Source organism: Hirundo rustica, chromosome 16 (assembly GCF_015227805.2).
Source record: "Hirundo rustica isolate bHirRus1 chromosome 16, bHirRus1.pri.v3, whole genome shotgun sequence".
NCBI classification, from domain to species: Eukaryota; Metazoa; Chordata; class Aves; order Passeriformes; family Hirundinidae; genus Hirundo; species Hirundo rustica.
Window position 1 is genome coordinate 9,957,697 of NC_053465.1, and position 72,089 is coordinate 10,029,785.

Consider the following 72,089-nt stretch of genomic DNA (forward strand, 5'->3'; position numbering starts at 1 on the left):
CAAACAGCTCCAGGTGGCTTTGCACCATGGGGGAGATTTCTGGTCCTGAGGCAAGCACTACCACCCTTGATTGCAAGAGGTGCTAAGTAGTAATACAGTCCAGGAAAGGGCTCACACTGCTTCAGCTGTATAGACACTGCTCCAGCTGGATAGGAGCTACTACCTTCTGCTGTGAGCTGGCTCCCACCAGGCTGTGTTTCCTTTCACAGCATCAGAGTGCCTGCTGCTCTCCATTGCTACATCCCTGGTCTGGGTTTTGCCAGTACCTATGTGACACTGCCTCAGAATTCTCATGGGGATAAGGAGCTGAGGCCTCAGCTCTGAGGGACATCCTGTGCAAGCAGCAGGTGCCAAGAAAGAACCATGATTTTGAATGGTTTGGGATGTTTGTGTTACTTGCTTTGCATTGCCTCACTTGTGGGAAACCCTGTGATCAGTTTTCCTCCCGGGTTAATGCTTAGTGGGAAAATTCCTTTCCTGCTGAGCAGTCCCTCTGCCCTGCACACCCTCCACCACCATGGTGTGGGGGCAGGAGAGGAGGAGGGGTCTTTGTGAACTGTAGGCATTCAAAACCACAGCCCACAGAGTAACCTCCTCAGGTCAGAGCGGGTGGCCAGGTTTACACTGGGGCTTGTTTCCTCTTTTAGCTTTACTGGTTTCCTTCAGCAATCATTAGGGCTTAACTAAGCTTTTCTGGTTTCCCCTTGTGCTTCTAAAATTGTTTTGTTCCCAGGGGAAGTGGAGTAGTAAGGATCCCAAGATTTTCATTAAAATAATTTAATGTACCTGAAATTCTTGGTCTGGGCTTAAAGTTCAACTCAACACTGACCATTTACTCCATGCGGTGAGGGGGAAAGAACAGGGGAAGGCAAAGCTGGTATCTTCTGAAGATGAAATCTCTTCTTATTGGCTGATTCTTTTTCTTCAAGTCAAAATAGACTCTCAGCAGTATGGTGTCAGCACTCAACTTGTCACATGTCCCACCCCTTCCCAGAGGGAGAGAACAAGCAAGCACCTGTTATGAAAACACTGAGCAAAGGAGAAGCCCAAATACCCTTTAAGGGATTTAGTGTAAAAACTTTTAGATGGACTATCCTGCACCCAGAAATAAACAACTAAATAAATGAACCATTTCCCCACATGCACAGTCCTGACTCCAGAGGCACAGAGCAGGGGCTGAGCTGCTGCCAAGGGATCGGCACAGTGCTGCCATCACCCTCCCTTGGACGGCCCTCCAGGTACAACACTCTTCCTGCTAAACTCCTCAGTCACCACACATAGCCCCACACGGGATCTCCTCACCGCTGCCTGGGGTTCCACTTCACTGACTGCTGCAGAAAAATCACTCCTGCTGCAAATCCAACTCATTTTTCTTCTAAATTAGGCTGAACATTACTTACATTGCTCCCTGCAGTGAAGGAAGCACTGACAGTGACAGCCTCTGATGCTCTGCAATGTTCGAGGCTTCAGGAGTTGCTACCAAGCATCACTATCAGACACAAATAATCCTGCTCTAAGCCCTGTCATGACAGAACAAGCCTTTCCTGCGTGCGTGCAAGCAGCACAGATGTCTGGCATCAAAATCTGCTTCAGAGCATCCGCCGAATGCATTAAAAAGCAAATGAACTGAGTTCAGCTGGATCTCAGTTCATACTCCCAGACCAAGATTTTAAGGAAAGGCCTCCAGTGACTATGCAAGCCATAATAGAGGGGGATGAGAAAGTTGTTATCTGCCAGCAAATTGGCTGGATTTGGAGCATCCCTGATGCAAACAGAGTTGGGGCACTGATAGCAGTGTGCTCCGTATCTTCAGCCACTCTAAAAACATCAGCTTCTCCCAGCTCATTCATTTTGGCCTTTGTGTCAAACTAAGTGCAGGGACAGTCGTGGAGACAACAGCTTGCAGAAGGAAGGATTCCCTCTCCTCTGGTCCCACTTTTCTGGGACTGGAAAATGCTGGCTGTCTGCACCACAGGCTTCTGCAGTGACTGTGGTCAGGTGATAGGACCACCATGGCTTCACTCCTCCCACAAGAAAAGGATGAAGCAGATCTTCCTCTCTCCCACCCAGTCTGTGGGCTGGAGCTCAGAGGACCTTGCTCTTCCCAGTCCTGTAATGGAAAGGTGAGCAGGAAAATGCTGGAGAGATGTGTGCCCCACACATGCAGCCTAAGGCAGGGCACAGAGTGACTGTCCCTGCCTCTGTGTTGTCTCTTCTCTGCCACAGCCACCTCTGCCAAAGACTGGTAAGAAATGTCTGGGAGCTCTGGGATCAGTTTAGCAGAAACACAGATTAAAAAACCCCAACAAACTTTAGGAGTGCTGAACTCCAATTCTGAATTGCCTGGCACAGAGAAATTTGGGGCACAGGAATGCAAATGGCTTTTAGGGTCTGTTATCAGTAAAGATGAGCTCATTTCTAATCAGGAATAAGCAGAATCCCAGCTGGAAGCTTAAAAGCACTTTCAGCAGTCCTGCTTTGCTAAAAACAAATTCAAAAGCAGTTCCTCTGGCTGCACTGACACACAGTGACTTGCTAAGTCAGAGTAACTCAGTTTTAACTGTGTGCTCATATTTTGTGTCCAGCAACTCACACTTGAGCAGAGGATCCACGTTTCTTGTCTGTGTAGGGCTTTGGAATGACACACTGTCCCGAAATATTCCTCAGGGCCACCCTGAACAGGCATTGGCAGAGCACATGAAAAGTTCATTTTCACCTGCTTCACCTTAGCAGGCTGTACCTCTTGGTGGAAGGGACACAGAACGGGGATAAAGTCTTCAGCAAATCTGCCTAACCACATCTATAAAATGTAGATAGAGAAGTAGCTCTTATAGATAAGAGTGAATCCTTGGGAGGTTTTTCTTCAAGAAAAAAAAAGCTCATTTTTTTCTCCCACTATCAGAGTGTTCATATAAACGTATAACCAGTTCAGGCTGTTTCTCCCTCTGGGAGATTTCAAGTTATTTGATTCAAGCTTTCTAACATTGTTCAAGGTAGACTTCATCTCCCCTAGCACTCATCAAAGCTGCTAATAGGTACTTCAGAACTCATAAAGAGATGACCAAATCTTGGGCATTGGGGACTCTGGCTCATTTATCTTCCACAGGCAGAATCAGATCTGATTTTTTGCACTGCCTGCTCAGATGCTAATGCAGTGCACGGTCCCTGGCTCCTCGTGGAAGCTTCCCTCGCAGTAACAGTCTGCTGTGAAAACACGAGAAAGGCAACACAGACTTCACATGGCTTCTACATTTAACTACAGGCAGATGGAGAACTGAGGGGGGAAGAAAAGGAGAGTATTACTTAAAATTTGGTTACTAGGAGTGGAGAAGAGGAGATAAGCAAACCAAAACCAATACAAAAATTTCAAACACAAGCCTCCTAATTTTTGTCATTAAGAACAGAAGATTTCATGTACTCAATGAAGATCTTTTGAGGTCTCAGGATCTTAGTTAACACAGAGCAAGTGGATCCATGCTATTTTCAATAAAATTAGAGTTTTTTATTTAGATCCCACGAATTACAGTGAACTTTCCCTCATTTTACAATGAGAATCTAATTTTTATACTGTTACTGGTATAATTCAACAATTAGATTCAGGTCCATATACACAAGAGAAGTTGTGTTGGTGGAGTGACATTTATGTAGTACTTGAAATACCTGCTCATAATAAGGACAACTTCATGACTAACTAGCAAGAAGTGACATTAAAGAGTCTTTTTGTCAGAATTACTGTTTTGATATAAAATTTTTTCTCATTGAAGATAAAGACGTGCAAGGATTATCATTAGAACTCTCTTTTTTTTTTTTTTTTTTTTCATTTTTGGAGAGAGTTTAATTTCAGTTTCCCTTGACATGATTTTTCAGGCTGCAGTTATTGTTGCAGTACCATAACGTGGGTTTGACTGCAATTCTGAGAAATAATTATAGATAATAAGTACAAACCCCTCACCTTATAGACTGCAGTCTAAAAAATATAACCTCTACCTGGTGTCTATTTATATGGCAATTAGCCTCATCTCTTTTCAACACGACACTCCAAAGCATGTATTCAGTTACTACTGAAGGGATTGTCATTGTAGGAGTTCCAGGTTGATTTTCTTGCTTGCTGGATGCAGTGGCTGAGTGGGGATTCCCTGTTCCTCAAGGCCACGGCTTCAGTGCACTGTCTAGGATAGCATGGGAGAAAAAACACAAAGCTCAGTCTAGCACCTCCCTGATGCAATTATCATAATCCACAGGCAGCGCTGCTCTCTTCCTTGCCTGAGGAGCCTTGGGATCACATTTTGTCCTGCGTGGTGCTGTGGGGTGGGGAGGAGAAGGGATGCGTTAGCTACGCTGAAAATCTGAAAGGGCGTTTAACTACATCCAGCCACACAATTAGAAAAGCCTTCCTGCCTTCTCCTAGCATTAGAATGCCACCAAAAAATCAGCCACCACAGCTGCTTGGTCAGGGGAAGATGAAGACAGGCCCCTTTGGAGGACAGGTCACCCTAAGCTGGGTGCCTGTGACGGGTGGCGGGTCATCCTCTGGGGACACGTGTCTCCTTGCCCTGACGCCAGGAGCAGCCCAGCCTGTGGGCATGGGCACAGACTCACGGAGGTGGATCCCACCCTCCCTGTCAGGTCTTCCCTTCGTTGTTTCTGTTATGACTTGAATTGACATATTTCATTACATAGGATCAGGCTCTGCCCCACCGTGCATTCATCACGCGTGTCAGCTCCGCTTTTCCAATCTGCTGCTTGATCAGCCTTTGTTAACACGAGCACCCCAATGGCACACATGGAGCCGTGTACCTTTTGCTCGTGTGCTGGAGGACACCAGCGCCAAGAGGATCCCGGATAAAAATAGTCAGAGCCAGAGCCAGAGCCAGAGCCAGGCCCAAGGACATGAGAAAAGGCAGCTCTGTTCCCAGCTCTGCTCCTGGCCCATGGCAGGGACACGGCCCGGCATCTTCTCGCTCACTCTGGGGGCCTGCAAATTCTCTCCACTCTTGCTCTCTGCAAGTCCAGCAGCTCATCAGCTGCCACCTTCTGCTCTGTGCTTGTGCCTGTTACAGGGATACAGTCCTTTTGGGGAGAAATCACTCTCAAGCTCCTGTTGGTGACAAAAGTTATGGTACATGGGTGCAGTTGGCTGGAGGAATGACAAAATTAGGGAGTTATTACACCATAATCCCCAGTGCTGGGAAATATTATAGATGCCACACGGGCTCTTGCAATGGGAAGCTAAGCAAGGGCAGCCAGCAGAATCCATTTATGAAGAGTAGGTCATCCTCAGCAAATATGATTAACTCCTTGGAGTGGAGGTGACGATGAGAGCTGACAGGGCTGAAGCAGCAGACATAATTGACTTGGACTTCCACAAGGCTTTTTTTTTTTTTCTTTTTTTTTTTTCTCCATACAATACCGCATAAAAGACTTAGGGTTAATAAGTCTGGCATTGATAGTGAAATTCTCAATTGGCTACAAAAAAGAATGGCTCAGTAACCGAGGTTAGACAAGTTGGAAAGTGGTGATAAATGGATACAGATGGGGTAACGGTGAGAGGTGAGAAGTGGAGTGCCTCTGGGAGCAGAGGTGGGGGCTTGTTCATGCATCAGTGACCCACCCGAGAGGGGGATGGAAAGTGAAGTGTGCACGTCCTCAGGACACACAGAACTGTGAGGGAGGCAGAGGGAGAACACATGTGAGGAGACAGAGTTAAAGACAGGCAGGATAACAGCCATCCCTGCACAGTGCAAACTGGAGAAATTGCAAGAACAGCTCAGAGTGCAGAGAGCTGGGGAAAGGACACGTGGGATTGTTTTTCTGCAAAATGGTGATTAAGAATAGAGTGTGAGGAGAAAAATCCTCCACAGGTAAAGGAGATGCATCCTTCAGGGGCAGAATGAAGCTGTGACTGAGAGTGCTGGACAACAACACTGCAATCCTATAGTGCAAACCCAATTTCACTCCAAATTTTTCTCTTTTCTTCTATGAACAACTTATCCATTAACTGGTGTGTCCATTAACTGATCAGCATTTTAATCTGTCTACCTATTACACAGCCCTTGTTAGTTCAAAAGGTGAGAACCCCAAAGTTTTAAACTATTTCATTCTCATATGCAGCCCTTTAGCATTAGGGAAGTATTATCTCCATTTTGCAAAGATCAAAAAGCATAAAGATATTAAATTTAGTTACCAGCTGTCATAATTCTATCACAAATCCTCCAATACTTTGAGATTTTCTTTAGCATTTCTGATGGTCAAGGAATATTCATGATAATCAAATGTTTTTATACTGTTAGTTCATATATAATTTCATAGTTCAGGCCTTCGGAGGACCTCTCCAAACAGAAAAGTGAGCACAGTTAGAGTATGGTCTCTGCAATATTTTGTTTTACTGTGTAAACAAAAGGTTGCTTACATGAATGTTTGCAGAACGCAAGTGTCACTGAGGCAAACACGTGGCCGCTCCTAGATAAATGCTTTTTGCAATATTTGCCCAGCTGTAGTGATTTTTCAGCTTGTGGTTGGAAAAGTGACCTCTGATTTGACCTGAAGAGGCAGGTTCTCGAGCCACCCTCTGCAGCAAACTCTGCTTCTCAGCAGAGTAAGATGATCTGACACGTGCCAAAGTTACAGATTTTACAGTAAAGAGTCTCTGCCTGTGCACCGGGAAGAAGAGCTAAATCTGAGAGCTCTAAAAATGCAAACATCTAATCCTGGATTTAGCCAAAGCAAGACTTTCAGTAACTCAACATGGACAAAAAGCCTATAAAACATATTCGACCATTGCAAAATTGGCTTGCTGAGTTATTTGCAGGGGTGGAGGAGATTTCCTGGAACACCAAGATCCACCCTACTTGTCCCAACCACCCTACCAATGGGAAAACTCCATTGACTCCAGCACAGCAGAGCTGAACTCTTCTTAAATTCCACCTCAATAACTGTAAATGGAAAATAACTGCAGATAGGACCTACGCATTCCCTAAGCCAAGAGCTTGAATTCTAACAGAAGACAAAAGCAACAACTGAAATATTGTCCTTATTAAAAAAGAGAAGCAGAATAAGCTGAGAGTGATGGTGTTAAGGACCAGACTAGCATGCACACAGCTAAGACCATGTTTTACTGGTGCAAACCTCTTTCTATCTGCAAATAACTAGCAATGTTAAAAACATCCAGCTCTAAACAAGGGCTGCTTAAAATGCTCCAAATCCCCAAATTCAGCAAAGCCCTCGAAGCTCAGGTTGAACATCTAACACGACACACTAATGGCTTACAAACATTTACTCTGGCAATTTCCTCAGCTGGGGTCACAGTGCCAAACTGTGATGCCTCTGTGCCACTCCTTGCTTGGAGCTGGGATTAGATTGGGTGGATGAAAAAGAGAACCATACTGCTTTCCTTAATCTTGTTTTCCTTAAAAGCAGAAGCCACTTCACCTATGTCATGTCTACCTTGTAATTATCCTTTGTCTGTTTTGGAGCTGTGCATTTAAGTGCTTTTTTCTGCTCTTTTGTCACAACAATCTGCTTCTTGTGATCATTGTTATTTAAGGAGAAAAATTTAAGGAGAAAGGAAAAGGATTTTTTTTCTTTTTTTTGCTGTGCATTTGGAGATGGAAAACATTTATTTTTTTTTTTTTTTTTTTTTTTTTTTTTTTAATTTTTTTTTTTTAAACACTTCCCTAAAAAGCCTTCCTGAACTCTGATTTTATGGACACACAAAAAGCATAATTTTCTTTGTGTAACTTGACACATCCCAGCGGCAGCACAGCGCTTGATTATTTGATGAGACAGCGTTGTGGATCACACGCACAATGGCCCCCGAGAAAATTACACCCTCCCAGGCTTCAGTGAGAATCTCTTTGATGACAGAAGAGTTATTATTATGAGTATTATGCAGACAGGTCAAGCTCTTAATAATTTCAGGAGTTGTTCCTTTATCATTTCTTGACTGTTTGGGCAGTATAAATGCAAAGGTAACTTCCAGTCCATGGAACAGAGCCTGGATTTAGCAAATCATTAAAAGCATTTGCTTAACTCTAAACATAAGGAACAACAGTTGAATTAATGGAAGCACTCATGTACTGCACACTAAGGATATGCTTTTATAGTTTTATTAACACCACTTAATGAAGTTTAAAATATAGATAGAGAGATATATTCGTAAGTCTGCTGAAACAATGCTCTTTCTCTGCCCTGTCAGAGCAGTAGCCTTCATTAACTCAGCACTCTGCACTCTGGCTAACTAGGGCAGGACTTGCAGTAACTAGTATAGCAGGTTGAATTATTCATTATGAACTTTTTCTTATGGAGGAATGTATTCTCTTAGTTTTGTTACTCAAAGATTTTACATGAACATATCATGAGGTTTTTTTTGTTGTTGTTGTTTTATGATTTCTTCTTTCTAGAGGATTTCTTCAGCAAGGAAATGGTGCAAACAAATTATGCACAGTTGGTCGTGACAGGATCACAGCAGGACTCTGCTCAAGAGCTCTCCATTGAAACGTGTGACTGGTCACTAAAGTTATATGATTTCTCTATTTATTAGACTGACTGAACAAAACATGGAACAAAGGCAATTTTACTGCTAAGAATTCCTCTGATTTGTCCTTCAAAAGGAACTTTTTTCTTTTCAAGATTTCCCAACTTACTCAAAATGTTCTTGCTTATCCCCAGTATTTTGCCTGTTTCCACCTCTAATGGCACAGTATTCCTTTGGTCTTAACAGCCATTCCTAGCAAAAACTTTCTGAGACTCACTGCCAGGCTAATAAGGCTCCCAGTGGGAAGAAGTTGAGATCAACAAGCGATATCTCTGTGCTTATTATCATGTTGAATCTAAGTGGTGTCATTCCCCAGAATTCATTAGTTTAACAACATTCCCAAAATATACTTGGCAAGTTGTAAATCTATCCTTTCGATTAAATTACTTGAAAGTTATAGATTTTCTTTTCTTTGTGTATACTTTTACTGAAATCTCACTCGACTTACAGATTGCCATGAAAGTTTATTCTTTATTGGAATTAGCATGAGCAGCACTGGGAGTATTTTTAGCAATGTGCTTTTGATTAACAGATCATATTTTCAATGTTGTTAACGGGATTTTTAAGTGCAAGATTTCTTCTTGTAGAGGGTCTCACTCTGAAGCTGCTGCATCAGCAGTCCCTGCAGGAGAACTCAGCAGCAGAGCAGAGGGGGTGAGTGTCCATCATCAGATCCCAGAGCAGAGAGCTTCGGCAGAGGAAGCCCAGATGGGGAGAAAAGAAGCCCAGGAGCCAGCAGCCAGTTCAGCCACTTGTGAAATATGCGATCATAAAGACCCTCAGGTACAAATGCAGCAAGAGGTCCTGCTGAAAGTGGCTCTTTACCTGCAGAACACCAAATTCCCACACCCATCCTTCTCAATCTAACAGGGAGAGAACAAAAGCCTGATGATTGTGGCAGCCACATATTGCAGAAGTGAGGGCAGAGGTCTGACTGTGGTCCTTCCGAAACCAAGAACAAATCCCCTTCGGTGCCAGGGCACAGCCAACAGTCAAGCAGGGAGAAGGAGAAATTCTGCACTCCTGGTGAGGAGGGAAATTCTACATGGCCAGGTCTTGGAGAAGCTGAAAGGCCCCAGCACTGGATAGTGCTTTCTCCTGCCTTAAACAAGAAAAGAGTTATAAACACAGAGTCCTTCCACGAGCCTCCCTGCAAAGATGAGTTATGACAGAGGAGACACGGGACACATTTGTTTCCAGCTGTGTCCTGACTACAGATGTCTCTCAGGAGAGGTATTAGCCTGTCCAAGGAAATCTGTGGTGTCTGCTAAGCTCACGGCAGCTTGACACCTGCAAGGAACATCACAAAGAAGATAACGGTGAGCGTTTGGCAACTAAGGATTTGCTTGAGCCAGCATGTCTGCTATTTGTAATTCATAGGCTTGGCAGAATGATCTGGGATTTTTCAGTGGTTTTCTCTCAACCCACAAAATGGATCTCATTTTAAAACCAGGCATTTTTTTCTGATCTGTTTTTAGCTTTGATATTATGGTCAGAAAGGGAAATCCCCCAAAGATATATTGGTGGTTGAGGTACAACATCCTGAGTCTAAGAGCTATAGAAATATCTTGAATATTCTCCCCCATCATTCTGGGCGAGTGATTTCATTCTGGTTATCTGCACACTCCTGCAAAACAGCACAGATGTTTCATAAGAGTAACACTCAGTGAACTCGCACAATCTCTCTCCCAGTCACCTTTCTATTCAGAAACTGAGTATTTGTTTTCCTCTCCAGTGCTCTGCCTGGGCAGCAGATTAATCCTGGCCACACAAAATGGTGCTTGATAGAGCAATATAAAATAAACAATTTGCAACAGATCCTGAGCTGTGTTCTGTCAACCGCAGAAGCACGGGGGACGTGGGGACAGCTCAGGTGGAGAAGGGGCTCATTTGTCATTAAATCACTGGCTGGTAACCTGCTGGTACACCTGGACCAGAGAGATTGGAAGGTCATAAGAAATGGAGAGGCTAATGGGGACAGAAAGGCAGACATGCATGCTTATTTGCTGTCACAGTATGTGGACATGCACTAGGGAAAGGGATAATCCAACAAGTGGGGCCAGGAAGGTGAAAGACTGCACTTTTCTGTCACAGTTACTGTGTGAGTGTGAGCAATGTAAAGTGCTACTTGTTTTCTACCCCTTCCTAGTATAAAACCTGAGATTTTGCAAACCAAGGAGTTATGAGTTATTCAAGACGTGGAGCTGAATTAAAATATTCAGGAAAGACTAGGTGGAATCTCATGTGAGAATGGAACTAGCCCTCAGGACTTTAAAACTTTAGTTCACCATGACTGTCATTGCATGAAATTTAGTAGACAGCAAAGGACAAAGTGTTACAACAAAGTGGTATTTGCAAAGTGAACACATCCACTGCTAGGTGGGGAACTGGGTGAATGAACAAAGATGTCAGAGGATGTGTTTTCCTTGTCCTTTAGGAAGTTCTGTTGTTTAGCAGCTGTGCCAGTTTCCTTGGGCAGGTTAATGCCATTTCTTTTCCCTGAGAAAACACCTGGTATTTATAAGGGTAGAAATGTTATGCCATGAGGACACTAAAAGGAAAGGTATTCAGTGATCCCAGACATTCTGACTGAGGGACCAAGATGATCCCCACTTGTCTGACAGCCATTTGAAACCATCTGATTTTCCAGCTCCATGGTGAAAATTAAAGCTGCAGCAGGAGAAGCATGTCCAAACAAGGCCACAGTTAACTGGGCCAGGAATTATGGAAAGCTGTGGAAAATGAGCAAAAGGAATCAGACCTTCACTGCAGGACCTGTCATAAAGAAGGCAAAGTAGAACCAGACAGGAGAAAAACACATGCACAGAGAGTTAGACTGGAGCTGCCCCTGCTCCTGGGAGAACTGAGGGCAGTAACTCACCTCTCCAGGGCAAACACCCACTGTCCACATGCTCTGCATTTTTACAATTGTGACAGAAGAGATTTCTGTAAGGGCATTTTTGGCTTCAATATTCCTAAATGTTATTCTTCACTTTTGGTTTTTTCCCACCAAGATTGGAGAAATCTACCTGGGAAATTCTGAGTCAACACTAGGTGCAGTTAGTCTATCATTTATTGAATGATACAAAATGCCACTAAATAAAAAGACTGCTCCTTTTGCAGCTCCATTTCAAGTGTAGTACTTTTGCTACCTCACAAGCAAAGCTGACGAGGCCACCTTGCTTTCTTCAGACACAAAAGGACATTTTGAAGTAAACCCCACTAAAACAAACTTGGTCATATTTCATAAAATTTGGCAAGGGCAGCAATGTTCATGCTTTACTTGGTGCTCTTCAAAGAACTTGACAGAGCAACTTCTCCAGCACTTCCTCATCCGAGCAGTCCGGCTGGACTCTTGGAAGTCTCTGCCTCTCCTTTCATGAGCAAGGTTGGCTTCATCAAGAGCTAATGACCAAGCCCTGGGAGACGCTGAATACCTGCAGCCCAACATCTCTGAGAGATCTCATTATGCCTTTCAACAGCGCTGAGACAAAGGGAATGCCCCATTACACCGATGGATAAACTGAGTCACTGGGCTTTTAACACGACTTGCCCAAATAGCTGAAGCATTGGCTAAATCTCACGCACCTCATCCAGGCAATTAGTGTCCTCATGGCCAGCAGATCTGGGGGAATTAGGAAGAGAAAGATGTGGCACTGAATAAATGACTGTGTGCACACTGCATACCGTGACTGAACTGCAGATGAGATCGACTTAAACTAACTTTAAAATGAGCTAATACAGATATTAGCAACAGATTGGCAGGTTTAATCTGCTGGGCTGAGCCGCGGGGGCCGGCTGAAACGCCTGGATCTGCTGGTGGGAGCAGGGATGCCTCCCTCCCCTCTCTCCTCCAACCACCAAACACTCTGCTGCCCACTACAAATTAGTTTATAACTGAGGAAGAGTTCCCACATCAGATGCAGCCTGATAGCATAGGGTGGCTAGGAGCAGACGCAACCTGGAAGGACTTGTTCCCCAGTGGGGCAGGACTCCTCCCAAAACTCCACAGCCCTTTGCCAGCTGCCAGGAAGATGCAAGCCTGGCTTTGAAGCAGTGGACAAAGACATCTCCTCCATGCTGTGCTCACGATGGGGCATCTCCAGCCTCCCATCCACCTTCCTGCCTCTCCCAGCACGCAGCTCAGCCCCACATCTTGGCAGCCCTCTGGAAAACCCAAAGTGTGCGGTGAAAGCCTGCGTAAATCTGGTTAATTTAATTACTTCTGGGAGATGGATATCTCTGGCTGTGGAGCCACATTAGTAAGCCTGATGTCAGCCCCTCCTGCGGCACACGCAGGTTGGGGCAGGAGGAGGTGCAGGGGTGCAGCCAGCAGGGCTGGAGGCTGCAGGAGGGATGCATGACAATGTACAGCATCTGCCATCTGCCAGGGGGCAGGGACCAGCTTGGAAACTCAGATTTCAGGGCACAGACCTGGACTTCTCTGTCCCATGCAAAGCTTTGGGGTGGGGGCAGATTGGGCACGCAGCGTGGCTCTCCTTTAGCATGATTTGCAAAACGTTTCCATTGCCATGGCTCCAAAAGCTCCTGGCTGCTCCCAGCACAGCAGAGAGGCTCAAAGACACGATGCTTATTCAGGCCTCAGGAAACCTTGGGCATGAGTCCAGACCGAGTTGGGTCTTTGCTCACCTGCATGCATGCACTGCGCCCTCCTGAAAGCAGCTGTGCTTTCCCCACTTCTGGGTGCTGTGCCACCTCAGGAGCCAGGTTGGGCACCCTGCTCCCTCCCAGACCCTGGGCAGCATGGCCAGGGACACCTCTGCCACCTCTCCTGTCACAAACCTCTGCCATGCCTTCTAGGCAACTCCTCTCTTTCCTTCTGCTCCTATGCCACCACTTCACTCTAAAAACCGTCCTTTTTCTCCGTGCTGAGGAAATGAATTCCCGCTATTTTCAGCAGGAGTTGTGTACCAAGGGTATCTGCAGGTCTGAGAGTATGTCTGAGCTCCAGGGGATAGTGCATAAAGAACAAGAATTTCCTATAGAGTCTTAAACCCAAATCATATTTCATTCAAAGCAGCTAATTTGCTTCATATAATCCAAGTTCTGGGGCAGCCCTTATAGATGGAAGTGATACCCTCCTGATATTCTCAGCAGAAGCATTTTCTTCTTATTTCTTTCTACATGCAGAGATTTTCTGGCACCCATAGAAAGGTTAAATCTAGCCTGAAAGCATATGCCTTTCCTCCTTGAGTTTGATTAACTATGGCTGAAATGATACTGTGAACTGGAAGCTCTGATGACTGGAGTGGTATCAGACAGACAGACAAGCAGGGGGAGAAATGAGTCTTTTTAAGTTTTTTGAAGTAGTTCTGAATGAGGTCTAAATTGCACCAAATAATGTGCTTAAATAAACTGCTAGCAAAGGAAACAGCTGTCAGAATATTATACTTCTGTGGATTCAAGTATATACCCTACAGTTATGGAAGAGAAAATTGCCAAATGAAGATTTAAAGTGACAAGATCTGTGTGTGGCAGCAACAGCAGGTAAAACACAGGAGTCATTTAAGCGGCTTTAAATTTAACTGTGTACTGAGTATTGAAATTTTTTAGTAACTGCATTGTGGGTTTTCCTCTCCATGCTTTGTTAACATAGCAAGTTTCAGACCACATCTAATGGTTTAAAGCAACACTTTTAAATGGTATTTCTTGCTCTAATAAAGACTGTCTTGGTTTTACTAGCAGAAGAGGAACTGTTTAAAAAAACACCTGAAAGGAACAAGGAATGAAAACCAATGTATTTTTTTCTAAGCCCCTCTCCCTGTTCCTTCTCCACACGCAAGTTCAAGACTCAGATGTTTTACTGACCCTGGGTGTGTAGGAAAGCTGGACCCACAATGGGCGTGATTCCTTTGCAAATGTTCTTGTGCCAATGGCTTGATGTAACAGACTCTCGAATATTCAGGAACTTCAAGTGGGCAGCAATTTCCTCCAGACATTTCACATTAGGGCTGCTTTGTGTGTACAATTCACAGCTAAAAACCTCTCACACCTCTCTGGACAGACCGTGGGCAGGTGGGTCATTGCTTTTTCCTTTGCACATCACCTCTGCCTCTTTGAAATCACTTTGTGAGCAAGACTTGCACAAGCCCTTTGCAGGACAGATTTTCAGCCTCACTCCCTGCCTTGGGAAGCTTCCCAACACAGGCAGGGATAACGACTGAGGGTGCAAATCCTGGCATTTGCAGGTTACAACCATTTTGACCTTGGTAAAGGAGGCAAGAAAGATTTGACCCTCCGGATTTGAGACATACCAGTTGTGAAGATCTCACCAAAGAGCCTGTGCTTGCAGGACAGGGGTTGAGTCCCTGTGTGCTCTGCTGGGCTCACAGGGTACCTGGGTGAAGTGGTCCAAGCCAGCAAGCCCAGATCCAACTCTGACTCCCAGTTTAATCACAGCAGCCTCCCAGCGCTCCCTCCCCCTCTCACAGAGCTCAACACACACCATAATTCAAAGTGAGCTCACCAAAGAAGTGCGAATAGAGCAGTCTAAAACCTTCAGATGAGTTTAAATGTATTCTTAAATATTTGGCGAGTGAGGGCCGTGGCTCTTTGGCTACAGACATGCAAGTTGTGAGCATCGGCTCTGTTTTCACCGGGGTTGGCCTGAGAGGGTGAAAAAAAGGGTTCAGGTTTTTAATAAGCTAAGAACATGAGGCAGCCTGCCCAGTCAGGCTATGAGATGAAACATTCAATCTGATCCATCCCTACGGTATCGTGGAGGCTGTATTTTTGGAAACTTCACTTTTTCACATTTCTATTTTCTCATGGCTCTGCCTCTGGACCTCATTAATCTCTATAGTACTTCAAGTGAACAATTGCCCTAATTCCATCTGGCTGGAGTACAAAAAAAAAAAAAAAAACCAAAAAAACAAAAAAACCAAACCAAACCAAACCAAACCAAACCAAACCAAACCAAACCAAAAAGACATTTTTTAAAAAAAGAAGGAAAAGAAAGGTGTTTTTTTTTTTTTTTTTTTTTTTTTTTTACTTTTTTCTTCTCTTTCCCTCCTTATTCTGGAAATTCCTGATGATTCTGCTTAACAATGGAGATATGAAAAGCTTCCTTCTCAGGAGAAAAAAAATTAGGAATATAACAGATAGTGCCAGTGAATGCAAATTAGAAATGAAGACAGTGATGGAAAAAGCTCGTTTTTTTTGTGATAGACAGCCAGTCACTCATCCTTTATAGAAGCCAAACTGCTGGAAGGATACAGTGGCCTAAAACTGGATAAACTATGCAGTCAAAAGTTGAATGGGTTACTTTAAGAGGGTTCAGAAAATAATGGAGGAAGAAGGAAGTAGTTTTCTGATATAAACATTTTTTTTAAGTCACCAAAAGAGGGTCTTGACACTCAGCTCTTCTGAAATAAAATATGCCACCCTACCACTCTGAAAAACAAAGTAAAACAACACAAGATGGCCAAAGCACTCAGCCGAGTTTTCAGCTGGAATCAGCGCCTCTGACTTGTCTCATCTAAACCCCTTTTTCCAAGGACTGTTAGTGTCTAGAACTGACCTGTGTCAAGGGCCTTTTAAAACATTTGTTTATCAGGTGTGGGGCTTGTTTTTCTTCCATTCAGTAAAGCTCTCCTCATTTGTATTTCTCATATGCACAGACCACTACACTATTTCATTCCTGCTCATTTTGGTGCCTCAGCACTGGAGATTTCAGGGCAGCATTTGGCCCTGCAGTGCAGCTGGGAGCTGGTGTCTTTGCCCTGCTGCTGCAGCTGAAAACCTCTCATTTGTGGTACAAACATTACCTGAACTCAGCTTTATCTTTTAAGACTGTTTCAGTTCTGGATTGAGAAGCAAAAAGTAGGATTTTTGAGAAAGGATGTTCACAGTAGCAGCTGAACCTGCTCATACCCAGGGCGGAGAAATTCAGCTTGCAGGTACTGTAGCCTACACAGTGTCCAGCTCCACAGACTTATTAAATGAATCCTGATTTACAGGCAGGTAATTAAGAGCAGATCTGCTGAGCAAGAGAGCAGCATTTCTGCAGCTCCCCTTTGCCAGCTGGCTCACCGGTCGGAGCGCGGCGCTGGCACGGGGCTGAGCCAGCCCTGCCAGCTCCTCCGCTCCCACAGCTGCCCTTCTCCTCTCTTCTCTGCTTGGCTTCAGGGTCCTCCACCTCCTTTCAGCTGAACAACTCTTCTCCCACCAGCTCTGAGCTTGCAGGAGGTGTTTTTGGTTCCTTTTTTTTTTTTTTTTTTTTTTTTTTTTTTTTGTGAGAAATGTTTATAAATGTAATAAACCTTAAGACGTGGCTTTGCTGAAGGACTGACATACAGGATGCTTTCCTAATTCTCTCAAGCCTCCATTAATCTTGATTAATACCATTAGCATGGCTTATGAGCCGAGGAAAGAGCACGGAATGAATGCATTCTGGTTTGTGAAACAACGACCTGTTTCACATTCCTAGAAATCAAGCAGGAATGGACATCCAGAGCCAAAGTGTTTTAAAGTGGGCACCTTTGCCCTGTAGACTACAGGTTCCTAAGGCAGTTTTAAAAAAGCTGAGTCAGTGGCTGCTTTTCTGAAAGCTCCATTGGAGAAACTAACTAAACCCCTTCTTCCCATGGCACTAGTTCAGAGCAATTAAACTTGACCTCAAGTTCAGTAGCCGGTCTCAGCTTAGCTCCTTCTGCAATCCCTAAATGACCAGGAAGGTTCCATGTGCTGCTCCCTGCTCCCGTGCATTCTGTGAGAGCTGGCTGAGGTCTGATCCGCTTTCTGGGCAGACTCTGCTTGTCTGGGAGGCTTTGCAGCCTCTCTTCATGGAGGCTGAAAGTGGGGAAATGGTCTGGGAGGGAGGATGTTATAGTGGTTTCCACGTTCAGGTCCCAGTTTAGGTCTGTGCAGGCTGTAAGCTGTTGCAGCCTGCATTTCCCCGTCAGCAAAGCATTTCAGCACACGCACGGTTTTATTCATCTGATTGATACTGCTGACTGTGGGACTTACAAAGGTGTAGCTCCACAGTGGTGATACAGACAGGAGCTCTAGCAAAAAATCTGCTCCATATACGTGAGCTGAAAGGTGTGAGGGGCAGAAACCCTCTTGCTTTGGATGACAATGTACAACATCACAGGCTGCACTTAAAATTTCAGGAAAAAAGGAACAATCAGCTCTTGACAGTCTTTAAATCCTTTAGTGATTCTCAGCCTGGTCATGCACAGCCACATCAGACAGTCCTTGGGTCTGTATGTTCAGAGTTTTTAGTGATTTGGATTGTGCCATATCCAGGGAGCCAGGAAGCTGCATTGCCAAGCATACTGCATTTTCTGAGTATTTTGTACAGTTCATCTGCTCCTTTTACTTGCTGGAAACGGTAATCACCTTCTTGTAACCCACACACTCAAACTCACATCAATATGAATTTGGAAAATACTGTATTAAATGATTTATCCCATCTTTATCCATTTCCTAATAATGTAATGAATTATTGATGGGCACTAGGAAAAAGTAAAAGAAGTAGAATAGTATTTCAACAGAGGCAGTTATTCACAAAAATGAAGTGGAAGGAAAGCGTTTTCCATGCCATCAGATTTTGTACTTTGAAATATTTTCCTATCCAAAAGTAGGACGACAATATAAAAACAACTCTCTTCAAGTACTTTTACAAACAGAAGTCTGCTCTAATGCAGATTCTGGCCAATGAACTTGTAAAATCTTCTACTGAAAATGAAAAACAATTCTGAAAATGCAAATAATCACTTTGGAACTATATTCAGAGTATTTTCATTTAAAAATTCAGTCAGAATGGAGGCTTTGGCAATTGAAGCAAATCCTTGGGAAACACCTAAAATTAAAAAAAATCAAACTCAAATTTACCCTTTCACTCAGACAAAGTTTATTTTAATGAATCAGACTCTCCTGTGCCGAGTATGATGAGACTTCATTCCTGGCTCCACTTCCAAGGGCCACTGTGAAAAGATAAGAAGGGGGCCAAGAAGCCAAACTGCACCTCTTCTTGGGGAAGGAAACCAAGAAAAAAATGTTTAACAATTGTTACACCGATTGTTAAGGCTCTGCTGATACTAACACTCAGGTAAAGATGAGACCAGACCTTCCTTGTAGGAACTTGTTAAATCCCAAGAAAAGCAGCAAAGGCTGTGGTAGAATTGTGGTAACATTTGTGCCCATGGTGCTTCAGAAACAGAGCAGAGAAAAAAACACCTCCCTCCAAATAAAACACCTCCACAGAGGATGACTTAACAGAAAAAAAAAAAACAACCAAAACCTCCACAGAGGAGGACTCTAAAAATATTCTCAATTATCTGCAACACAATGATGGCAGTTGATTCAATTTGAGCATTATGGTTTTATTATTTCTCTCTCTGTCAGTGGGATGCGTACTGTGAACAACCATCTCCATGTTTTTTTGAGAAAGTAGGAAATTCACAATGGGAAAGAAGAAAGGTAAGGAAACCCTGAAGATGCCTTCTTCCCCCCTTTTAAAGGACTGGTAATGAGAAGGAAACTGGTTACAGTCAGAGCTGCCAGGCTATCAGATGGAATGAGATTTGAAGGGGAAAAAAATTAATGGCATGTTAAATATGTTGTTGAAATGCACTGGGAATAGCTTCACGTTAAGAGGAAAACAGCTTAAAATCATGTAAAACGGAGGTCAGGCGTGAGAAGGAATGTGTCTGAAGAGAATTGTGTGCATGCTAAAAGCTGCCCACATATTCTAAATCCACACATGGAGAAGTGCACAATAATCTCGAATGAGGTTTTCAGAGGGGCAATTATCTACATCCGCAGCTATTTTGGGGTACGCTGCATACTTTTTACTTATCACAATCTTGCATTCAGTGACATAAACAAATATGAGGATGTGGGTCACTACAATTTTTTGCGAAAAAGGAAGAATGTGATAAGAGTAGTCTTGAATTACTCTGTTAAAAACCTTGAATACTTTTATCAATTTCAATTATAGTGGAGAATTTCCTTTTATCTCTGCTCTCTGAGGGAATAAGATTTGCACAGTCATGCTCTGGGCATGTGCATAAGCACATCAAATTTTTGAAACAGTTAGCTAATTTTAACTGTATTTGACAGAGGAACAATTCCTAAAGTTATGAAGGTCCTAAAGGCTTTCAGAGGAAAGGGAAAAGTTGCAGTGTGCCCTGATACCTCAGTGCTCAATTTTTGTGGGACCTCAACGTGGAGGCATAAAATTAAATCAGTTTCCCAAAGTTCAGCTTTGGGAAATTACTTGTTTGAACACTACAGTAAATTCTAACAACAACAACAAAATCATATTTAAACCCCCACAGCTAGAAGCTTCTTTTTTTACCAAGTCACCATCAAAATTACAAAGACGGATTTATAGTAATTGATCTGTGGGATGTCAGCAGAGGCTACTTCAAGGATGGCATCACAACACAATCATCTTACATGGGAGACTTGGAAAATCAGCCTCTAAATAAATGTTCCTTGAAAGAACAAAGCTACAGATGCATCTCCAGCTGAAATCCCTTATAAGTTTCTGAGTGGTGCAGGCTCCCACTGCACAGTGAAGCAAACAATAAAGGACATTCAGGGGAAAGAGCAACTGAAGGGATGGTCCAGGGCAAAGGGAATCTCACTTGCACCATGAAGATGTGTTCAGGGATTGAGGCAAAGACCAAACAGTGGAGATAATTTGTAGGTGTAAATTTTAATTAGCTGGAGAAAGAGCCACAGGGGCGTTGCTCCAGGAGAAACTTCTGTCACCACAGAAACTGAGAACTAGTACTGGAACCCAGGAGTCACAGGAAAATGGCATTTTGAAATCAGCCTCTGAGAACTTGACTTCTAGGAACGGGGAGATAAAAAACAGCTGATGAAAGGACCGGGAATGGGATTTGATTTCTAAGCTACGGGAAAGAAATCTGATGCAAAAATTTGTTTTGTATGAATTTGATCCTAGATCAGAATCCAAAGTTGTAGGGCCACTAGATGTTTCTAGAAATATTCTGATGACCTCCCATCTGAGGGAATAAAATGAAAAATATTTAAGGCATTTCCACAAGAAGTTCCAGAGTGGCATTATGCAAAAAAAAAAAAAAAAAAAAAAAAAAAAAAAAAAAAAAAAAAAAAGACTTTACACATAAAAAAATAATTCCTCCATCTTTAGTATTTCTTATTTACTCAGCAGGTTAACAAAGTGGAGAGCTAAGAAATTTTTATTTAAGAAAAGAAGGTCCTGAAGTTTTCCCAAGTCAAAAATCTACTTCCCTTAATCTAAAGGGTTAATGTGTTGGTCTCTACACAGTGTTGTAAAATATCTTGGCCATCTGGAGCGCTTACTACATAGTCCATAGTCTCAGACAAGCCTGTTCTCTTTAAATTGTATTTACATGGATTTTCTTTCTGGTTTTCTATTTGTTACACTGTGTTAAATAAATCTGGCTTTATTCAAGATAATTTGGATTTATTGATTATTACTGGGGACAATTACTCTGAGTGATGTCCCAGGGGAAGAAAATGAACCTCTGGCGAGGGGCACGGTGGTTAAGGAACTGTCACACTCGGTTAAAGGCACAGGAGCTCTCTCGTAGAGAAATAAAAGGATGTTCTGGCAGTGCTCAGTGCAGACCTTCTAACTGGTGACTAAAATATACACCATGTACTCAGCAGCTCATAAGGGATTTTTCATTTCAATATCACTGCATTAGAGGCCATCTGGAGTCACCCCTGTGTTCAGCCTGCCCTGTGTTCAAATGCACCACTGAGGCCGGGGTGCTAAATGCCAAAAAATTGAACTAACTTTGGAAATTTTTGCATAATACACATCCAGGGGATGTCTTCGTGGCCTCTAGGTCTCTGATATGATGGAAAACCACCAGTTATTAAGCCCTTTTTTTCTTTATATGATGGACTGCCTCTTGTACTTTGTATAGAAAAGACAAAGAGGGTTAAAGAAAAGAACATCTTAATATTGTTTGAACTTAGACTTCTTTAAAAGGCAATGATAAAATTGCCTTTGACACAAAGACAGTAACCTTGTCACAAAAGCAAACAACAAAGCCACATAGTCTGAGTCCTCTGGAGTCTCTTGATTTAAAAAGTTCATTCAGTTGCTGTTTGTTTCTATTTACATTGAAATCCTTGTAGTTGCAGATGTGGTTTGCAGCAGATAGGTCACTGCTGCCCTGTGTTTGCCTCAGGTCTGTACAGCCAATGTCCCTGGGGCAGAGAGGAGCACAGGGATATCTCAGCCACATCCCTGGCTTTGATAAGTGCAACATCCCAGTGATGCTTCCCAGCTCCCTGTGAGTGTGCTGCGTTGTCACCCCCACAGGACTCCCAGGCACAAACGGGGTGGTGTTGCTATACACTTCCTAGGGATATCTTTCTTTCTGTTGTTGTTTTAATTACTGGAAGGAAAAAAAAAAAAAAAAAAAAGAGGAAGAGAAAGGATTCTGGGAGAAGCAGTGTCCCTTTTCTAGAGCCTGCTGGGTAGAAAGAGATGCTGCTGTTCAGGAAATTGAGATGGGAATAAGAAGAAGTTTCCATTCATCTTTGATCAGGCCATTATAAAATTCGGGCTTGCTTGAGTCCTGCAAGCAAATAGCAGAGATCTAAAATGGCATCAGGCAAACCCCTGCGTGTGCTGGCACATCTCGGCACTGGAGTGGCTGCTCAGAGAGGGGAGAGAGTAAATGGAGGGGCAGGAGCAGAGAGGGATTATTTTATCTTTCTCTCTCTCTAGGGTTGGATATTTGTGCCGGTCCCTGCTCATTTGCCTCTAGCAGAGTCAGTGGACAAGGAGAGAGATCATGAAGATTTACAGCTGTTTGAAGGGGAAAAAGAATCAGGGCAAAGGCAGAGGAGCCCTTGCTGTTCACACACTCCTGGGGACTATTTTTTTCTCTTTGTTTTGATTCTTTACTTAAGAGTTCATCAATGTTTAAATACACAGTGAGCCCTTTCTCATAGGACACCATCAGCCATGAAGAAAAAGATGAAAGAAGCACTTTTATTTCAGATGTTATCTGCAAGCCATGTACAAGATTTACACAGAGTCCCTGGCTGGATTGTTAAAAGTGCTTCATTTAGTCTGTGCTCAAAACCATGCAGGCTTCAGCACAGCTTTAGCACGTCCTTGTCTCCCAGGGCAAGGACACTCAGGAATGCAGACTTAAAAACACCAATAAAAATTAGGCAAAACCTTTGTGATTTGTTCACTTTCTAACGTGAATTTTGGTAGCCACTAAGATCATACTCATCCTTCTAATCTGAGGACATCAGGAAAGCTCATTGTTCTCTGAAGAAACATCAGAGTTTTATGAAGCACTTACTTATCTACTTTTATTTATTTTATTACTTATTCCCAACCACCCATTTACGTCCGTTAATTACATTAGATTCACCCTGGTAGCATCAAAATGCCTCATAGTCTTTCAAGTATTTATCCTGACTCTTCCTTATCCGTCATTGCTTTTCTCGTGCAAATAAAGTACTTTTCTGCCCTTGATAAGACAAGGGACTTGAGGCCATGATTTGAATATCCACTTGTAGGCGAGTGGCCCAGGTTCACCTACAATGATGTGAAAATATTGCTTCATTTCGTTTCCACCTTGCTGTAAATCTCCACTTGGCGAGGCAGACTGACACAGCAGGTGTGCTCCAGGACGTCAGTACCTCTAATTCCAGCTGGGAGCAACATTCCATGTAACCAAGCATTTTCATCTAACACGAATCTGAGGACTTTAGATACATGGTAAATAAATATCTCTGAATTTCTCCACTAAGTAAGCAAGTTAAGAAGCCTCTTACAAAGGGGAAAACAGAACAGACTCTAAACCTTGTCCTTCACTTTGCACCTGGTTCATTTTATTGTGTTTTCCTGCAGCAATATAAGCGAAGTAGACAGGTATATCTATTGATTTTAAGACAGATGCTTTCCTTGGTGTTTTTTTTTTTGTTGTTGTTGTTGTTGTTTTTGTTGTTGTTGTTTTTTCCTTCCTGGTTTTATCTTAGGAAAGAAACCCAAAACACATATTATCATTCTTTATTCAGCATTCAGGAGGAGGTATTTAACTTGCCTGGAAAAGGAGAAAATTTAGGATGAAAATGGGGGGAACATGAATCAAAAACACAGGGGAGTGGCTGTTTTTCTTGGAAAGTTTGTCATAGCTGTGCTGAGTTTCAAAAAGAAGCCCAGGAAATGGAGATCCTGCAGAGATTGCAAAAGATGTTGGAAGTGCTCTGACACGGCAAAACCCAGGACAAGGCAGACACACACTCATGGCACAGCAAAACCCCTTTTAAGCAATAAACCAGAACAGTAAATTTTCAGCATTTCTACTTCTTTCCCCAGGCAAGGGAAACAATATTCATTATACTGAAGAGTAAATAGAGGCAATCTCAAGGAGACCTTTTGCAGAAGCAGCAGCAAAATGTTGTGTAAAGCAGGGCTGGGATTCTGCACTTTTGGGACCATGGGGAAGGCTTGGTTCAGCAGGAGGAAAGGCAGCAATACCTTTATCTGAGCTCTCCTGTTTCTGGCCTGCAGGGGAGGTGTTATTTCTCCTTCACCACATGAGTCTGATGTCTCACGCAGGGCATCTTCAACTATGCCTCATCAGGGAGCAGGTAAAGTGCAAGACAGATATGGACCTGCTGGAGTGAATCCACAGGAGACCATGGAGATATTCTGAGGCCTGAAGACTCTCTTCTCTGAGGAAAACCTGAGGGAAATCTGAAATTTTTCCTCCTAGAACTGCATTCCCCACCTTCTCTTGACTATATCTGGAAATGTGGATCACTAACAGAGCACCACCTGTCAGAAGAGACCCAGCAGTCTCAGAATTCTAATAAGGGGCCTAGTGAAGAGCAAAGGGATGCTGCAAATGCAGAAATGCCATCCCTGGGTTATGAAGTCCCTGCAGTACAGCCTGCCTGGCTTTCAGCTCCTGATGTCCACCAGCAGTGACCCAGCCCAGGCACTCCAGCCCCTGACACACCAGTGTGGGATTTCCTTACCCCAGTATTTATTGCATGAGAACACAGGTACAAAGAGACATTCCCACCAAGGACCAGCCTTCCACAGTGTCTGCCTGTGCAGATCCAGGAATGATCTGAGCCTCATCCCTGGTATTTTATTTCAAGTGTCTTTTCTGTATCTCCTTCCTCTGTAGGTTAATGAAGACTTAAGCACTCCGTCTCAGCAGCACTGATGTAAAACGGCTGCTTATTGCCTGTTCCATCTCACTGACTTTTATTGTGATACTTAAACCAAAATGGTGAACTATTATACTTCATAGCCTGAAAATAAAAGCAGAATGTTAAAAAGCAGAGGCTATAACCTCTGATCCAGTCAAAATTGCTCTAAACCTCTAAGGCTCATAATCTTGAGACAACTCAGCTCCATGGGGACAGTGAAAGGCATGGATTATCATCCACAGCATAGGAGCGACTTTATTTGTAATGCTACAACTTTTATTCTTGCTGTTCAAGATAACAAGAGAAATCCTAAGACAGGGTGTGAAACAGCTCAGCTCCATCGACTCCAGTGGAGCTAATCCAGTTTACACCAGTGGGAATTTAGCCCATTTGCTAGAAGGCTTGAATAATCTGCAGCAAATTGGAGATAATGCTTCTCCTTTTCTTTGGGCCACATTAAGAAGCCACTGAGGTGATGGCAGCCAATTTTCCCTGTTTCCAAAGGCCCACCTCTTCTGCAAATCATTACAACTACAAACACTGCATTTCCAATTCTGCACTTTACAGGAGCCACTTGGGCAGTACAAAATCCATTTTTAGAGCCAGGAGGTCCTGGGGTCAGATCCACAGTGGCTTGGGCACAGCAATCAAATAGGAGAAGGGAGAGGGTTGGCTCACAGTCACATTTCCAGCTTCCTGATCTTGGGGAAAGCCAGAGGCCAGTTAAAACTGGCTCAGCTTTAGAGGAAGGAAGGGACTACTTTCTGCTGTAACATCACTCCTTAGATACACACAAGAATGTTCTGTTAATTTTGGAATAACATGCACCTAAGATTCATCCAAGTTAGCCAAGATGGATTTAAGTTCCATATTCCAACACACATCCCACCCAGGTAGTGGAAATGCACTGTTGAACTAAAACAGCCTGGGTGGACACCTTTAGTAACACAAATTTACTGAGTGGTTACACATCTCTTATGGAGAACTCCAGAGGGTAGAGGTGACACTACTGAGAATTTCTGGTATTACACAGAGTTTAAGTTGCAAAGATGCCATAGTTTGGGGGATCCCTGCTTTGGCCCAAGGCATGTAAAACTGGTGTACTCTGACAAAAGGAACCTATTTTTGTGGAACCTGAAGACGCTTCAGAGCTTGTCTTTCTGCTCTTTGTTTCCTCCCTGGTGAATCTGAGCAGGTTGCTGAAAGCCCATACCTTTGAGGGAACTAGAAAAGAGGAAAGGCTCAAAAAAACAATCTGCAAAATTAGATATGACAGCCATTCAGGAGGTCCCTGTCCCCCTAAAACAAGTCTACTGAAACAGGAGGTGTTTGGGATGGGAGCAAAGTCCCGAGGACCTCTCCTAGACCATGGCCAGGACCCTGGAGAAGCAACAGAGAAGACTGGCTCCCATAGAGAACACCTCTGCAAGCAGTCTTGGATTCATGGGACACTGGGAATTTATCCAACACTAAGTAAAATAATGGAGATAAGATTTTTTTAAGTGACTCACTTTTTGGAGAGTCTTTTGGGGTACACAAGTCAAGACACCTCAGTCTGTTAAGGAAAATAGGAGGGACACAATTTCCAAGAAGAAGCAGATTTAAGGATAACAGATTTACATATCGGGTTCTTCAAAAGTTGCCTCAAGGTAGGAAATAAAAATAAAATAATGCAAAATAGGTACTACCAAGGCAACCTACAGCCTATATCTGCTATTGAAAAATCTTTTTTAAGATCATCAGAATCCAAAGCAATTCACTCTTGCACACCAAAGGTCTGAGGAAGCTCTTGCTAGAGGAAACTGAAGGTGCAAAGGGCTTGAAAGTGTTCAAAGAGGTGTTGGAAAACCTCTTGGACAAAAATACCCCTTGAGGTTTCTTAGAAATACATGCTCAAAAATTAAAACAAAAAAAGAAAAAAAAAAGTAATAAAGAAATGAAACTCTTTACTGTGGATAAAGATAATTTTCATACCTAAAGAAACACCTGAGACATCAGATCTGGAGAGAGTTCTGTGGGGAAGTATTTCCATATGTCTGATCAGTTTTCCCAGCTCCCTTAAACTCCATCCACTTTAAAGGAGAGGGCAAGCCTTGGTCTTAATCAGTGCAGATGTTTTCCTATCCTAACGTTCATATATCTGAACACCTTTATGGAGGTAAGGATTTGCAGAGCTCCTGATAACTGTGAAGATGGCATTGGTCTGTAGCTGGTAATTTCTTTCTAGACTTTACAGGTTTTCTCTACTTTAAAAAGCAGCAAAATTTTAAGAGACTCAGTGCAACAACTTGGCCCCTCAAATGCAGGGAACAACAACAACAAAAAAGGCTTTGGAAATGCCTAAAAATAGATGCCATTAAGGAAATAAAGCAGTAGCAGCTTTACCTCTATGAAGCAGCAAAGCCAAGAGAGATCTAACTAATGCATCATAGCTCTGCAGCTCCCATTCCCAGGAACAGATCACCCCCAAATCTTCACAGCATCCCCAGGGGACAGTGGGGCACTGTTATGTCCTTTTTTAGAACCAGGGGAGCAGAGCACCAGTAGAATAAGCCCTTTACCCAAGGTCCCACAGGAAGCCTGCAGTGCACTGCAGGATTAAAACTGAGACTCCTTATTCCTGGGCAAACACTGGTGCCCCGAGGCCAGCCAGGCTGTCGGCAGCAGAGTCCAGCTCAGCCCTGGCTGAATTGCTTGGCTCCCCCCTCCTTGCAGGCATCCCCGGCTGCGCCGAGCGTACTGTGACCTGCTGCCTCTCCAGCCACGGCTCCAAGCCAAGGGAATTCAGTTCCCCTCTTGAAATCCACTCTCTCTCTCATGATAATGAGCACTTTAATCCATCAGGAAAATGTAGAGCTTCTTGGCGCCGCTTTTTATTCCTGATCTGTGTTTTCTCTCTCTCTCTTTTAGGTTAATTTATCTGATTACATGCAATGCACCGCGGCCGTGTTAAGGTACCAGTCGAGTTTCCACTTGGAGGCTTGGAGGAAAGATTACCATTAAAACGTGACTTCCATCCACTCAGCTGAAATTACTATTGATTGCCAAAGAAAAATATTTGTGCTGTGAAGCTGGGAGCTATGATGTTGAACCGTATTAACATAATGTTAGCATAGCTACGGGTGTTTAGTGGCACGCAATCAGATTTGAAATGAACGTTGATTATAGATTGAGATTAATGTTCCCATATTCATAGGAACACAATGAAAAGAGCAATTTCCTTTCTACTACAGATCAATGGTTTCCCCATTCAATTATACAGCTGTAATAATTGCATTATGCGGAAATATTTCTTAATGGCTTATTTCACTCTTTCTGTTTGCCTCTGTGTGTGTGTGTGTGTGTGTGTGTGTGTGAGAGAGACAGACAGAAAGCTCTTGTGGACTTGTATTCATGCATGCATGTGTGAAATCTTTTGTTGGTGGCACTTGCCAAAGCCTGCATCCAATGAAAAATACTTTAATTACTAGTGCAAATGCGTAATCTTTGGCTGAGCTGATAATCTCTTGGCATTTCCCCACTATTCTCTTTATTCCCCAACAGAGCCCTCAGATTCCTCTGCTTGTTTAAGGTTTTAACAGCTGGATCCCCCTGCACAGCAGAGGTGATCTGTGTGCGGCTCTGAATCCCCAGTGCTGCCCCAAATGACACCATCACAGCCAGGGACACCTTGCTGGGTTCATGCTGCTGTGTCCCATTTGTTTAGCACTAATTGAAGATGGAGTTTTGGGAGCATTGCAGACTGGGACAGCTGAAATTCCTTGTTTTCTTACTGCTGTCCATCCATTCATAGCAGAAGGAAAAGAGTAGTTAAGCAAAATAATTTCCTAGGAGCTTCCAATTTTGTTCTTTTCACTCAGGGGTTTGGATTCAAATTAAAAATGAGGCCTTTAATAGTGAAGGGACATCTGAAGAAACATGAAACAACTACCCAACATCCTATTTTATCTTACAATCATGGCAAGACAGGACACCTTCTAAAGGGAAATCTGGTAGTGAATGGAGACTAACCTCAAAAGCACCTAAGGGATGAGGGTAGAAGAACCTTCTCTTTTTATTTTAGTGTAATGCTGCTTGAGGGGGCTCTTTTCTCATTTTCATCAGAAATAAAAGTTCCCATTTATTCTCTCTTTTATATAAAGCATATTAGCTCAGGTGTACTCTGCTTCTAGGAAGGAACCACCTTTACTTTCCTAGTAGGGTGAGTCAGCAGCCTAGAGGAGAAGAACACATCTTAGCACAAGAACAGATGTACCTTCCTGGAAGGGTTCATATGGCGGTGTGAAAGAAGAAGTTTTGCACAGGAAAATGCCACATCCCTCAGAGAAAGTCAAGCTGTAAGAAAAGAATAATATCAGGAGCTGATGAAACAGCTTACAGTAAATTGCTTGGCTCAGCTTTAGGGGATGTCCTGTCGTTGAACCTTTTGGCTACAGATGACTTGGAAGTGTCTCTGCAGAGATGATTTGCTGGACAGCAGTACTGCCTGCAAGGCATGTGCAGAAGTACATTCTCCAAGCCACCTCTCAACAGAAGCCTGCAACATTTCCGAGCTCTGTATCAGACACATTGCCATATTGTTGGCAATGGTCAAAACCAACAGGACAATAAAAACACCCCCAAGGCACACTTGACCGGTGCATTTCAGAGGTTGTTCAACTTGGAGGCTGAGGGTGTTCTGGTTGTACACCATTTCTGCTGACTCTGCTCCTGGCATTACCAGGAGTTTTGAGAAGTTGTATCAGCTGTCATGTGAGAGCTGCACCATGTTTTCAAACTGTCTTGACTTCCCCGGGAGAGTTCATTCTTTTCTCTAAGGAAAAAAGTTTCCAACAGCACAGGATAAAGTTATTCCTCAGCATGGTATTGCTTATTACATTTGCCTTACATTGCAAAGTCATCAAGGTAAAAGGTTAATTTTTGCAGGGTTTTTTTTTCCTTTTTATTTTCCCCCCAGCGCACCTCAAAAAAGGGCATCCACATTTTGGTATATTCTGCATTTCATTCCACATTGTAGGAGAGCAACACAAACAGTTCATAAGCAGGATTCAAAGACAGATGTCAAACCAGTTTTATCAGCTTTTGAAGAAAACTCCACCTCAACTTGATATGTGGAAGGAATTACTAGACAGGGCTTACAAGAACTGCAGAGTCACTGTTCCCCTTGTGATGCTGAGTCATCAGAGGGCAAGGAGAGAGCGAGAATGAGGCAACATGAGCCACTCATTCAGCATTTAACTGCCCCCCTTTTTCCCTTTTCCTCAAAGTTTCACATCTCTGTTCACTCGCCACAGCTACTCAGAAGTCACATGGAGGGACAGGCGTGTTTCAGCTCTCACGTGCGTTTTTGCTTCTCAGATAACAGAGTTTCCAAAAATGTGGTACATTTGAAGTGTCTTGCCTGGAGGAGAAATAGATGGAAGTAATCCTTGCTTTTATCAAACTAAGTATGTGGGCTTTTGGGAAGTGGGGTAAGAGGAGTTAAAAGAATGGAGAACGTGGAGAAAAAAAAAAGTTTGATAAATCCCAGTGAACAGAACACAGAATTCAAAGGTTTAAGATTTTGAAATCTTAGCAGTTTCCAGTGCATATTTCTGAGACCTGTAGGGGAACTTTGTTTTCAGAAAAGAGGGTTTAGTTTTACAATTTTTCATTTAACAGAATAACAAATTGTTAAGTCTGTTCTGAAGGACTGGGTTATTCTTTGTGCTTCAGTTACTCCCAACAATATGGTTCAGTCTCTCCTGGCTGAAACTCACTTGAAAAATAGCAAATACTTATGTTTGTCTGCTGCTGTAGTGTACCATGAGTGTTCAAGGCAGATATTCTTCAGCATTCTTTAAGAAGAAAATTATTATGCAAATTATTAGATAACAAAAGCAGCAAAAGCTGAAAAGAGCCTAGTATATCTTTACAAATAAATGGCTGAAGAGAATCACAATACAGACAATTTACAGACGAGAGAAAAGGTGAGCATTTAAAAATCTTCCATTTAAAAATTTTAAAATCTGTCCCAGGCTTCCCTTGGAAGGTCCCTGTATCTCTTTAGAAACCTCCAGAGGGTTTCATCTCACCTGATTCCAGACAACTCTAGTGTGGGCAATGGTGTGATCCAGTCATCCATGATTCATTTATGGCTGAGTCAATGGAGAGAAGTAGGGATTTGTAAATCATGATTAATGACCAATTTTTGTCAAGCACTTCAAGACAAATGAATTGTTCTTCAGAACTGCTAAATGTTCACCATAGTCTGTAGGAGAACTTACACAGCTGACTCATATGGAGATGTTTAGACATTTCTACCTTATGTATCTCCAATGAAAGTTGGGGAAAAATGAATCTCAACTCTTCCTAAATAACAAAAATTAGAAAAGTCTGGGTATTTATATCAGCACAGGTGACAGGAACATTTTTTTTCTTATAAAAAATAACTGAATGTTTAAAATTACAACAGTTAATAACTAATTAGCATCTCTTTCTTCTCTTCAGAAAAAAAATAAGGAAGCAGAATTTGCTAGAGGCTTGTTCAACCACAGGTTAATCTGAAATCACATCTTACTATGTGGGAAACATAAAGAAATGCTTTATTCACCAGCTTATTTTCTACAGATTTTCTGAGTAGCCTGTAATTCAACCTAACACTTTACCTTGTAAATGTAGAAGTACATGGCATGACCTTCTACTCTTAATGGCCTTCAAGAAGCTGAAGTTGGATTATTTGGGGTCATGGGTAGCAACTAAGAAGTCATAGGTCAGATTCAAAACCATATTACATCTCTAGAAAAAATAACCTTTCCAATAACTTATGGCATGACCTCTAGCTCTGGTAAGTCTGTGAGGGGCTCTTGTCCTCCATCCACACATTCATGTATTCAAAATCTCCTCCTCAAATACAAAGAAAAAGTTCTTTCACCTTGACTGCAATGGTAGAATGCTTCTTTTTTTTCCCTTTCCTTAAGGATAATTGTGGTTTTAGAAACACTATTTATACTTAATACTCTGCCAGGAAAGCTGATTTTAATCATATGCATGAGTTCCACCAGTGCTGCGCTACAGAGTCCAACGGAAATATCATACGAGATCAAATAAGTAGATTTTCCCCTTTTGGGGAGAATTTTAAGAGAGACATTGATATCTAATAGGTGTCTTAATTTATGACATGTTTAATTTTGTGCATGACTACTACAGATGCCTTTGTAGAGGAGTGAAAATCCATGTTTTAGTATTCTCTACTCACAGGCTTTGTTCATTGTTAGATTCTGGCTCGTGCAAGCACACAAGTGTTCGTGACTGCACAGAGCAGTGTCAGCACAGTGAAAATTAATATTCAGTTATCTGTGAGGGAGGCAGAAGGGCCAAAAGGTCTGGAGATACACTGGAACCCAATTTATGTCTATCCATTTACTTATCCTGAAGCAAATTTCTCAGCAAACTAGAATTGCCTTCCCTGGGACAACATCCTTGAACAAACAATGGTGAAGTTTCTTTCTGCACAGTGGCTCAGTCCTTTCAGGAAATAACATGACTTTGTTGTTCTCTACAACACCACAGGCAGAGCTTGGCCAATGCCAACTGCATTTATATTTACTAAAGTAACAAAAAGAATGGACAAAATGAAAGGGGAAGGATATTGAAGGAAAGTATTTAAAAAATAAGTCTTTTTATTGTCTCACACTGCTACAGAGGCAAATATAGTTTGTCATGTCTGAGACACCAATATGTTTCCAGAGCAGTAATACGTGATATTAGATATTAATATTTTAATAGTAGTTCAAAGGAAAACAAAAATGCTACCAGTGTTCATAGATGTTACCTGTCAGAAAATAACTCATTTTACAACTTGAGATGCTCCTAGCTTAAGCTGGGAAGCTGATGGGAGAATTTTAATTTTCAGGTGTGTGTAGCACTTCTCATGTCTTTAGGAGACCACCAAGAAAACTTGATCTATGTCTTCTGAAAGCTGAGTTATTTTCAAAAGGAGAGTAAACACAGCATCTTTGAGGAAGTGAATCTGTATTTGCATCAAAGACAAAGAATTTTTTTCTTTGAGAAACAAATATAGAATTGTCGAAATTTTTTTTTTTTTTTGAGGTGCATCTAAAAATGGTGCTAGGAGCTGCATCTGCTGAGGAAGCTTGACATCCAAGGGAAATTGTCTTCTGCACTCCTGGCTGAAGCTGAATTTCATCATTCAGGCTCATTGCTAAAGCACGTTGAAGCATTTGTCTCTCCCATGGACTAACAAAAGACTATAAATTTGAGCACTTGGTGTGCATCACACTGGATTCATTACTGAACCCACGTTAACGAGAATGCCTTGTGTAGGGACGTCCATGAGGTATGTATTTCCATATATATAGATAAAATAGATCCATATTTTTTTTTAATGTTTTTAAACTTTCTGTTTTACAGTCTGTAGCCTTCAAATGACATGCTAGAAGGAAAGCTTGGAAAATTGCAGCCTGTTTGTAAGGAGATGTGTGCTGTTACACTCTCTGCTAACACGGCTCACAGCTCTGTTGTTCCTCCTTTGCACTGATATCCTCTGCCCCTTGGTCTGGGCATTCAAAGCCTCAGTGTCAGCTGTTTTTGTGTTATGCTGATAAAACAAATCCACAGCTTTCTCGCATCCACAATAAGAAAAAAGGCAGGTTCCTTTTCCGGGCACGTTTTTCCACCAAGCTCTGCTAGTTTCCCTCTCAGTGGAAGAATACAACCAGGAACTCCCTAGAGCTGTCTGATTGAAGGGGACCTACCTTTGCCTGTGGCTCAGAGCTGGGAAAGGACATGGGAAGCACAGTTGGACAAGTCTGTGGGACTGCTACAGTGCTCAGGGGTAAGTGCAGAGAGTTTTGGGAGGTGCATGCTTTGGAAAAGCCATGCCAGACAGGATTTTGCAGCAGTTCCCAAGCCTGCACCCAGATGAAGACAAGCTATGGCTCCTTACCACCATTTTTGCATTCCAAGAATGAGGAACAGAGCTCTGCTGGGAAAGAGGATGAAAAATTCAAGTAAGAGACTTTACATGAGGCTGAAACTTTCATCATTGCCTGTTAGCGTTACAAAAAAGCGACCCTTGTGCTGGGTAGTACCTTGTAACTGGAAGGGCTTATATGTCACGCCACATTGAAATACACAAACACTTTTCACCTCAGCTCAGTAAATTCCTGGCATCAATCACAACCGCCTCCTTCTCCACCTGAAGTGGTTTACACAAAACTGCCCATAATTCACTCTTTCTGAGGTTCACTGGCTCAATGAACCAAATCAAACCATCCCTGCAGGTTGCAGCAGGCTCGCTGCTCCTGTCCTCCCCCTCACACGGGCAGCAGGAGGGGAGCAGAGCAGCACTTGTGGTGCACCCCATCTGTGTGAACTGGCCTCACTCTTCATTTTGCATCTGAAACTCCAGATTCACCCTCTTCCCTTTGCCCAGCACAATCTCCCCCGGCTGGGTCAAAGCCTTGCCAGATGTTGCTTTGTTTCTCTGCAGGTGCTGGGGTCAGAATTGCAAGCATCAAAGTTCTTTCAACCCTTTATTTTCCCCACATGCAGTTCCTCCTATCACCCCCATCCAAAATGCAGTTACCCAAACTCATGTTGAGTCATCAGGATCCATGGATCAAAGAGAGTGTTGTGAGTACAGATTGCTGCGCTAGCACAGGCTTCTGCACAGTGCAGGTTCTCGCTGCAGAGGCCAGGCCCTCTTACTCTGGAAACTTCATCTTCCAGAGGCAAAAGACAGGAATTGGAAAGCTCCAGAGCCTTCTTATCTAGCAGAGATGTAAAGGAGAATGAGTGCTATGACTGTCTCTTGTTACCTTCTAGTGCTAGTCCAAGGATTTCTTAGAGCAAAGCATCAGAGCAGAGTGCTGAGTTGTAATATGAGGGGGTACTGAGGAGCAAGAGGATATTCTACTTTCCCTCCTTCCTTCCTTCCTGGGGATTCCTGTCAGTTAAGCTGGGCTTAAAAACACAGAAAGATCAGGAAGCTATTTGAGTGGATGAGGCCTCTGGCACGTACACTTCAGTCTGGTGAGCATCTTGGTGAGTGCTTTGCAGTGTGGGAGGTTCCATGCTGAGATCAACAAGTCTTCCAGCCCTTAGTGCTATTCTGGCTCAAACGGAAGCCCCCATCTGTTATTATCCTCAAGAATCTCCCTGCATAGCAGGATGATCCTTGGATGTGAGGCTGCAGCTGATCAGATGTTACTGGCTCCTCTTCAGTAGGTGGAAAACAAGAGCCTTACTGTGTGGAAAACTCCTTCCTGAAAACTGCATCACCGGCCCAAGGGTGGGAAGCCAAAAAGAAAAAAAGCAAGGCAAAGAGCAAATAGATCAGTCTCAACTGCACCTAAAGACCAGCCTGGGTTTACAAGTGAAAATGAGATTTATGTTATCAGCCTGCTCCTTTAATGATCGTTTGCTGACAATGCAAACCCATCACTTAATAGAGTATGACTGGCAATCCCCCATGAAGAAAGAGCTCTGAATGGAAAAGCAGAGTTTGATTCAGGTCAGGCTTGAGGTATGCACCCAAAATACTCAAGGCATTGAGAAGAGGATCAGCACAGAGAGAGGAACTTGCTACAAGTAATTTAATCAATTAATTTAGCCTGTTTCTTTTTCTCCTCGTGCGCAAAATGTTCCCTGGCTGATTACAATTTCTCCAAATTTGTTTCTTATTCAAATTTACTCAATGGTATCTTATGCATTTTTGAAAATAAATAATATTGACTGATTACAAACAATTCTCTGCGAGGACATGCTGTTCAGCACGCAAAATATGATCTGATTTAGCTAATGACTTGGTCACATGGATCACACAGCATCATTTCTCCTCTACAAGTGACAGCTATAGATCTTGAAAGTCAGGAAGAAAATCAGAATTTGACAGTGTTACAGACACTAAGGGAATAGTGTCTGATAAACAGGTTGAGGGAGTTAGAAACTTGGAGCATCCTAGAGGAAAAATCAGCCTTCCTGAGATTTGCTGGCTGTGTGTAGAGTTTATATTTAACTTTCTTTCCTTCCCTATCTCAGACAGTGGTCTACAGCAGGGAGACAGAAAGGCCCTTTAATCTTTGTATATCCTAACTAGTTCCAAATCTTTCAAAATTGCAGAATGGAAACTGAGGGCAGGAGAAGAAACATAAAAGATACAGCCAAATCTTGGATTTACCTTTTTTGCTGTCCAACCAGCATGTTCTCAGCCACAGAGGAAAGGATTCTGCTTTGCTGTTGCTACAAGCCAACTGCAAAATTTCTACAGCCTAGTGGAAACAAAAACACACACGAGAATTGTGACTAAAGGAGAGACTAAGTGTCGTCTGAGGAACTTTGCACCAAAACCATTCCTCCAGGTCCTTGAAGTTGGTCTCTAGTTCAAAAAGCATGGACAAGTGGAGGTCACGGGAGGGACAGAGAGTTCCTTCTCTGCAGTGCGTGGAAAGGTGCAGCTGCTGATTCCCCAGTGCCAGGGACTGCTGTGAATGGGTTGAATCACCACTTGTCAGGAAAGACATCCACTGAATTAATGCCACTTTGTGGTCAACCCATGGCCCAGACAATCTCTCAAGCCTCCTTCCAGTTCTTTCTTTGCAACCGGTCACTACGTAAGAGATCTCCAAATGCTCCTTGCCAAGGTCCTGGCCAAAACCCAATTTATTCCAGGCTTCCATTTCCTGATACTCGCCCAAAGAGAGGATAACCCAAGTGACTTTTGAATGCTGTCACTTGTAGTTCCTCGTTTACCTGGTTCCGTGCAAGTGGAAGTCAATTACCTCAAATATTTGCATGGCAGGAGATCATGCAAATCAAACTGATACCTGAGCCAAGTCTGCAGTGTCATTTCATCTCATGCAACATCACCAAGGCGTAAGCAGGGGCTGGTCTGGCCTAATCTGAAATTCAGGACCGGAATTAGATTGAAATATGGGAAAAGTGTGGAAGAGCACCCTTAGGGGCCCTGCTGAGCTGTGTGGGACAGGCTGCACAGCACTGCCTGCACGGGGCAGCCTCTGGGGCTCTCTGCTCACTGCGGGGCTCTTCTTTAGCTTTACATTAAAGCCACATTTAGCTACACAAACCAGATGATGGTGTCATATGGCAAAAAGCTCAGAGGCTTTTTGAATCCATAGAGTTATTACCAGGACGGGGGTATTTTGAAGCAGCTGTTAAGGGGTAGGAGTATGTACATGCATGGAAATCCAACTGGAATTCTGAATGGTAAAAAATATGCTTTCTCTTTTAAAAATTCACCTCCCACCCCCATTTTTTTTTTTTTTTTTTTTTTGCAGTTTCACCCTATTGTCACATTCTACTCCTTCCACTACTTTCACCTTCCAAAGAAAGCAAACATGTCCCATTTCCAGCAAAATGCTTATTCAGTGCCCGTCTTCCCTGTGCTAATGGCTTTCGCAGATGGGCGAGGTTGTGGTAGGCAGGAACCAAATGAAAAAAAAAAAAAAAATTAAACAATTAATAGGCAGGATTCGTTGTTTTTTAAATGCCTTAATATTTGACTTTCCAGATTGGCAGCACCATGGGAAACCCAACACTTGGATAAAGAGCAGTGCATATGGTGAATATGGGGGACAAATTTTGTAGCTGTAAATCAGGTAAGTGAGAGTTGAGAGGGGTTTTTCTTCTTCTTCTTCTTTTCTTCCTCTTTCTTTTTTAGCTTTTTTTCAGGCATTTTAGAGCACAGATTATCAAGTCCATATTAAAGAGAATTTCTGGGCTAAAGCTTTCCAGCCTTGACTCTCAGATTAGTATCTGTTTTTTAAATAGTACTTTAAAATGTCCTAGATGTATAAGTACATGAGACCTCAATGTTTCCCTTGTGGACTAAATTGAAACAGAGTTTGATTTTATATATATATATAAAAAGTGTGTATATATATATATATATATATATATATATATATATATATATATATACACACACACACACACACACACACACACACACACACTATTTCCAACTATGTATTGGCCAAACGGGGGGAAAAAAAAACCACCCCACACCAACAACAAAACAACAACCAAAGTAACCATCAATTCACCTTTTTGTCATTTTCAATGATTCTTTTGCTATCTGATCACATTTTCTTAATTAATCTCTCTACATATTAGCTGTTCTTTATTAAAGGTGAGTTTGTAGAGGACTAAACCATAAAATAGAACCATGTTATATTGAATATCACAGCAAAATCTCAATAAGCACAAGTGTTTTCCTTTGCTTTAGTAATCAATGGATATTTAATTAACATGGGGTAAGAACTCTTCCAGTTAGAAGAATCCCTTCAGATTTAATGAAATAATTATTGCAGCTTAAATGAGAACATAGATACTTCTGAATAATTTCCAAGTTTTCTATAAACAAGGATGAAGTGAAATTCTCTCTTCTTTTCCACCATGGTGCAAAAATTGATGCTTTTTCCCCAACATCCTCCTAACCTGGCCACTCAGACACCCACTCAATCAAAAGGCAGAGGACTGCTCAGAGGCTGAAGGAATGCAAACTCATGCCATTTCCTGAAGAATTAGGCAATTCTTCCTGGCAATAGCTGGTAGTTACCAGAGACTGTGTTTGTTGAAGGTTGGAACACCCATGTGAGTAAAAAACACTCTTCCTATGAGTGAACTCTGACACACTAAAAATCCTTAAGAATTTTCTGAATTTTCACTCCTTCTGGGTGCTTAATTTGATTTTAGGTTGTGCAGCCTGTCTGTCCTTGCAGCCCTTGATCCTGGGAAGCCTGCTGGTGAAGACATGACCGTCCAAAAGGGACTGTTGAAGTCACTTAAAGGATGTCACAAAAACAGATATTCCACGGGAGCTTGGTGCCTACAGTTGACACTTTGTTGATAAGCCTTGTTTTTAATTTCTCTGGTTCCCACCCCAAGGAAATCTAAGAATGTTTTCACACATGTAGCGTTTCCAAGAAAATGTTAAGGCAGCATCAAATATTTGAGAGAGGAATTAAGGAAGATTTATACAAGACAAGCCAGTAGAAAGAATGATGAGAAAAACACTGCTGAGAGAAGGAATAGTTCTGGGAATTGTATAAATTCCTATTGTTGTTATCAGTGCATGCCTACATTGTTATACTTGTGTGTTAAATAAAGGCAGATTGTTAAATAAAGACACTTTTCAGGTAAAAGTAATGCATGTCCTCTGTTTTGGTACTTTGAATTCTTCAAAATAGCAGGGGTAGATTTGTCCAGAGGAGTTGTGGGTACATCCTCTGTGAAAGTGCTCCAGGAAAGGTTGGACAGGCCTTGGAGCAACCTGGTTTAGTGGAATATGCCCCTGTCCATGGCAGGGGTTTAGAATGGGATGATCTTTAAGGTCCTTTCAACACAAACCATTCAATAATTCCATGATTTTTTGGGGGGAACAAAATAATTCTTGCTTTCATGGGCTACAAAGAGCAGTTATACCACAAAAGGAAATAATTGACTTTATTATTTTTCAATTATTTTGATTTATTAATTATAAATGGTGAATATAGGGTGATGATGGTTTTGGGGAGGAAAAGCATTCAAGTTCCTCTTTCTCCCCTGCTCCAAGCTGCCTGAGATGAGAGCATCCCCTCTCCCCAGTGCTCAGGGCTCTCAGGGTGGGGCTGGGGATCCGGCATCCTTAATCACTGCTCCAGAGAGGGCTGGGGGGTGCTGGGGGGAGCGGCACAAGGAAAGAGCAGAGCTGATGTGGATGGATGGCACGGCTTGTGCCAGGGCTGGGGGCTGCACAGTCAGTCCTGCACTGACACTGTGAGAGCAGAGCCAGGATTATGGATAGGCTGTGGAGTGCAGTGCCTGGACATGGACTTTATCAGAGAGCAAGCTGCAGATTAACCCCCTGGCCCTAAGCAGGACTGTGCTCGAGCACCATCTATTATCAGAGCTGGGCAGGGTGCGATGGGGAGGAGGGGAGCTGCTCTGTGTCCTCATGGAAATTTTGTTTTGCTTTCTTCACTGGCTTCTAGGGTAAGAACTCTGGGAGTCTTTATTTATTGCCAAGCAGGACCACTGTGTGATTGTGGAAATACCTGTCGCCTAATTAAATTGTCTTGGGAGGAATTTTGGAAAGCGCTTCTAATTCAGGAGCTTAATTTAGGCTGGGCCTGTGCACCTCAGCTTTCTGTCTTATTATTAGATGGAATTTTAATCACTGCAGACCTCCCCCCACCCCCAGCATTTTTTTCCTCTCTCCCCATCTCCTAACAACCTGATTCTGGCACAATTCCCTTCCCCTTTAACCCTCCTGAGCTAAAAATAATATCCTCTTGGAACGAGCCAAAAAGACAAAAAAGGGGGAAGGGGGAAAATAAAGGAGCAAGCAAGCGCTGAACCAGAGGTGTTTAATTAGCAGGAGTGAAGTGGAGATGGGTTCAGCAATCATTTTACAGCAGCCTCTCTAGAGACAGAGCAAACACACTACGAGACAAGCCCAGCTCACAGGTCCCAGAGGAAGGAAGGTGGTTGCTCACAGGGCACCTTAAGCCTGTAACAACTGCAAGATGCAGCACCCATGTGCCAGGATTAGAACAAGAAAAGGATCTCGTGGTGAGTGCAAGGATGCTATAATCAAATGGCCGTAGGTAAATGCTTCAGACTGGCCAATTGCTCTGTGCACTGCTGTTCTCCTGCACTTAAATTGCAGCTTTCCATGTAAGTGCTGAGAGAAGGGGCACAGGAGGGATGGAAAGCATGGTGTGGGCAGAGATGGTGCCCACACACTCATGGAGCTGCCACATGTCTGAAGCCAAGACCTCAAGCAAGGGTTTGCCTCAGAGCGGATCTAGCACCACGAACACACCTTTAAAGTACATTAAAACACTCAGATGGGAAGCATTAAATATGGTTAAAACAAGTAGTTAGTCTCTTTCAGGCAATGGTTGTAAGAGTGTTCAGGCCCAAAGGTACCAGCCTCTGCTCCTGACATCCATGCAATCCTCACAGGGAAACACCCTGGAGTGGCTCCATGGCCAAGCGAGCCTGGCACAGGCTGTGTGGGGAGGGAGAGTTTTATCGTGTCCAGTGACCCTGCACCCACAGGGCTGCAGCTGCCACCCTGCCATGACCCTTCCCAGAATGCTCATTTTCCTAACTGCAGCCAGGTTTCACGAGGATTACGGAAAAGTCAGGAAATTTGTCTTGCTTAATCGAGCCCCTATGACACAGCTGTAACACCAGCAGCTCTGCTCTAGCAGTGAGCTTTAGACCAGGTCTGCGTGTGGACGTGGTGTGGGGTGTAACTACATTGAAGAGGTTTTACTCAAGTATTTTGTGCTGCAGCATTTTCCCTGATTCTTGTGTGTTGCATCAGCTTTGGGCATCTGCCCCTGCTCCTGCTGGAGTGCCCTGCAGGCACACAGCTCTGTGCTGCTGGGCCAGAGGGGACCAAAGGCTGGTCTACTCCAAGGACTGAAATCTGAGATACTCGGTTTGGACGAAGCTCAGAACCATCTCTCTATCTCAGCAGCTGGATTTAGTCTGGATCATCTCCTAGGATTCTCTTCCTGCTACAGAGAGAATTTCTAATCCCGCCTGGGATTAAATTTGTAGGCCAAGTCGTCACAACATCAATATTGATCTTAAACCCAATAAGAGCAATAGAAGCCACAGGAAAGAGAACAGGATAATGCATTGATCTATTGCCTTTTCAAGGCAGGAGCATCTGGAAATACATATGCATTTATATGTGTCTGTACTTATAGAGAAATATATCTATATTTAATACACATAATACATAATATATTGTGTGTTATATATAATATATAACTGGATTTATGCCTTCTTCACCTCTGCTTCTGCCCAAGGCACCCCGGACATGAGGTGAAATGACCAATTGACACCTGAACTGGTCAGTGAAGTTCTCCCAGTCCAGCCTGGGATCTGGAAACACATTTGCCAGCTTGAGCATATTCTAGGTTGACCAGAATGCCTGGGGGTATGAACTGTATCTGGTTAAAGAGGTTGATTTGCACCCCCAAAATGAAGCACTTTGATTTAGTAAATTTTGCATCTTCATATACATGTACACACACACACACAAACCCCCCCTGAACTTTTGATGTAACTTTGAATTGCCTTTTCCTGGTCAGCTGTATTTACCAGGCTGTATTTCCTGCCAGAATCATTAAGCATCAATCATTCTTTGTTTCATTAGTGCTGCAATGACTTTCTAATTGACTTTGCGATTGTAGTTAAAAGCAACTTTTGCACAAGCTCCAAGAAGTCCTGTCTGCGTCCTGCCTTTCATCTGCTGTCACTGGAACTCAGTGAAGATGCCTTCAGTAGAATGGTATCAGACAAATCACTTGTTCATAGGATATTGCCTTATCTTGTACTTAGTTTGATTTTACTTTTTTATTCCAGGGTCTGATAATGACTTGATGTTTCTGCATTATGGGATATCTGTCTGATTATTATCTAGCCAGGAGCTAAAACATCACACAGTGACTCAAGAAATACACCACGGTCAGCAGAGCTTCCAAAGTGCTCTTGACACTTTCGAAGTCTTGGCAACACTTCTTAAACAGCCTCTGGTTTTCAATCATTTTGCATTTTTTTTTCTAATGAAATCTTATTTGCACTCGCCCTGGGCTGATTCTTAGGGGTGCCCTTGGTGCAAAGGCCCTCAGGGTGAGCAGGGCAGGGGCAGGCACTCAGGAGCAGAGGCACTGAGGGTGTTCAGGCTCAGTCCCAGCACCAACTCCTCCCATCGCCCAGATGGAGCATCTGGGGAGCCCTCGCTGCACAGAGGGGCAGGAAAGGGAAGCACGAGGGAATGCTGCTTCCCCCCAGCCAAAGATAGAAGGCAGAGTTCTCCCCTGCTCTTGGCTCAGGAACAGGAGGGGCATTTCCCCACCCACTTCCCCTTATGTTGGCCCTGCCAGCGTGGAAGGCAACAGGCTACAAAACCGCAGAGGAAACAAATCTGCAGTGAGAACAGCCACGTTGCTGAAAATGCCAGAGGGAAGCAGTTTTGGCCAGGAGGCAACGCTTGGGGTGATGGGGGCCAGAGCTGGTTTATCACAAACCACGCCAAGGCCTTATGGAGCTGTTTCATGGAGACTTCAGCAGCCAGTAAAGAATCCTTTCAAAAGGATCCACATCTCCATCACTGCCTTGGACAGATCAGCATTCAGGGGTCTGTTAACCCAGCTAATCTCTAGTGCTCAGAAAAGTCCCCTCACTGAGGTCATTGTTGCTATTGTGTGATTGTAGCAAAATAAATACACTTGACCAGTTTAAATGTGTCCCATTCTCAGCTAGCCTTGATAAAAATTCCACTGCACCATGCTAAGGCCTGCTGCAACACCCAAGGCATTATCTTTCCTTTCCAAAACTCCTGTTGAATACTGGAGCAGAAATTTGTCTGGGTGATTACACCAAAGACATCATCTTCCAACAGATTTTTTTTGTTTTATTTGTGGTGGATGGGTTAGATCTCAAGGACTGTTCCATGCAGGAGCAGCATTTCTAGAGCCAAGTTCTCCATGGACCTGACAGAGCTTCTCCTGATTTGCTCCAGGATGAGAGGAAGCTCGGATCCTGGCACTCACAGTGCCCACTCTCCTCCTGTGCAGCAGCTCATGGTCCACATCTCTGGAAGCTGAGCTGCTCACCACAGGGTGTTCTCTGAAACCCATCACAGCTGCAGGTAAAAACAACGGCTGAAGGTGATGGCTTCTGCGCCCAGCCCAGTGGATGCTTTTGCTTCCATTAGTCCCACCAGCACCATCAGAGCCTTCTACCTGGTGAAACCCTTCCATCGAGCCGTGCCTGCTGGAGCTGCTCAGAGCAGCTGCACTGCAGGGAAACCAGAGAGCAGGGGCTGCTCAAGGGGAGGCAGAAAGGAGGGGCAGCCCAGCTTGTCCCTGTGCCCATTCAGGAGCTCCCCACCGACCACTGCCACTGACTCTGAGAGGGGACACCAAAACCGTCTGGCTGCTGACTTTGAAAGCAGAGACAAAGGTAAGCTGGGGGGATGAGGGTCAGGGGCAATAAAAGAATGCAAGCCATTTTTCCTCAGTAAAAAATTTGCTGATTTTTTAGGCAATTCCACTTATCATAATGTGGTGTCTCCTGATTGTGATCAGCTGCCTGGGGATCCTAGCTTGCTTCCTAATTAGCTATAACCACTGCAATAATGAATGGTGCGCTGGGGTTAGAGCTGGGCTCAGCTGGACACTTTTTGTGTCCTATTTTAGTGCCCAGGCTTGGTGACCTTTGTCTGAGACTGTCGACCTGGCTGCTGCATGTTTTGCTTTTGAGCGGGAACCCAAAATGCAGATCAGAGCAGAGGGGTTGGATAAACAATCTGATTTCCCCTCAGAGCAGCAGAGCAGACTGGTCAGCATTCAGGGAAATCAAACCCTTTACACTGCTGGCCATGCCCTCTGCCAAGCCCCATGCTGGTGACAGGCTCAGGCGCTGCCTCAGTTCTCTGAGTAGTTTGAAAAGGAGTTTTCTGCGAGGGGCTAATCCTGCCTGCCTGACTTACACAGACCAGGTGTGATCTTTGAAAGCAATTTTTGGTTCTGATATGAAATGATTTCTCTACAAACAAACAAACAAATAAAGTTCCCTTGTAGAAATCTGGGTTTGATATCCTTCCTTGTGCAGATCTCCTACTTAGGCGGATTTAAGGGTGAAAGGACTGACACAATTTTTCTGATAGGCCAGTCTGGAGCTGCTCAGGTGGTTTCTTTGCTAGAGGTCAGCATGGAGAGCAGGTGGCCTGGCCCCTTGACTTTCCAGGACAGGACTTGATGCCACTGTGGACTCAGAGCAAAAGCAGAAGCTCTCCTGTCACATCATCACTTTGGCACTTCTGAGTTGCTTTTGAATATATTGGCAATCTGAACAGTGCCAGCTGCAGTGGTTTTATTAGATATTTCCTGGAATTTGAAATTAACATGAAGTCTTAAATTCCTAAAAGTCAGGAGAGTCTAGATTTTCTCTGCCACTTCCATCAAATCAGACAAAAAACTGGATCCAAATATATAATGATTTTGAATAAACTCAAATGAACTAGAACTTATTGTATAAAAACCTTGGGTACATCAATTTATCAATGCTCTTGGCAAAGCCTGATTTTGGATAGTTTAATCTGAATTTTCAGCCTACACGTACCTCTGATACCTGCAGGTTTGATTCCATGACTTCAGGAAAGGACAACAGATAAAAAATGGGGGGAGAAATAGCCTCTCACACTCTGGTGAGCTGAGCAGAAGGAGAAGTGACTGTCTGCTGTGGTCTTATTGACATCTGTGAGCATTCAGGGGGACTCAGGGATTGATCTCTACTCACTCCAGTGCAGGGCTGAGCCCAAGGCACACACTCCATAACTGGCTGTTGCTGCCTCTCATCGCCTGCCACCACGAAGAACACAATATGAATTCCAGATCAATGTAATACATAAAGCTGCAGCTCGATTTATGCAAATGCATGCGATTTTATGCAAATTTACCACTGACCTTTCTTTGGTTGAAATAGGTTGGCAGGTACAGGCGTTCCAGCTCGAGTGTAGGAAAAAAGAAAAGGTGTCTGCATTATGCAATGGAGTTGTCTTCAGAGAACAAATATCTCTGGTTACCTACAGCAAAGGCTGTGTGATGGAATATTTTGTGAACATTTCTTGAAGCGAGATCTCCAAACCCTTGCAGAGAAAATTCTGCTTGGACTTTTCAATCGAAGTTTATTTTCAGCCGAAATAAGATGTCGCAGCTGAAGGAAAATGTCTTTGAAAAGAATCAGGTTTTAGACAGAAAAAGGCAGCAGGGGAAAGACAAATCTGAAAAATGTTCAGTGATTTTTTTTGGTTTGAATTTCAGGAAAAGGCTTTTTGCGGTAAGCTGGTTATTTATTGAAAGTCATCTTCAAAAACACATTTACTTCCAGCGTCACTTGTAGTTTTCTTTAAAACACTTGCAATCCTATCTCTCCTCCTCTAAATTTTCTGTGAAAAAACCAACAGTGTATATTTTGATTAGGAGGAAACACGACTGAACTCAACAGCTGTTGGGAGTTCATATGAATGTTCAGAAACATTATTTTAAAAAATCTGATGAATTCTGCTTTCTCAGCAGCAATGATTTTTTTTTTCTGAGCTGATATACCTCTCTCCTATGTTGATAGTAACTTATCCTGAATTTTACTACACATTTTCAAAGTATTACTTGTGTAATAGCAGCACAGCTTCTCTGTTAGCCATCACAGAATTCAGGCAGCTAAAACCCCTACACAGCTTTAAAAATATACCCTTGCTAAGCACACAGCCAGGAAACAAACAAACAAAAAAAACCACAAAAAACCCAAACAGCATAAAAAAGAGGAAGGGAAAAAACAGCCTTATGCCCCAGGGCTCTGGAGTACAATCTAAGGAGAGCTCAACCCTGGGAAGGACAAATATACATCATGGGACAGAAGAAAACCAGGAGGCAAAACAGCATTTCAGTCATCTTTTCAGTGTAAATAAAAGGCTGAGAGTGGATTTAATCAGGGTTGGGTGGTTGGTTGATTTTTTTTTTTTTTTTTTTTAATATTTTATATTTTGAGAACTGAGCCAGGCCTAAGCTCTAGATGGGAGCTGGCCCAGGAATGGAGAGGTGCCATCAGAGCTAGAGCCAGAGTCCTGCCAGGGAGGGATCAGCCCTTCATCAAGGTCAGTCTGGCACAAAGCAGAGCCAGACCCTTCTCCATCAAAGGGTGCTGGAGCTGGCTGCTCCTCAGCCTCCACTCCCCAGGACGTGGTCAATGATACAGAACTTGTCTGGAAGCTGGAATCAGATTTGAATCACAACCCAAAGATAAAATATCAGCTATTGTGGTGACCTGGGATGACAATAACCCCACAGAAATATCTTCAGTCCTCCAAATCAAAGATTTGGTCATTTTGGGCACAGCTGAACTGGTTGTTCCTTTTAGGAATCCTTTTAGGATTGAGCTGGGCGTCAAAGAAAGGAACATCTGCATATCTGATGGGTGACGTGAGCTGGAAACCAGGCCCAGTGAGATATCTGGGCACTTAACTCCTATTTGGAAGCCTAAGAGATGATTTTAGAGCCTGAATGCTTCCCTAGACAGAGTCTTGGTGGCCAGCGACAAAGAGATACCCCTAATAAAACCAGAGCTGACTTGATTGAGTGTGTTTCTGTGTGTGTGACCAGGTTCAGCTGTTTCCTCTGCTCCCGAGCGTGCCACGAGGAGCTCTGGGTTGCTCCAGGCTGGGATGGGTCCTGTGCTGATGGCCCGGGCAGGAGCTGACCTTCCTGCTCCGTGTTCAAACCCAGTGCAGCGTGTTTTGCAAAGCTTCAAAGTGCCACTTAACGGGACTTTCGTTTTCCTTCCAGCTGAAGGGAAAGTGTTGTTAAACTCCCAGGCTGGCAAGCCGGAGTTTACACAGATGGAACAGTTAGTGCAGACCACAGAACAAATACCAGCGACCAACCAGTTTCACACTTCTAAAGAAAGAAAGAAAGGAATGGCAGAGGCAGGCCAAAGCAAACAGGCCTTGGAAAACTCGAGCCTGCTGGTTGGAATTTTCAGCTGTTACTTTTCTTTTCGCATTCAGGCTCTTTTGGAGATCTCTCGATTCAGCAAAGCAGTGAGCGCTTTTGCATTCATATGAAATGATTTAAAGCTCCGTGAGGAGTGCTGCGCTCAGTCCCAACAACCACAAAACATACATTGTTTGAAATTTTATAAATGTGGTTTTCACTGAGAGCCACATTTTAAATAAAAAACTACATTTTCTTTCCAGCAAATAATATGTTGTTGAATATCCCACGTCTTGCCTAGCTGTGGCAGTGGGGTGTGTCCCTCTCTGCTTTTTTTATTTTTTGTTTTTTACATTTTTAAACCTGAGGACAATCCTTTGCCCCCAGAAGAGCCCTGAGTCCCCTTCCTTAACCTGGGCTGTCATCTGTCCCGCTCCCCTCTGGTGTTCCTGCCCAGCTGAGGAGGGCTGGGTGCCCCAGGGGCTCGTCACTCTGCCCTGCAATCACTCACAGAGGTCATTGCTGAGTATTGCTGGCCAAAGCCTCTGCAACACCCTGCACTGCTGCTGCCGAGCCTCAGAGCAAAGGACCAAGGCAGGAATTAAGCCAGGTGTCTCCCATGGCAATGGAAGCATAACCTCTGGGCCAACCCCAGAGGATTTTATTTTATTAAGACTCCGGGGTCATGCCTCCTTTCATTCAGCCAGCCTTTCATTCCCATCCCCCAGTAACAAAGGAATTGCTAAAGAATTAAAAAACCTCTCTCCTGTGAATACAGAGGCACAGCCACTAGTGAAGCTCCACTTGTCACCTGAGACCTGCTGGGTAAAATGGTTCGGAGTGGGAAAATTGGTTTGGACTGAATTATCCTCTTCCATTCCCAGAGACCAGCGCTCAGTGCAAAACTCACTCTGAAATGGAAACACTTCCTGCTGTGTAGACTGGAGCTTGTGCTAACAACACCGAGGCAAGTTCTGCTCCTGCTGAAGCAGATGTTTGGAGTGACTTCAGATCGCTCCATCAGCTGGCTGGGTGTCTGCAGGGCCCTGCTCTCACTTGGGATTTATAGTTATGGAGCTCAAGCAGCATCTTGCTCTGAATTGTTTCAGTCAGTACCTGTTTCTACCTGGTTTTATTTCCACGTGCCAGAGGTCTGTGTTTTCATCCTTGCTGTGTTAGCAGTCGCTTCCTACCCCACCGTGGATAATAAGACTGCCCAGTTTCTCACATTGCTGACGTCAGATTCTGCTAAATCAGTCCAGACTTGATACAAAACTACAAACACCCAGCTTCATTTAGTGGAGAGAATTCCCTGTTTATCCTAGCTAAGGCAAGAGTGGGTAAAGCCCTCAATAACCTGGTCTGATCTAACAGGCCACCCTGAGGTCCTCTCAAACCTGAATTATTCTGCCATCTAAGGCATGCAAGGCATGTCTTGTTAAACAGGGGTAGGTATTCTTGGGACAAGGGCTGAAGGGACTTGCAGGTGCCCAGAATGAGCAGAGTCTCTCCAGCACGACAAGCAAGAGGTTGCACAGACAGCTACATCCATGTCCTCCCTGGCAAGATGTTCCCTGTTCAGAGGTAGGGATTACGATCATGAATCTACCCCAGTGCAATGCAAAACCCTTCCCTGGTGAAACCACTGGAGCACTGGTGCACCATCAGGGACATTGTGATAACAGTATTATTTATAATGTTCTTTTTTCAGCGAATACGCATGTTTATACAGTTATACTAAGCTGGACCCATTGACTACCCCTGCTTATTGAGGAAGGTTGGATGAGATGACCTTTATAGGTCCCTTCCAACCCAAACCATTCTCTGATCCCTGAATTTGCAGTATTTTTCCCTTATTTCAGTGCCAAGTGCGTGCAAGGAAGATAGTGTCTATAAAAGGGGGGGAGATAGATTGCAATCTTCCTCGTTGCTCTGCAATTCCTGCTCACAGGAACCAGTCCCTCCCTTTCAAACAACCTTTGCTGACAGGATCCCAGGATGATCCATGGCAGGATGCACCAGAGGACCACGGCAGCCAGTGCAACGTGACGCATTTACTGCACTACAATGTCCTGTAGCTCAGTGCTAATGACGTCTGGGTATTGAAATAACCTCCACAGGGAGCAGAGCTGCAACACCTGCTTCTTCTGCTGGATAACTCAGCCTTCAGCTCCTTGCTGCAATGGGAAAAAAAAAAATAAAAAAAAGACCTTCTCAGAGAGGCTGCTGAAGTGGAATGTCACATTAGGGCATGCTTGTTAATGACAAACCATTACAAGGTTGCCAAGTGTTCCAAAAGATGCTCCCGGGATTGCTAGTCTTGGAATATTTTATGTAACATTTAATTATTGGAGAGGTTCAGATTACATGAGGTAATATAAATAGAAAAAGCAAGAAAACCTTTCATTAAGTGGTGCTCAGTTATCATTAATCACATATTTATTATATGATAGCATACCATAATAAGGTTTGGAACACGGGTCTGGTGGTTGAAGTGTCTCTGACATGGAGGGCTGAGGGTCAAGCTCTGCTCTCAAATCAGCAAAGTGGTCAATTCTGTTGGTGCAGTCATAAACTGGAACTAAAGGCCACTCCTCAGCATTCCCATTCCAACAATGGGCAAAAGCCTTGCCCAGGGTAGGATCAGCTATTTTTTGTATTTATGGCTTGAGATGGGATTATGGTGTCCAGCAAAGCGCACCACCGCTCTAGCAGGGACGTTTGGGTATCCTGTTCCATGGAATTCGCACTCCTCTGGGGTTTTTTTGCTGCTGGAAGCCCTCTACAAGGCTAAATGTATCCAGGGAAGCTGCTGGGAACTTCAAAGCCATCAGTGATAGTTTCAGTGATATCTCTGAGGGATAATTTTCCTTCTGAATGTTTCCAGTGGGAATTTCTAACAAGTTGGCAGGGCAAACTGTGAGATCACCCTCTGCCTTCTGACGTGTGTTGCTAAGAAGAAAAATGAGTTAATACCTGACTGAGATGAATACAAGATTAAGGTATTTACCTTTCTTCAGGCTGTCTTCAAACATAGGCAGGCATGGATTATGTCATTCATTGTCACAGTTTTCCAAACTGTTCCTCCTATAAAAGAAGGAACATACTTAAACTTTTATTTACTAGAAGATGTTTATTTCTTTATTTATATCTCTTTTTTAATAAATGTTTATATTCTGGGGGATGAAAGAGCGTTTGGAGGCAGCACTGATAAACAAATTTACTGTATTTGTCCTAATTCAAGTCCTGTTCATAATCAATATGAGATACTGCCAGGAGGATTTTCTGCTGAAAATAAAGATGGCTATATGTATCAGTACATACATCTCCTTTGTATTTCAGTAAATATTTTGATTTGTGGACAAATAGTCAATGGGCAAAGGGTCAGTGTTTTAGCCAGTTAGAAACTAATACCTGAGAGCCATCTATCTCTGCAACGACACTGCCTTCATCCAGAAAGATTCTGTGATTTACTCTGTTTGAAAAAATCTAGGCAAAATATAGCATTAATACAGAATAGACATTCTTGAAAAAACAGAAATATCTCCTCAGTCCAGAATTTTTCTTCCATGTCTCTTCTATTTATTGACTTCATTGTTTTAATAAATAAAGTATTTAGTTTTTGCTGAACATTTAACAACCTCTACTGAAATATGACCATTAGTTTTCTTAAGTATGCAAAATACTACTTCCAGGTCTAATTTTTCCTCAATGAATGCAATAAATGCCTTGAGAAATGTCCCTATAGTTGTCAGAATGGATGTGAAAAGTTTAAAAATGTGAAGTTTTTTTCTATATAGATTAAAGCCACTGGCGAAGTTAATAGAGGAGATGATCCCTGTTTGCAGAAAGGAAAGATTTCTCTTAGGTGCTTATATATAATTACTGCTGACTTTACCAAGGGAGTGGAAATTCTCTTGCTGCTCGTGTGCATCCTTTGCAATTTCAGCAGCTCTTTGGGATTCTTTCCACTGTCCCACCCTGCACACTGTATTTGCAGGGTGAGCAACCATCCTCAGAGATTCCCATGGGATACCCCGTGGAGAGCTGGCTGTGGCGTATGCTGGATTGCAGTTTGGCAGTCTGTGGCCAAGGAGAGGCACTGGGTGTACCTGCAGTGAGTACCTTGAGGTCGGTTGGAACCTGGCAACAACATCCCAGGCACTACAGAACCTGCCCAGAAGAGGCCTGGCCTTGGTGCAGACCCAAATAAATACCCACTTCAGAACCCCTGCATGGTGGCCACACAGTCCAGCAACCACTGCAGGCACCAGAGTGGGGCCCATGCTGTCTATAGAGGTCACCTTGGACACCTCAAGGACCTCTGGCCAGAGGCAGAGCTGGTTGCTCTGGTAATCTGCCTGGCAGTTTTGGCTCTGTGCTCAGATTTGCCTCAGGCTCTTTCTCCAGGAACAGCTCATTTGGTAGGGCACTGTACAAGGGATTCCAGGCTAAATCCAAACGAGCAAGTCCTGACACAAATTAGATCATCCCCGTGGCTACTCACAGCGCTGGACCTTCTCTAGGAAGTTCTTTACTTAGAGGACGCTGAGGCTGTGGCACAGGGAGCCCAGAGAAGCTGTGGCTGCCCCATCCCTGGAGCTGTTCCTGGCCAGGTTGGGTTGGGTGGAAGGTGTCCCTGCCCATGCCATGGTGTGGAATGGGGTGATGTTTACGATCCCTTCCAACTCAAGCCATTCTATGATTTTGTGACCTCTGACTCGGGTGTCTCTCCACCACCCTTCAGAGTGCTGGGCAGGCACTCCCTGGGCAGTGCCAGCCCTCCCTGCCCTCCCAGTGACCCCACTGGCACTTTCTGCATGTCCCAGGGGGGCATTTGGTGCTGGTCCCATCGGAGGGGTCATGGGGAGCTGCCTGCGGTCAAACAGCCCCACATTTCATCCGAGCAGTGTCTGCAGTGGCTTGACGGAGTGCTTCCCCTCCCCACACTGGAAAGCTCATCGGGATAACTTTGGAGGACAGACATTATTACTATATTTAATTTTTGAAACTCCATTGGAAAAGTTAAGCACTTAAAGAAGTCCCTACACTTACTACATTCAACTTTTCCCCTTGTAAGAAACGACTGGAGTTTGTGCTTTTAATTATTATCATTCTCCCCTGAAATTATAGGCAGAACACTCAGTGACATTTGAAACATAAATTACTGGCCTGCAGCCTTGTGCTACTGTTTCTCTATCTCTCTGCCAGGGCTTCAAATCAATTTTCTGCATTTCTTTCAGATATTCTGAAGAAAATTGTGGAAAATAGCTGTTGGCGCATGGCATTTTTCCACAATGGTTAGAACTATTGAACGGGGCTGTAATGGGCTGCTTTGGAGAAACCAGCCCCATTAAAATGCCAGCCTCAGATGGAGCAGAGCACTCTCTCAATTGGAATTTCATAACTTTTCCACAGGAAGAGCAACATAATTTTCCTTGGTTTTGCCTGTAGTCCAGTAGCTTTGCTTAAAAATAAAAATTTGCTGCCTCCTAATTTTAATTTCTCTTCTCCATCTTCTTTTTTTTTTCCCACTCTTTGCTTTATTTTGATGAAGTTCCAGCCACTCTTCCCACTAACTTTCTGTGATTTCTGAAGGTGAAGGATTTGGGTTGCATTTTTTCTTTACTCTGGTTTTATCCACATTATTCCCTTACAAAGTAACCAGGATATATAAAAAAATATTTATTTATTTACTTATTTTTAAGCAATCATTCATTCAGCCAGTAAAATGCTTTTTCTCAAAAGTGTCTCTGGTATGTTTTCAGGTGGCACTGGCCATACAGACCCATCATTTTCATGCTGGGAGCACCTTTAAGTCTATCCTGGCTGCTCTCGGATTTAAACTCACTGCACTGTCCAACACTGAAGAATTTTACACCTTCAAGTTTGGCTGATCTTTTGGGTTATAGAGTCAAATCCCACAAAGCCTATTAATCAGAAATGAAGGAGCCTTTCAGTCTGTAAAGCAAACCTTGAGCACTTGCAGTGGATTGTGTGGGATGTGCTGCTGGGAGGGAAGAAGAGCAAGGCTCCATGCAAGACAGCCAATTGCACAAGAGCTGTGGCCCAGAAGAACCAGGACAGCAAATTCTAGGATTTCCAAGAAAGATTTTTTTTGCTGCTGTCATTGTCCTGGTCAAATTGTAGAGCTGGTTGAAGGAAAAAAAGACAAGGTTACAAACCTACTTACAGACAAGTTAATTCAATATGGAAAAGCTTGAAGTAACAAGGTCACATCTCTGCTTCTCTCTGAAAACTGGTTCTTCCCAACGCCCAAGAGAGAGTCAGCTTTTGGGTTCTTGATTACATGTTTCATTGCAAAGACGTGATGTAATGTTGTACGTGATAAAGCTGGGACCCAAGCTTCAGACAAGGGTGGTGAAAGTTTGCTGGATTACCCAGGCCTGGGTACTTCAGATGCATCCAGCCATGATTTCAGATCATGTATTTGAGGTCAGAATATCCAGCTGCTGGCTGGCCTGGTGCCTGCTTTGCCGGGGCAGGAGGAACTGCTGCAATATCCTTGTAAAAGAATCGTTTCAAAAGGGAAAACTGAGTTAACCTATGGGTGTTTCAGCTTGTGTGGAGTAATGAGTTGCTATCTTCGTTAACAGAAAGAATGCCAGCGAGGCTAAATGAGTCAGACCAGGCAGAGACACAATCCTTTAATGAGTTGAACAGGAGCTGGTTTGTAATGTGAGGTTATTGATAATCCCAGGGTTTATATAACAGCCTGATTCTGGGTCAGGGAGCAGCAAACACATGCTCCCGTGTACACACACTCACTCGCTGTAAGGCGGCACACTCCTCGGAACAGATGGCTCCAGCCCGGGCTAAGCACATGCACTCAGGGAAAATGACTTTTTTTCCAGCAGGGTAAGTCCCCCTTCCTGCTTTTGTACCTCCGTGTGTAGGGCAGATGTTGATTTCTTTTAAGTGATCAGTTTTGCAAACATTCACCTGGGCTGCGGTGACACCGGATCAGTTTAATTCACTCCAAGAAACTCCATATTTAGAGTTTTATTTATTTTTTTTTAGAAATGCTACAAATACCTTTTCTGCAGCTTCACAGTCTCTTACTTTTCTATTTCCTCCATGTCTACTAGGGAGTTTGACACCCAGTCTGGTATCATGATGCTGGACCTGGAAGTAGAGGAACCACACTGAATGAAATAACCATCACCTCTCACCTTTTATTTTTGCTCATTCTTGCTGCTGTTGAGTTTGTATTGCTCAGTAAGGTGGTTTACTTTCCCAGAAAGGTAATGATAAGGTAAAGAATGGTTCTAGCATCACAAAAAAATTTTTAATAGTAAAGCTAATTTCCCTTTTTACCTTAATAACCTGTTTAGTAACAGTACAAGAGCAGTGAACGGTAATTAATTTCCTTTAGCCATGCCAACATGCCAATGCAAAGGTGCTGCTGGTTGTGAGTCTGGATCCTCACCTGGTTTTGCTATGCCAGTGTCAGTCATTTTGTTGCATGCAGTTTCTAGAAGCTCTCACACCTGGCAGATTGTCAGCACTGCCACTGGCACACCTGCCAGCACTGTCTGACCTGATGTTTATGGTTCTATAAAAGTCAATTTATGATATTAGGGAAAATTTGAAGCATTCTGGGTTCACTAACAATTGTGGCTTGAGCAGCCTACCTTAAATTCCCTCCCAGAGCATTCCCTGAGAATCCTTAAAATCCCAGGCTTAATCTTCTTGTGGTCTCTGTATGGACTAGCCTATTACTGAGTAAAATGCAAGAAACTAAAAAATCACCCAGAAAAATGTCCAGAGCGACAACTTTTGATGATGTCTGTAAGAAACTGACTGTATCTTCATCCTCTAAATTGTCAGGTTGTTTTTTTTTTTTTTTTTTTTTTTAATGGGCACTTATTCAGGGTGAGTTTGTTGTTTTTTTTTTCACCAGATAACAAAAATACCTGCAGATGAAGAGGAAAGTGATAACAGACATCACCTTAAGCCCAGCTCTCAGACCTGTTGCTTTCTCATTGCAGGTAGCAGTCAGTGACTGCCTGTGAAAGAACTACTGCTGGTGAAAAGTTTCCAAATTTCCATGGAGCTGCTGCTGGGGAAGCTCTGTAGAGCTGGAGCTTGGGTTGTTACCAGCCACATTCAAGAAAGCCACAGCTGGAAAGCAGAACATCAAAGGCTCACACTCCACTCTACCTCCTGTCATTGCCACTCACGGGGAACACAAAGTTGAAGGGAGGGAGAAAAAACCCTTAACAGCTCGAGCAGCCCCCCAGAGGGGTTTTGAGAGGGCGGGTGGTGATGTCTGAGCATGCTGCAGGTGTTGGGCTGCTCCCAGGAGCAGCGCAAGTGTTGGCACGCACAGGTGTCAGGAGCTGGAGCCCACGGTGCCAGCTCCAGCGTGCAGGAGCAGAGCCAGGAGCTGCAGGGCAGCCCAGATTGCATCTCTGCAACTCCCCCCACATGAAGGAGGGCTGTGCTTCCTCGCTGCGAGCTGGCAATGCTCTCCCCCGAGCTGTGAGTGTTGTTTCACTGCTCAGTGCAGGTGTAAAAAGCCAGGATGGGGTGTTGCATCAGGAGGACTCTGCCCCTTCCCTCGTGCTCCTCATCCGTGGTGGTGGTGGTGCTGTGAAATGGTTCCTGGAAAGCACAGGACTGAGCCAAAAGCACAGCTGAGCCCGTGTCCCGTTGCTTTGGCAAGCACAGTGAGCGCACGCCATCGAACTCCCGGCATTCACAGCACTGAAAAGAGCAGGAGCTCTTCTCCCTTCTTGCACAAAATGATATATTCCTCCCTAAGCTACGGAAAAGAAACAATGAGGAAAGGAGGTCGGGTTTGCCAAGAGCTGCGCATCCCTTTCATTTCAGCGCTCTCTCTGACATGTAGAAAATGCATAATAATTACAGAAAGGAGCTAGCAAGCACTTTGCAGTTTGGAAATAAAGTCAAAATATTTCTGACAAAATATTTTTCCACCAGAAAGAACCCAACCTGTGTTTTGCTGAAAACAGAAATGAATCAATGGCAGTTATTTTGGACAGATTAATCAGGTTAAAGAAACAAGAAAAATACCAGGAGAGGTCTATATCAAGCTCCAGAGGTCGGGAGTTCTTCTGATGTCCTTCCAATAATTTTAACAGAGAATCTGGGTTCATTTCTAAGTGCCATGAGGAGCTCTGTAATGACGAGGGCTGGGAACAGGCTTCAGAACAGAGGGAAAAAAATTACCGTTGGAGAAGAAACCATGTAGAGTCCCAAAGGCACTTTCCATGGAGTCCTGCAAGGCTGGAGACAACCCTGCTGCCCCAATTTGAATTTTCCTCTTCCCTCTGCTGCATGAATGCACCACTCACGTGTTTGCTGTGTCTCATTGAGTTGCACAAAAGTGAGTGGGTGAAATAGTTGAGATGAAAGAGAGTGTGTGGCAAGAGATCAAGAAAATAATTAATGCTGTGATCCACTGTCAGAGCTAAAAAATCTCAATTAAGGGAGAGGATGAGCAGGAAAAGCTGTTGGAAGGGAAGGAAAGAAATGTATATGTATGTGTACACACACAGAGTCTTGTGTTTTCAAGGAATACTCTTGAAAATAGTCCAGCGAGTCCTTTGGCTACAATCCCCTCCCCACCCTGGAGTTAGTTCGGTTTCTCAGAAACTTTAGAAATTGTCTCAGGTCTTGTTTGCACAAAGGTTTGACAGCTCCCTTCAGGATGGTCATTCATGTTTCAGCAGGCAGTTGAGTCAGTTGACCTAATGCAAACCCATGGAGACTTCACAGTGAGGAGTATCCCTTCTTTTCAAGCAAGAACAGCAAGAAGCCTTTCTCATTGAGGGTGATGCATGGGGCTGTGGGGCTGAGGATGAAATTCCCTTTGCCTGAGATGGCTTCCTGCCTCTTTCCTGGGGCAGCTGGTGGCCACGACCCTTCCTGAGACAAAGCAGGCCTTTGGGGCAGTATCTGATGACAGCTGTTGTTGTCTCAGAGGTGTTACTGCTGCAGTGATGGGGCTCTGGGGGCTGGGTCATGCCCAGGGGATGTCAGGTGTGGGGTTTGGTAGGGATGGAAACTACAGACTGTAAGAGTTTCACATCCCACCTCCGTAAAAATGGGGCTGATGTGCTGTAGATGTGGCTGTGAATGTGAGCGCTGTGGGACATCAGCGAGTCTGGCGTGGATGGGTGTGAGCCAGGGCACAGAACTGCTCCACACAGAGTCCATGAGCTGTATTTACACTGAGGGTTTATCTGTCAGAGCAATGGCACATAAACCTGCCACCTGCACAGGTATCTGAGCCTGCCTGCCTGAGAACAGCCATTCACTTTGCTGCAGAGGTCACACCTGCCCTCAAACCGTGCTTTTAAAACACTAACACAGATATGTGTGCGTGTGTAAACGGGGGAATTGCGTCTCTTCCCCTCTGCTTGGCAATTGAATTCCCATTTCACTTGTTGTGCAGTGACACCTCCTGTGCATTCTCAGTGGTGTGAGCACCCAGCAGCCCCAGAGGTCGGGCACAAGTGGGACAGTGGCAGGCAGCACAGGGGGCTGGCAGGGACCTCAGCTTCCACTGGACAGGTGTGGCAGCAGCTGTGCTCACACCCACTTCATGCAGAGTCAACGATGGCTCACAAAGTGAATATTTTTGAAGGCAGACAATGGGGAGCAGTTGGTTTGCCCCGTCATTTGCCCACACCAAATGCATGGAGAGGATTTTACATGCAAATAAATACCTGCAAATTTTCCCCCTGAGCAGAGAATCCAACCTTCCTGGGTATTGAAATTGTGCTTTGATCTTACAGAGCCGTGTGGTCACCAGCACCTGCTGGCGTGTGCAAGCTGTGAGTGCCAGGCCTTCTGCTAAAGAGCCTCAAGGAAGCATGCTGACGGAAAATTAATGAATAAATAAACGAATAAACGAATAAATAAATAAATAAATAAATGAACCCCAAGCTGCAATTAGATATGCATTGTAAATGTCTCCCATTTCTGAGCACGAAAATCTCTCTGAACTCAAAAACTCTAAGAAGACAAAAGCCTCAAAGTCTCTCTGTGGGTATATGCACCCTGGTGCTGGTGTCAGCATGAAAACAGCTTGAAGACTGCACTAGTGCAGCCTTAAATGCATCTATGTAAAAAATACAGGCTTAGGGTGAGTATGGAGGATTGGTCCTTGCAAAAATGAGACATTACAGAAGCTGTAACTCATGTCCTTTCTTCTTCTTGTAGGTGAAAGTTTGTCACAATCCCTGCCTAGGGTGTCCTGTATTCATCATTTCTGTGCCTTTAAAGTCTTCACTACATGTCCACAGCATTAATGGCAGAAAATGTCAAAGCTACAATACAAAACTCAGTGTTGCAAGCTCCCTAACTAGGTTCAGCCAGGTTTTCTATTTTTTTTTTTTTTTTCTCTCCTGGGAAGCTCCTGCCTATAGAGGATCTCCCATCTGCTGAGGCTGTTTTGATATACATGTGGGTGGTTCAAGGTGTGGAGCCGTGTCACCGTTCCAGTTAGAACACGCTGGTCACGATGTCGTATCAAAGAGAGCCACTTGCAAAATGACTGTCAGGTGAACTCTGCAAGGGAACAGAACAGTTGTGTGTGCCTGTAGCATCTGAACATCCCTGTGGCAGCCTGCATTCCTGTGCCTGCCTGCTGGAAGGGAGGGACCCTCACATGATGGCACTGCCTCATTCCAGCCTGTGTGGACGGCAAGATGTTTTTTAGCTTCTACATTGATGTAAAACTGTCCTCTTTGAAATTGCCAAGGAGGATCCCCAGTGCTCCCTGTGCTTATCCTGCACTCAGTGCCCCATAGCTGTCTCAGGAGCACAGCCAGAGAGGAACAACCCCTGCAAGCCAGGCTGCAACCCCATGGTGGCACATTTTATTGTTGGTACCAAAAGAAGTAGAATGCCTCTAATTTTTACCACAGAGGGTTGCCACCTGAAAAAGACCTTCCCCAGCCTTCCAGTCATCTGTGCTGCTGGCAGGAGTGGCAGTGTGGGAGAACTTCCCTGTGCAGCAAACGTGAGCAGAAATGTTTGCCTGCTTAACGTGCCATGTGCCATAAATCTCCACACGGGCTGTTGAGGAAGCACATGGCATGAGATGTCTGATGTTTCTCTCTTGCTTGCCTGCGCTGGAGAGGAGCCCTGAGGTTAATTCTAAGTTCACAAATCCCCTGTGTGGCTGCAAAGGCTCTGCCTGTGCTGCAGCTGGAGAAGGGCAGCGTTGCTTGGCCACCAGCAGCCGGCCCTGGGGCAACTGGTGTGAGAGGAGCAGGGCTGTGTGTCACCCCAGGAACGCTCACCACACCATCCTGGCGTGCCACAGCTCACTCATATGGGCCATTTCAAGTGCCATCACAGCTCCTACACCTTTTGATACCCCTCAGAGCAGTGGCTGTCACCTTTTCTGATTCACGGGCTCCCCCAGGAGCTTTCCAAGGAAGCTCCTGCCTGTGAACTGCTTTTCTTGGTTATTTGAGCAGGGGTTTCAGGCCTAGGCTAAGGGTCTAGAGAGGTTTAAAAATCCTGCATGACTTACAGAGATCCTGTAGAAAGTCTCATCCTTAGTTTCCCATGGATCTAGTCCATCAAACCCCAGCTGGGGATCAGCGCTGTTAACTTCTCTTCAAACCATGCCATATGGTTATATGGGGAGAGGCAACAATTGATAAACCGTCACATGACTCCGATATTCTTAATAAATCTGGACCTGTGAGATGCTGAATTTGTATAGCAAATTTATGTAGCATTCATATCCTTGGGAATCAAAAATTCCTTGCACCTCTCAGTACTTTGCGGTGTCAGGACCTGCTAACACCAGAACAATGTGCTATGGCTTTCTTTTAGACTTCCCTGAAACAGATATTCTGTGTCACATATTTTCAACTACTGCGGAGGATTAAAAATCTAGGTCTGGGATGTGAGTCATGGAGTTCAAAGTAGGTCCAGGACTGAAATTTCTCTAGCACTTAGGAGCATTTTGGCTCGATCTCATCAGGCCTGAAATTCCATTACTTTACTCTCATGTGCAAATAATCACTGCAATAGTTTCAGTCGCTGCTAACACAGATATTACTTGAATAAAATGGTTCATTTGTTTTAAAGACCTAAATCAACACTCAATCCATATATTTTAAAAACTATAAAAAATATTGAAGGACGTGTTACATGGCGTGAAATCTCTTTTGGGGAAGTCTTTCCTCCAGAGGTTTTATGAAGTCACCAGAACCCTTTGGCTGAGTTATCCCTGCATGAATCTCACAGGCACCTCTCACTCCTCTCTCCCCCTCACCTGTGCAGACAGCCCTGCCCTCTGCAGCAGGTGACAGAGCAATCCTGTGCACCCAAACGCTGACAGCATGGCTGGGAGGGCACTTTCACTGGGGTGAAATAACCACAGAGTTATAAACGCTGCTTTAAATCCCCCAATCCCTCAATTATACCTTTCCATCCTGTGAATATATACAACAATCATCCTTACGGTGCGCGTGCGTGGGGTTCAGTGTGAAATCAGAAGTCTGGGAGCAGTTTTAATGAAGGTTCATCTGAGGTAAAGCAGCAAGCTGAAGGCCACATGTTGGTTTTATTGCAATTTTCCCCCTTGCTTGGCGCTCGGAGCCAACGGTTCCCTGGGAGCCCTTCGTGCCTGCACACAGGCACGGGCTGCACAGACACACCAGGCAGGAGAGGCTTCCCTGCCTGTTCCCTTTATTATCCTCTCTGTGCTGGCATGCTCTTGTCTTGCTTCATAAAACCTGTTGAAAGCCAGTCAATTCATTAATCTTTTGCCAAGAGGCGTTCAATGCCAAACGGGGAAAGACGATAATGACTTGACAGTTCATTAGGAAGGGCCTGATCCTGCAGGGTGCTGGGAGTGGGAGCCAGCGGGGAAAGGAGGGGGCTTGGCGTGCTGCAGGATGGATCCCTTGCACATTTGCTGCTCTCCCTCTGCCCTGCTTTGGGGCACGGATTTCAAAGGGCAGCCGGGAAGGTGCGAGGGTGTGATGAAGCCATGCCCAGGGTGCTGTCCTGTGAGATCTCTGCATCATGAGCAGTCTGCACTGGGGAGCTGGCAGGGAGCATGCTTCAAAGTGCACGGGGGACTAAGGGGAAGCTGCCTCTTCCCTGCTCCTGAGGCTCACCTGGCAGTGGGGAATGCAAACCATCTGCAGTGAGCAACTGCACTGCCTGGTGCAGCTTTAACCTGCCTGATGCAGGGCTGCAGCAGTGCTGGGAGCAGTGCAGCTCAGCCTCTGCACCCCTGTCTCCCACACATCTTCTCCCCTCTGCATCCAAGAGCCCACAGGAGCACTGGGAAGGGAGCAGGAAGGAGAACTGCCAGCTCCAGGCAACTGGGCAGCCCGGGTCAGCTTACAAAAAGGCAATGGGCTCCACTGCAGGCACATGGGTTTAGAGAATAAAAATTGTCAAAGCTTTTTTTAATTTGGTTTTTAGGTCCGGAGATTTTAGAGCTCAGACTTTTGTGCCTTTTTCAGTGTCTGCTGGAGGTTATAAATGTTTAAAGAAACAATGAGAAAAGAGTTCTTCACAGAGTTTAATGACTCAAGGAGCTGTAGCTTTACTAATGAAACTGCAATTATCACTGGACTTGCATTAAGCTAATCTTGAGTGGGCATTGCTGAGGTCAACCACAGTTTCCAAAAGGTCCCACAGGTTCCAGGGCAGTCAGTGATGCTGAAGTGATGCACTGAAAATCAAGCACACTTGCCCTCCTTGGTGCACAGTAGAAGTGGATCAATACTGAATTAGAGGTGGATAAACTGCATTTAACTATATTTAACAATACCACTGATAGCACTTAAACTTATTAGGTACCAATTATCCCTCAGTTTCACGGCAGCTTGCCTCCCTCTCATATCTGCAGCATGTGACTGCTCCAGCCAGAGTCTGCAGCAGGGCTGACAGGGTTTTGTCCCTCAGCTGATGAAATCAGAGTCTAGGTTTGCAGAAACTTTTTTCCTGAATAATTCATCAGTTTTAAACTTCCTCAAAATGAAATCAAGATGGGCTGTACCATTCTTTCTGGTTTAAAATGCCCTTCTCAGCTTAGGCACCCGCTCCAGTTTGAAGACAGAAGAAAAATCTTCATAGAAAAACTGGCTTGGTGGTTTTGTTAGCTGGTGCTGGTGACAGGCTTCAGAAGGTAGATGCAGTCCTCTGCAATGGGGTCTATGAACAGAGCTCCTTCATATTTCTGCAAGATGATTCCTTGAACATACGTGACGTACAGGACCCATTTTTCTCAGTATAAGACTGCCAGTCTCCACTGCAAACAAGATTGGTTTTTGCTGGGTTTGTGCATATGCCTCTAAACTGATTGAATATTTTTAATTGGAAGTCCTTTCTCTCCTCACTGAAGGCAGCCCAGTTTAGTTAGAAAACACCTCTGCTCTGTGCATCCCTCAGTCAGAGGTTATCTACACCCTGAGCCTTGCAAGCTCACTGCTGCTCGTGACTTTCCATTAAGGAAGGAGATGGAGGAGAGGAGAACCCCAATCTTAAAAAGTGCCTTGATATTAATGGAACCACCCTCCATGGTCTCCAGTGCCTCCCACAGTTGGTGTGCTGGGTGGAAGAGGTGGGGTGATGGCATTGCTGCATCTCCTGGCATGTCCTGGCTGTCTGCAGCTCCCTTTAGCAGGGAGGAGAGGGTGCCTGGAGCAGCCTGTCCTTGCTGGCCTCTAATCCACCCAAACCCTGATGAGATCCAAGCCACAGTGGACAGCAGCAGCCACATCTGCGCTGTGTGTAAGGTGCCAGCAGCTCTGTGGCTGGAGCTGCAGTGGCAGCTCTGTTCAGGTGGAAGGTGGGATGGTGGTGCAGCCCTGCCCAACCTCCCCTCCCTGAACGAGCCAAACCAGCCCTGATGGGCAGCTGTTGGCCTGGGGGAGGACTGGAGGTGGAGACTGCCTGTCGCTGCTGGGACACTTCTGATCTTCATTCCTTGGGCACATGATCCTTGGTAAGTCTTTCCAAAGGCCATGGAAAAGCAAAAGAAGAACAATGAACATGTGAGAGAAGGATGGGAAGATGGGAAGCATCTTCTCCTGGCTCTGCCTGCTCTCATTGGTAGAAGCAGGCAGTGCTCAGACATCTAGTGATCATGATTCCTCTCAAAAATTATTTGATTTACAGTATGTAGCTCAGGAGACAGGGACTGAGGGAGTGCCCAAATTACTCAGAGACAGGCTATCCCCTTGACGTGTATGCAAAGAACTTGTTCCTTCTCTGGAGGATGCTCTGCCAGCCCACACCTCTCCCACTGTCTCCCCTTGCAGGAAGGGCTTTCCTTTCTGGTACCAGTGCCCAGGAGTGGAAGAGAGGATTTGTGGCAGCAGGCAGGTGGTGCTTCTACAGCCCAGCTCTAAGGAAGGCAGAAATAATCTCAGCTTGTAGAGGAGAGAACAGGGGTTTTTTTGCTGCTCTTTCCCTCTTGCTCCTGAACTTTGAGCACATCTGGGGTCTGTCCCCACCATCCCCAGGGTTCAAACAGCCATGGGTGCACCTTCAGCCAAGGCTTTGGGCAGGCCATTGATACCCCTCTCCCCCACGGAGCGTGTTCTCATGGTCAAATACATCGAAGCCACAAAGCAGAAGGATTCCCCTGCCCTGCTGCGCTCGGTGTCTTTTGCATTATTGGCTGGCTGGTGTGGGGAAGGTGGCTGCGGGGGATGCACTGGGCTGCTGCCAGGAGGATGTAACAGCACGGAGCAGCCCGGGTTTCCTGGATACACCCTGTCTTGCAGCTATCTGCAGCTCTGGAGCGTTGGGATCAGCCTCTCCCGAGTGCTGCAGAGCCTCAGCCCGGCCTCTTTCTGGCAGACTTGTTTATCTGGGTGTTACATTGCTGGAGGCCAAGGCTTAGTTTCTGTTGTACTTGTGCCAGGGTACACAACCCTGGCAGCTCTCGGCACAGGGGAGGAGAGTCATTTCATCCCGAGTCTCCCTCAGGAGCTGATAACTGTTTAACAGAGCATCACAGGGAGAGGATGGAGTGACTGGAGGGATCCCAACACAGGGAGGGGGAATGAGTCCTGGGAGCTGGAAGAAAAGGCTGGACTTAAAGTACATGAATAATAAACCAGGGTGCTTCAAATCTTTATTTTTATGATTCGGTGGTGGTTACCTCCAAACTAGGATTAATGAATCCCCTGTAGCCATTCTGCTTTGGCTAGATCTTGCAAAGATTATGTTAGAGAGAAAGGGAGTGGGGAGATGGAGGAAGAAAAAGCACCACTTATCAGCATGCTTATACAGATAGGAGCTAAAAGGTGTAACCTGGTAAGACATCTTTCATTCCAGGCAGTGCAAGCCCTGTACAGTCCCTCTGGGTCTCTTAAAGAGAGGCTCTTTGGAGCCTCCCAAAAGCACACTGAGCTATGGAAAGCGTCAGCAGCTAATTATGCAGCAGGCTGAAGGAGCCAGGGCACTCTGCTGAAGCCAAGGATAAGTTCTGTGCCCAGAGAAGCTCTGGGAGCTTGGCACAGCAGGATGCAAACCCCCAGGTCTCCTCTCAGCCTGCCCTGAGCCTGCACAGCGCAATGCAGGGAACTCTGAGCTGGGGCAGCCTCAGGAGGACACAGCTCTCAAGACATTTTTGAGTGTTCCTCAGTGCAGCAGAGTCACACCATCTGTGCAAGTAGCAGATCAGCTGTGACAGGATCATTTGCTAAACTTTACGGAAAGTAGAAAATTATGGCCCTTTCATATCCCCTTGTACTGAAACCCTTCCTTGGCTGATTGGGACCCAGGTGTTTCGCAGAGCACTTTTGGTTGCAACGTGCAATTTTCAAATATGACCAAAGCAGCAAGGCACAGGGTGAAAACAAGGAAAACCAAGGAAACTAATATTTTTAATGCTCAGTGAAAGGTGGAAGAAATTCAGGGAAACCTACCGACTCCTCTGCACCCAGTTCACATCTGTTCACAATTCACTGCAACCTGCCAAACAATTAAAAACAACAACCTGTTTTATTAGCTGTCACATCCCATAAAATATTTCAGGGCCCTTCATCAGCAGCTGACACCCTGTCAATAATAGCTCTCTGGGTTTAAAAAAAAATGTTCACAATGTTATTTCAATGTCTGGCTCTCGGAGGTTTATCTCCAGTGCCCATCACAAGAGTGCTCAAGCACTAAATGCAAGGTTAACAACTTTACAATTAAGGACGTGAAAGATATATAGATGCTATTTTCATCCCACCCTGAGTTTGAGAAATGCAGGTCTTGGAGGCTGAATTGCTCCATGGAGAGGTTCTTGGGCTGAGCTGTGGGCAGGCAGATGGTTGGCCTTGACTAGGTACAGCAACGAGAGAATTCCTGCATTATGAGTGTGAACCTGGCTTGGCTCAATCTAGCAGCAGTTTGGAGATCTAACCACTCATTTTAGGAGGGTTTGATGGGAAAAATATTTTTTTGATACTGAGATGCTGCCCCTGCCCTTTCTTGTGGCACTTCTGGCACCACACTCATGGACTCACTGGACCTTGCACTGTCCTCCTTTAGCCCTGGCAGTCCCTATCCTGCAGCCAGCGCTCCCCTCCAGCATGCAAAATGTGTAAGGCATCCAGTCTGAAACAGATTAATCCCTTCAGCACAATCCTAAACCTGCCAAGGCTGCCAAATTCTGCCTTTTTCACTTCCCACAGGAGCAGGAGACTTCCCACAAAGTTTCCTTTATAAAATGTGCTTTTCGGAGTTTTAAAAAACTGTGTTCATCTACATTTGAGAATATGATGTCCAAGGCTGAAATAAAGGCAGTCAATATGGAAATCAGCATTTTGAAAACATAGATTTACCAGGTCTAGTTTTTAGAACTGAAGATGTGACTCTGTTCTGAAAATTATTTTGTACTTTTTCATGCAAAAGCAAGAGGTTGTTCACCTATTTTTAAATGCAAAGCCAGATGCAATCTAAAAACAAATACTTTCCGTGTTCTGCATACTACACAGCCAGAGTGACAAGCCCTGTCCCATGGAGTTCACAGCTTAAAGAGACCAAAGAGAGATGAAAGATCATGTCCAAGATCAAACATGAACTTGGTGGCCCAGGGCGTGACTGCAGCCCAGGCCCTTTGTTTCAGAACTGCTGCTCCACTCCTTCCATCCATCTCCCCGTTCATTCCACCCTCTCCTGTCTCATGCTCTCCAATCTTCCATGGAGCTGTATTTTTCAGGAGGTAACGTTACAGTCAGTACTGTTGTTTCATCACTCAGGTACTTCCTATCTGGCAAAAGATAATCTGTGATTAAATCAGCTGGGATCAAACAAAGCAAAATGAGGCGGAAATCAGATACTAAAACCCTGGTAAACGTTTCTTAAGCACCAGGAGGGGATGGTTGCATCTCGTCTCTCATCTCTCAGGGGTTGCAGTGAGTCTGTGAGCCACTGCAACTGCCCATGAGCCATGAATGGGACCTGTGACATCGTGCACATCTCAGGATGAAAACTGGCTGATTTTCTTGAGATGATCTCAGATTCCTGTAGCTGTTTTCAGGGATATTGTCAGCATTGGGACAGCATGGTTACCCGGTGTGGGGAAATCTGTGGGTCACACTCTGCCAGCACACATCCAGCATTGCCATCAGGTGCAGCAGCATGGGCATAACCAAAAGCAGATTTTAGATCTGAATGGCATTTATTAGCTTTGTTCTAGATGGATTTTTGTCCAGGCTTTAGACTATATTATTGCTGGCATTACCCCAAGTGAAATATGGTGTTTTGACCCTATTTTCTCCATCAAGGGATCACGACTTGCTCTCAGTGAATGGCAGTTTCTTGGTCACATCTCAACATGACTCTGTTTTCTTCCAGAGAAGCTACTGGACTTCAGAAAGCAATTTCCATGCCAGGAATTCCAAGGCCTGTTTGACACAGCAGTGAGTGGCTTAATGCTCAGACCTATTTGGTTTCATCCTCCTCCAGCCCTCCCCACGTACCTGCAGATACAGCCCATAGTCATCCTCAGGGTGGCCCAGCACATGGCACACAGTGCTGTCTTTGACAGCAGAATGGAGGTGGAATGACACTGTTTTCCTCTCTGTAGCATGAGTACCTAATTTAATAAGAGCACAGTTTTCTGCTGGTGCACATTCATGGGCTTGCAGTTGCATGCAGTTACTCACGGGCCTGGAAAGAGCCACAGTAACAGGCTATGGTGAGAAAAAGACAGATGTAAACAAAAGAAATTCCTGCTATTGGGGTGGTTCTTCAGGGAAAAAAAAAAAAAAAAAAAAAAAAGGAACAAAAAAAGAAAAATGTTTTGGCTGTAGGTGTTTGCAAAATCCTTCATCAAATGATCACAAAGACTTGGTGTACCCTCACTGATCCTGAAGGAGCCCATGTGGTATTGACCCTCCAGTCCTACAGGCAATTTCAAAAGAGCCTCAAGGAAGTTTCAACAGGATGTGAAAAATTTTCCATTGGAAATCACAGCGTGGATGGTAAATTCTCTGTTGCATGATGCTCAGACTCAGCATTTCTATTTAAGAAGCATTCAACAGTGGGAATAGCATGGGTAAACCTTGGGCAACTCTTTGAAACTCTAGGCCCTCGGTGATCCTAGCAGGTGAGCTGGGATAAATGGAGCAGCTCCGAGGGGCTCGGGGCGCTCGCTCTTGAGGCTCACTCGGGGCTGCTGGGGCAGGGGTGGGAGGCAGGGAATGAGCTTTGATATAATGATATAACGTCCCCTCTCAAACCTCAGGGAGCCCCCTCTCCTAATATTATTCTTTCTTCGTTCTCAATTCAAACCAAAAGTGAAAACAGAAAGAAAATAGCTCTCTCTTCTCTCCTCACTTGCCTCTCCCCCCCTCTCCCCTCCTGCTGCTGCGCCGGCAATGGGAGGGAAGGGAAAAGGGACGAGAGCCACTTAGATCAGTTTCATGCACAGGAGAAGCAAGACAGGAATTATTTTTCTTGTTAGCCTTTTTGTAAGAAGACAGACAACCCTTTCAGCCCAAATACAATATTGTAATTGCTCATATTCAACTGACAGAGGTTCCCAGATGAGCTCCACTGAGGCGTCATTTACTAATCTGTCATGTTCTGTAGCACCCGGCACAGAGCGCTGTAAAAGTGTCTTCTTCTCTTTAAGTTATTTATATAGTTGGCTGAAAGCGCTTTGCTTGTACAAACTAGAAACTATTAGATTAGACCAGCGGAGACAGCCAGAGGCAATCTTTTTAACAAAGTGAGTGGGATTCAAAGTAGGGTTGGAAAGCAAATATTATTTCACTGGAAGTCTATTAGAGGTAGTTCCCTGGATAACAAATAAGTGCTTTGTTAGCTTAGCTTGAAGAAATGCGCCGGTCAGGTTGGCAGCAGCTGGGTCTAATGGTAAACTGTGCGATAGCAGATGATAATTCTGTGATCAGTGCAACACGTAAGCCAGTTTTGCTCTCCCTTCCTTCACAGCCTGCCACGTCCCTGGGTTTACTTGTTTAAAGTGCATGTCAGAACTTAGCAGCTGGGGATGACTCCGTTTGTTTTAAAACTTCTCCTCATGACACGCGCACACACTGAAAGGAAAAGTATGGAAATCCAGCCTATCAGAAAGCAAATATTGTTCTCACCAGGGAAGGCTAAAAGGTTGTGCCTGTTGGAGTGCTTTAATAAAAGTGGAATCTGGGCTCAAACCTGGTTTTAAACATAGAGCTCATCATGACAAACATAAAACCAGACCCCAAGTATTAGATGAGATTGAAGTGTATTCATAAAAATATGCAAAACGAGTCATAATCACTATTAGCTGCTAATTCTGGAAAATATCAGTTTCATTCAGCCCCTGAGACAGCTGCTTTCAGTGATGGATAATGTGATTTTTCTTTGGTAGAGCATAAAATGTCCCTATGCTGTAAATCCATATCAGAGTGATTCCTAAAGGCAGAAACATGTCTCTATAACACCTTGGGATCTATTTCTTTCTGTGAGAGGTGCTCCATACATGTAAGAGGTTGCTTTTATTTATTATTAATAACCACTTGCCTCCTTGGAAATTTCTGTTTGTAGCTTCCAGTCTGAGGGTTCAAAAATCAAAAATTATACAGTTTCCTATGTAGAAGGTGGATAAAAGTCAGACAACCCAAGGGATGGCTAAAATGCTAATGAGCAGATGATGAATTTTTACAAAGCAAAAGCCCAGTTGTTCCTGCCTGCGGTCTGGATTGCTAGAGACACCAGAGGGCTTCCCAAAAGGTCATTACTCAACTCCACTCCTTGTATTCTCATTCAAGACTGGCTCCAGGCTGGAAGCAACAGGAATGCTGGGCTACCCAAAAGAGCAGCAAAGAAACCATGGCCAAGTGTTCTGCTCAGGCGCACCTGGAAAAACTGGATTTCCTCCTGGGAAATTCATGACACAGACTGTTAGAGGGGATAGCGGGGTCTGCTCCTGGATCAGTTGGTCTTGGTAGAGAGCACTGCACTATGTCCCTTTCCTAGAGAACAGTGGGGCTACCCAGGGCTAGGAATGGTCTTTACTCAACAATTTCATTCTCAAAATCTGACCACCATCAATAAGTCTGTCCCAGGGCAGATTAATCCCCAGGGTGAAGGTAAACCCCTTCCCTGCACCCTCTCCATCTACATCCAGCCTTCCCCACCCCAGTGGGCTGCAGCAGCACTGATTAAACAATCCTTGTTTGCTTCACAGCTTTCCTTTGGCTCCCTGTGGGCTCCCTCTGTCCAGTTCTTGGGACTGACAACACAAATCTGCGCTGGAAACCTGCAAGTTGCCAGCTCTGCAGTAGGAGAACAGGTAATGTGAATGTGTCGAAGTTTAGGCTTCAAGTTCATGCAGGCAAGCTCTTTAACAGATAAATCTCCATTCAGCCTGCCTTAAAAAGCCAGATGAAAAATGTGCTTTTACCAACACTAAGGCTATTTGCACACCCTCCAAAACGCCTGCAAGTTGATAATTAGCTGGACCCTGTCCCAAGGCAGCCACACTTGCTCAGAGGAGAAAGTGCAGAACTTGGCCAGTCTGCTCCCTCTCCAGCACTGCTACGTGCATTTTTTGGAGAATCATTTTCCTTTCCTAGCTCTGCTTTAAAACTTCGATGAAGTTTGCCCTTTTGCACTCCTTGCTCCCTATGCTCCAAAGCCAGAGGGGAAAAGGAATATGACAGAAGCTCTTGAAAAGGACGTTTGCTTTTTGTGTTCTGGAGAAGGGGACAAAAGGAGAAGGAGTGAGGGGTTTTGTAGAGCAGAAATGAAGTGGGAAGTCCAAGAGTTACCTACAAGTTGTGCAGGTGAAAACCACCATCCGCTCATTATTACTCCTAAGTGAGTTAAAACCCTAGGGATTCCCAGGGACACACCTGGGTTCCAGCTTGCCAAAGGAGTGGGGAGAAACACGGTCCCCTCCCAAGCCCGAACCACTCCTACGCGGTGGCAGAGCCCCAATTCCCGTGTCTGCCAAGGATCCGAGTGCGCTTCCCTTCCATTGCCATTCACCTCTAATAGCGCTGCTCCCCGATAATGACGGGTTGGCCTCTCTGCTGGCACCAGGCAGCCCAACTGCACTCGCCTTTGATCGTCCCTCTGCACTCTGCCCCCAGGGCCGCATTTTCCTAAGGGAGAAGGGGGCGAGGGTGCAGCCGTGTCACCAGCTCCCTCCGGAACGAGTCAGGCAAGTCTTTTATCTGCAGGGAGGTTTCGCCCTACTTAGGAGGATTAAGGCTCCCCCAGTTTGACTCGCAGCCCTCGCCTGCTGATAAAAGTGCCTTTCAATGGCTCAGCACACCCTGCGCTGCAGGGAGATGCTTAAGTGGATCCTTGTTAAAAGGGTCCGAGGGGTGCCAGCAAACCCACGCCAAATGGAAGTGACTTGGGAGAGCATGGGGACACACGGGTGAAAGTCCCTCTTCATTTTCCTGCTCTGTTCACCGAGATTTTTTTTCTCCACCACGTGTCAAACTCCATCTTTTACCTCCATAGGAAGGTGACAATGCCAACAAATTTCTTAACAGGCAATGAAAGATCAGGGGCCAGAAAAGGGCATTTGTTCTTAGACTCCTCTGCAGTGATAAGGAGCCACTGTGTGTGACCGGTTTTTGCAATCCCATTTGCTCCTTCTTTGGCTCCTTTACAGGTTATCAGCGGATCTGCTCTACAGGAAAAGCTCCAGACAATGCAGGTGATCTGCAGGGATATGGAAAGAAGAAAATGCCCAGGGGACAAACATGTGCCCTGGAAAGCTAAATACCAGCTGGGCCAATCCTCACCTGCATTTCCACAGCAGTAAATGTAGGCAGATTTAGGCTGGTGGGATTTATTCCTCTACTTACTTTTTTCAGTTCACAGTGCAGCAAACATTTCCTTTTTTTTCTGACTATGCATCAGGGGATTAGTCCCAGACTCCCTGATCAGCGACAGAATGGGAATTCAAAGGCATTTGTCTGGGCTGGCAAAAGAAATTTTGTCATGCTGAACTTCTAAAAAATCTTTCATTAGTTAGTTTGGTTTTGTTCCTGGATCAGCTGCTCTTTGCCTTCCTAGAGCTGGCTTTTTCTCTTTAGATCAGTCACAGGCAGCCTGTAATGGTCTTAATGCAGCTCTGATCTATACAAGCCAGCAGCTGAGTCTGTGATATATTGCAATCTTTATTGCCCTGTTACTACCATTGTCTCAAGTGCTTCTCCAGATCGATAGTGAAATTCCTCTGCTTTAGTGGCCATAAGCTGGGAGGGCACTCGCTCACCAGATGTGTCATGAGCTGAACTGTCGCGGGTCAGGCTTAGGGATGCTCAGCCTACAAAACATCACACAAATCCACCCTGCAGAACTCTCAGCGAGAGAAGAGTGAAATGAATTCCTGCTGATCTCACAACCCCCAC